The sequence below is a fragment of the Loxodonta africana genome, chromosome 1, assembly GCF_030014295.1.
Source record: "Loxodonta africana isolate mLoxAfr1 chromosome 1, mLoxAfr1.hap2, whole genome shotgun sequence".
NCBI classification, from domain to species: Eukaryota; Metazoa; Chordata; class Mammalia; order Proboscidea; family Elephantidae; genus Loxodonta; species Loxodonta africana.
In genome coordinates, this window is record NC_087342.1 from 4,660,458 (window position 1) to 4,732,546 (window position 72,089).

Consider the following 72,089-nt stretch of genomic DNA (forward strand, 5'->3'; position numbering starts at 1 on the left):
TGGTCTTTGGTCTTCATCAGTAAGTGCTTCAAGCCCTGTTCACTTTCAGCAAGCAAAGTTGTATCATCTGCATAACTCAGGTTGTTAAGAAGTCTTCCTTCAATCCTGATGCCAAGTTCTTCATATAGTCAAGCTTCTTGGATTATTTGCTCAGCATACAGATTGAGTAAGTATGGAAAAAGGATACAACTCTGACACACACCTTTCTTGACTTTATACCATATAGCATCCACTTGTTCTGTTTGAATGACTGCCTCTTGATCTATGTACAGGTTCCTCATGAACACAATTAAGTGCTCTGGAGTTCCCATTCTTTGCAATGTTATCCATAATTTGTTATGATCCACACAGTCTAATGCCTTTTCAGAGTCAATAAAACACAGGTAAACATCTTTCTGGTATTCTCTGCTTTCAGCCAGGATCCATCTGACATTAGCAATGCTATCTTTCATTCCACATCCTCTTCTAAACCCATTGGAACTTCTGGCAGTTGCCTGTTGGTGTACTGCTGCAACTGCTTTTGAATGATCTTAGCAAAATTTTGCTTGTGCGTGATATTAATGATATTGTTTGATAATTCTTGCATTTAGTTATAGAAAAAAAGTTTTTTTTTTATTTAGTTATAGTCAATATTAAATGTGTTTGGCACATATTTTTCTTTTTAAGGTCAACCACATTCATATTGGGTGGTCCAGAGGCTGATGACCCTTTAAATGGACACTTTTAGAAATCAGTTCCATGTGGTGGCACAGGGACTAGAAAGAGCATTAGGGCAGCTTTTTTCCTCCCCTTTGTGGCTCTGTATCTTTTCATCAGGACTGGCCATTTGCTTGTGCAAAAGGCCATTGATAAAGAGTCAAGCGTTATATTTAGACTGATTCAACATGGTATATATCACGGTTGTGTAACCGAACACCACTCAGGTTCTTGTCCCGTCCTATTAGCCGAATGAAATAAGATGGACAGTAATCGCGAGGGAAACAGAAAGAGGCAAGTTTATTGTCTGCACAGACAAGAAGCATGGCGGGGTCTAGGAACCATAAGACCACATGCGCCCCATCTGAGGGGCCTGGGAAGCTTTTTGCTTCCAGTGGTGTGAGGGGTTGGGTTTGGTACCCGGAACTCTCCGCCTTAGCCCTCCCATGCCCATATTTGGAGGTCTGGATGTTAAATCACCTTCCGTTAGATGTCCTTGGGGATGGTGGGATCCCTTGCTTCTAAAATGGAATTGGGTGGAATCACGGGCTGGGAAATATCATTCTTTCTGGTGACAATTGGGTCTGGGGTGGGTTTAAGGACGTGATCTCTTCAATCTGGACAGGTGTAGCTTGGGCCTGTTCCGTGAATGGAGCCACTACTTGCCGCGACTTCCTGAAAATGTTGCTCAAAACAAGCTTGTGGTTAGCAAGACAAATGAGGGGGAGGGGTGTTGACTGGGGTTTTCAGTTGTATCCTGATTCTTAGACGGGAACACTAATGTCACTCTTTGACTTCTATGACTGTGTTTAGTTGCAGTGATCTGCCTGAACTGATAAATGGTGACAGGAGGCTGACACCCTGGGAGTCGTTATTTCTCAGGATGAACTGTCTTGGTGGATAACCCCTTCACTGTGCATAGAATGTAGTTGGAAGACCAAAAGCATACACCAAAAATGGAATTCTGGACTTGCTGTTATAATGAAATCAATGCCATAGAACTAATTAGCAAATCTGGATCCTAAACTTGACTATTTGGCTCTTCCCATTAATTAATATGACATCAAGGGAAAAGAGATAAAATGGAAAAGTGAACATAATAGTAATATTGTCATACTTGTCCCAAACAGTTACAGCAAGACAGCAAAAGTTCCACCAAAAGCATTTAGAAGAAGGGATAGGGCTACTCAAATGTTAGATGTAATTAAGTTTATTATCCTCGCTTTGTGGCATTTAGATGGATATTTTGGGTATGACATCCTGCTTAAGTAATGGTAAGATTATTGAGGTTTATGCCATTTTCACTTTGCTGGATGGATAAGAATCAAGAAGTACCTTCTAGCTCTAGGCTATCCTAGATAGAAAAATTTGAACACTGGGTTCTCCAGTTTTGTGATCAAATAGATATACATGTGGTGTGGTGTATAAAAGATATTTTTTCTCTTGGGTTTAATAATCAGAGAATCAAGTTATGTCCTCTTAATTCTTTATAAAATGACAATTTGGGTAGAATCATCCCTAACTTGTTTCTCACATCAAATTAATCCAAAATCTAGGTGTTCTAATAAGACCAAACTTAATGGTCTGACTGAGACTAGAAGGACCCCAGTGGTCATGGCCCCTAAACCTTCTGTTGCCCCAGGACAGGAACCTTTCCCGAAGCCAGCTCATCAGACATGGTTTGGTCTGGACAATGGGTTGGAGAGGGATGCTGGTGAGGAGTGAGCTTCTTGGATCAGGTGGATACTTGAGACTATGTTGGCATCTCCTGCCTGGAGGGGAGATGAGAGGGTGAAGGGGGTTAGAGGCTGGCAAAATGGACACAAAAAGAGAGTGGAGGGAGGTAGCAGGCTGTCTCTTTAAAAAAAAAATAGGGGGAGAGTAATTGGGAGTGTGTAGCAAGGTGTATATGGGTTTTTGTGTGAGAGACCGACTTGATTTGTAAACTTTCACTTAAAGCACAATAAAAATTATATAAAAAAAAATCTAGGTCTTCTAAATTTCAACTTTTAAAGTGATTATGAGGTCACCATGAGCTGGGGTTGACTCGAGGAAACTAACAACAGTGTGTGTGCTTACATTTTGATCTGCTAGAGCATTTTTAGACTGATGATCTAGGGATAGAAAGAGTCCAAGTTCTCCCATTGTGGGTTAGGAGGGTACTCAAAGTCTGCCAAGAAAAGTCTTCAAACCTGCCTTTGTGTGCAAAAGAAATGCTTTCCTTTTACTGTATATAGGAGATACTCTTCTTCTTTCATCCTCCTTACTTGTCTTTTTCCTCCCTCACTTTCTATCATGGCCCATCCAGGTAGACTAACACCAGAAATAGGCTTCTTGATGCCTTTCTACTTCTTCTCTCATCCTCCAGTCTCCTCATTCCTCAGTGTTTAATGCTGAAGGCTCACTGTTCCCTGGTGGTCCGACCTCTGCTCTACCTCAAGCCCACTTGAGCTCTGAGCTTTTACCTGCAGGTACCCACTGCTAATTCTCCTGGAACTATCTTTTTAGTGCCTCAGAGGTTGTTATTAATCCTAACAATAAAAAGATATTTCTATGCAAAGCACATTTCTAGAACTTGGTGACATTACAAAAATAAAAATCATCACAAACCTGGTGATAATTTCTCTGATTATCTGGTTCCCCCGGCTTGGGTTTAATAGCCTGCTTAATAATAAGCAGTAGGGGTAGCAAGGAGTAGAAGGTGGAGGCGTTTGAGAGAGAGGCAGTGTGTAGGATTACCCCAGGCAGCTAGCTAGTCCTGGCCCCAGCTCCTTCTGCGAATCGAATTGCTGATGCAACCTTCCCCATCCCCCAGGAGACAACTCTCTCTCCAGAATGGCAGAGAATATATCTGATGCTTCTTCCCTGCCTTAGATGCACGGCCCCCCTGCCCCTTTGAGCAGCCACTGCTGCTAAGGAACCCAGTGACCCCATGCCATTCAGCTATAGCCCAGAAGCTTGGGTTTGTTTGTTTTTTTTTTTTCTTGCTGAATTGAATTGCAAATCTAGGCAGGCCTTAGTGAAACTACTTCTATTTGTGATCTACATCCGGACTCCCCTGCTCCTTGGGGACAGCGAAAACCCTGAGGAAATGTTGTCAGTCTCAGTTAAGCCTGGCCTCTGATCAGATTAGCTCCTTGTTTAATAAGACTTGAGGTAGACATCCCAGCTGCGCCCCATCCCTTTTCACAACAGCAGAAGGATCCATGACTGAAGACCCTTATTCTGTAGAGAAGGGTCTGTCTATGTGTGTAACTTTGGACGCTGTTTTCTCTAGTTTTATCACCAGGTTGTAATGGGGGAGGTATAAAACATAAGAGGAAAGAGCTGAGAATCCTTACCTGGGGAGGTGACAAAATTAGGGACTGATTCAACTTTGGCTTCTACTCACTCCTTTTAGTCATTGAGCTCAACCAACACATGATTCTTGTGTGTATGTGTGATAAATATGTATGTAACAAAACACTTCACATTTCAACATTCTTCACCTGTACAGTTCGGTGACCTTAATTACATTCATCATGTTGTGTACCATTACCACTATCCCTTTCCAAGTTTTTCCATCATTCTTAACAGACGTTTAGTGTCCCTGAAGCAATGTGTCCTCCCTTTCCCCTCCCTCTTGCCCATCCCTGGTAACCAATAACAAATTTTAGTCTGTATACACTTGCCTATTCCAGATATTTCATATAAGTGGGATCATACAATATTTGTCCTTTTGTGGCTAACTTCACTCAGCATCGTGTTTTCACGGTTCATGCATTTGTAGCATGTATTAGGACTTCATTTCTTTTTGTGGTGGAGCAATATAAATATGATTATTTTGATAGCATAAGGTCACAATCCTTCTGCCTCTTCAGCCCTCTGGCTTCTTTTCCTAATATGTAAAATGGGTTGATATCACACTAGATAATTCTTAAAGCCCTGACGACCCTGAGATCCTTGGGCCCTATAAGGCTTCTATGGGCAAATTATTCTGAGGAAAAAATGAGGAAGAAACTACAACATTGATTAATCGTTCACCTATTCATACATTTGACAAACATTCATTCACTGCTAGTCACACACATGCCAGGCACTGAGTGAGTGAGCACAGTGTCTGACCGCAAGGAACTCATAGGTCAGTGGGGGGACAGAGGTGTAAAGGGCAGTGAACCACAATCCATGTGGTTGGTATGCAGTCACAGTCCATACAAGGTACTATGGGCATACAGAGGAGGGACTATGGGTTCCATTACAGAAAGAAATGTCCCCATGCTCTATTTACAAGCTAAGAAAAACAATGGGCTGTCTCCACTATTCCCAATTTCTCCCTTGGAGCCTCTATTGTTAAGCCTCCAAGCTTGCTCCGTATCTTAACCCAGGGTCTTAGTTCTGACCGTTTTGCTGTGTTTAAGAATGTTAAGTTACAGAAGTAATTTGAGGCACTTTAAAGTTTGTGTTTATCTACAGCAGGTCCTAGGGGATCCCAGAACAGAGCCTGCTGAGTCTGTCTTAAGATCCCTTCCAGCCTTAATGTGTCATAAAAAAAGGAATTTGGCCAACATCTAGTCACTTATCAAGGAAGGATAGAAAACCAGCAATATTTTGAAATGTTAATGTATACGTTTTAGGCACAAGGCAAAAACCACGGTATGAGGGGTTGTTATTGAATGTTTTGTTGTCCTTCAACTTTGTGAGTTGAAATGCAAACAAAATTGATATAGAAATACTACATTCCCCCTCAGCTGTGGATATAGGTCTTTGCTTTTTCTAAGACAATATAACTGTGTGGAAGGCATTGGTGGTTCAGTGGTAGAATTCTGGCTTTCCATGTGGGAGACCCAGGCTCAGTTCCTGGCTAATGTACCTCATGTGGAGCCACAATTGGCTCTCGGTGGAGGCTTTCGTGCTGCTATGGTGCTGCACAGGCTTTAGCGAAGCTCCCAGATTAGGACAGGCTTAGAGAGAAAGGCCTGGCAAACTACTTCTGAAAAATCTGTCATTGAAAACCCTATGGATCACAATGGTCTGATCTGCAACCAATCATAGGGATGATGTAGGACTGGGGAGTATTTTGTTCCATTGTGGGTGGAGTTACCATGAGTTAAGGCCAGCTCGACAGCAGCTAACAACAACAATGTTATTGTGTAATAGAAAAAAATACTGGCTCGTTAGTCAGGAGACCTGGAGTTTGGTTTTGGTTCTGCCACTAAGTAGTGAGGTGTCCCTGACCAAATCAATTAAATCCAGAATTTTTTCTATTAAATGAAGTGGTTGAAGTAATGATCACCAAGTTTCTTTTTAGCTCTGATAGTCTCAGTTCCCCTGTGTGTCACTCTGAGGGTGTTCAGTGAATGTGTGTGGTTGACAAAATGGGCTCAAAGCATAAGAAATCAGTGTAGGGATTTGTCAAGGTTGGGTTCTCTGGGAAGCAGGCTCCATGATGGAGATTAGTGAGCAGAAGGTTAATTACAGAGTGTACTTGGGATGGGTCTCTATGGGAGGGTAGGAAAGGAAGCAGGACTGAACAGAGGGAAAAGTGGAATTATGATGCAATCTCAATGGAAAACACAGATGGGATGACTCTTCCTAGCTGTCCTGATTTAGGTAAGAGGGCTGGAATTTGATACCCTTGTATCAGTCAGTCGTTGGATTCAGTCGGGGATGAAGTAACTCTCTTTAGATGAAGCAAACCACAAAAGGGGCTATCAATTGATTTTCGCCAATAGCACTCCAAGCAGCTAGAAGAATGTGTCCTCATTTCTGAGGGTGATCTGTGTAGTCATTACAGCATCTACCACAGGATGTCTGTGTGCTTTCTCAAGCTTGAATAAATGGATGTTTGTTGAGCACAGATGCCATATTAGGTGTTATGTGACAACACTTAAAGCGGTGTCTGTCTGTCCTCAACAACCTTTCATTATTCATCCATCCATCCATCCATCCATCCATCCATCCATCCATCCATCCATCCATCCATCCATCCATCCTTGTATCCATCACCCCTCCTTTTTTTTTTCCCTTTCAGAGGTCATTGGACTGGAAGGAGAGGATCAGTTGGTGACTTCTCTTACTATCAAGAAGATATCCCTGTTTAAGGTAGAAGATTGGACCTATTAATTTTCTTCCAATTTGAAGCTACCCCGTTGTATGATTCTATACTAATTAACATTGATAAATAACCATTTAATACTGTATATGTTTTACACAGTGTATTAACATATGCCATTTTCTTTGATTCTCACAGCTAGCTCATGTGGTACACTAAGCTGGTATGAATAGTCTCACTGTAGAGATGAGGAATCTGAGGATCAGTGTAGTAACTTGTCCCAGGCCGTGTAGCCAGGATGAGATGAAAGGAGACTTCAGATCTAGGTGTGCTGATATTGGTCTAAGTTGGTTTGCATTATGCCAGAGTCAGCAGGGGCTCACGTGGTATCAGTAGCTGGTAAGACCTGGCTGGGACATCTTGTCTTCCTGGACAAACTTTTCCCAACCAGAGTTGAGCTACTGGGCAGCATGGACTTACATGGGCAGGGAGTCCGTGGGCCCTTTTCACAGTATTTCAGGTCTGTCTACATTTCAGCCTCTACAGCTTTTAGAGGAGCCCTGGTAGAGCAATGGTTGAGTACTGTGCTGCTAACTGAAAGGTAGGGGGTTCAAAACCACCAGCTGCTCTGTGGGAGTAAAGACCTGGTGATCTTCTCCTGTGAAAATTACAGCATAGGAAACCCTATGGGGCAGTTCTACGCTGTCCTATAGGGTCACTATGAGTCAGAACCAACTCGATGACACACAAAAGCGACAAGAAGCAGCTTTTAGAATCTGTGCATGATTCTGTGTTCATACATCAGAGGACCCACCGAACTTGGGCTGCTTTATATACAGAGAAACAGGTTGTTCCCTGTGACTTAGTGTGGATTTATGGCGAAGAGGAAAAGTCCTGGCAGGAGAATGTGATGGGTCATCGTTCTATAGACCTGCGCCTCTCAAATTTTAACTTGCATCTGAATCACAGGAAATCTTAATCATATGCAGATTCTGATTCTGTAGGTCTCCGGAACTCTGGCAGCACAGTGGTTAAGAGCTTGGCTGCTAACCAAAAGGTTGGCAGTTTGAATCCACCAGCTGCTTCTTGGAAACCCTATGGGGCAGTTCTACTCTTTTCTATAAAAAAAAGGTCTCTACAAATCGGAATCGACTAGATGGCAAGGGTCTTGGTTTTTCTTTTTTTTTAGCTTGGAGCCTGAGATTCTTCATTTTAAGCAAGTGCTCAGGTAATGCTGATGCTATTGGCTCATGGACCATAGTGTCTCTCCCTAAGTGACAGAAGCCCACAATCTTTTACAAAAGAAGTCTAAGGCTGGTCCTTGCTTTGAAGGCTACTTGAGCCAATGGTCTGCAAGAAACAGGTCATAATTTCACTGTAGTTACAATCTCTCATATCTCCCACCTGCTCCTAGCCTCCACCCTTTCTAAGAAAGAAAGGACAGGGAGAGGGTGTAGGAAAGAAAGAAAAAAAAAAAAAAAAGAGGAAAACAAAACAAAAACGAAGAGTGATGTAATATGTGGTCAGAACCAACAACACTTTATGAGATGCTGGTAGCCATGACATTGGTTTGGAGCAGAGTCGACATTATTCATTTTATGAAAGAGGAAAGAGAATCTTTGGGATGAAGCATGCAGACACCAGAGAGAAAGCTGCTGTGGACAGGCACCTGGAGTCAACAGAGTCCTTGGGGCTAGGAGCCCAGAGGAATGGCCTGGCGATCCAATCCGGTTAACCTGTCTTCACGTAATAGGCTGCGGCTGGGTGTTTACACAGCATGGTGCCCCTTGCTGCTGTCTCTGAAATGTTGATTTACGCCTGGATGATGTCATTTCCTGGCTTCTCAGGCTGGTGAAGGGGGTAGGCAAAGGCAGATGCTTTTGAAGTGATTTCCTCACTGAAACATTCAAATCACTTTTTCCTGAGGGGGATGAAGTATTTTCTGAGTTTTCACTTTATAGCTTTTCCAAGCAGTTGAAGGAGGGGGCAGGGGGTAGAGGCTAGAAACAGCCTTAGTCAGGAATGTACTCCGGGGCCATATGAGGCAGTGAAGGGGGAGTGCTTTTGACTACCTGGTAAGCTCTCTAAAAGGAACGATAAGGAATATGAAAATTGGGGCCTGCTCACCAGGGAAGAGCTGTCAGTGGGGTCCTGGAATATATATGTGGGTGGAATATTTAAATCAGGCCTCATCAAAGCCTCATGAGCTACTCCATGCAGAGCAATGTCTCTGCCTTGTCACCTGCTGTCTAGCTGTGCTTTCCTGACATCTCCGTCTGGTCTCAGGGTGTTGGCGTGGGCTTGGGCAGGACTGGGACTCACAGCTATCGTCTGTGTGTGTTTTTAGGAGTGTGTAGGGGGTGGGGGTGGGGATGGCTGAGGCTTTCCAGGAGTGTGTGTCTCTGGAGACTTCGGGGAGAGCTGAGTTCAGGCCCTGGCGCCAGTCTTCCAGAGGGAAATCACAGCAGGGTAATTAGGCATCTCCCTGCCTCTGTCTGCTTCCCTCCCCCCTGCAGGCAAATAGAGGAGGCATTTGTTTTCTCTTAACACACGCCTGCAGGGATGAGAACCCAGAGGAAACAGCAGGAATCAGCTGCTGTCCCAGCTCAGGGCTCCTGAGGCCCACCAGGAGTGGATGCTGTTCCGAGTTGCTATCACAGGTGATACTAGCTTTTGCCTTAAAAATCCTGATCTCTTTTTCATACAACTTTTTTTATTTCTTTATTTAGTTTTACCCACTTCAATGATTTGTCACAAAGAAATCACAGCCTATCCTTGAACATTGAAAACCATGGCTTTCAGAGAAAATTACAGGAGGTGAGGCAGGCAGGTAGACAGAGCAGAGCTATGTAAATTTTATTTACAGGGAACACCATGGCACCAGAACTAACTTAAAATAGCCTATTTTGCACAGCACTGGCATTTTCTAATTGCTTTTACATTTATTATTCTTTGAAATCTACAACAGGCGTTGAGGTAGGCATTGCAATGGTCATTTCGTAGGTGACGAAACTGACGCTCTGAGAGGTCACATAACTAGTAAGTGGCAGGTTTAGGACTCAGGAAGAGGTGTCCTCCCAGCAATTCCACTCCTGGGTATACACCCAAAAGGCTTGAAAGCAGGGACTCAGATATTTACACACCAATGTTCCTTGGAGCATTTATTCACAATAGCCAAAAGGTGGAAACAACTCAAGTGTCTATCGACAGAAACTAGATGAATTAAATGTAGTATGGTATATACATACAGTGAAATAGTATTCGGCCATAAAGAGAAATTAAGTTCTGGTACATGCTATGACATGGTGGAACCTTGAAAACATTACGCTAAGTGAAATAAGTCAGATGCAAAATGACACGTGTTATACGATGCCATTTATATGAAAAATCTAGAATAAGCACATGCATAGAGCCCAAAGTTTGTTATTGGTTACCAGGGTGGGAGGGAGAGTGTGGCTTTATTGCTTAAGGAACATCGTTTGGGGTGATGCAACACTCGAAAATCATGGTGATGATTGCGCAATACGGGGAATGCAATTAATGTCACAGAATGGTACCCTTAAAATGGTTAAAGTGGCAAATTTTATGTTATATTATTTCACTGCAATAAAATTATTTAAAAAGAAAGAAAGAAAAAGTGTTCTGCTCCACTGCATTGTGAGAGCTCTCCCAAAAGGATTCATTCCATATCCTCTCCCACAGAGCAACCTTACCTCCTTGATGGATCTATTTTAGTTTTGCCTGTAGAAAATATGTCTCCACTCACTTTGCAATTTTTGGCCATAACCATTGGTTGTTATCATCTCATTCAGTTTATTAGATCAAAACCCCCAAATTTCCCCTAGTTGATTATAAGTAGTGAATGAGAGACAGAAGTCGCTGTGTCTATCTTTCCATTTACTACGATTTTAGGGCAATACTCATTGCGGAAGCACAGGACACCTGCTGTGCACCAGTATCACAAAGATGACCTGCACACACCAACTGTCAATACATTCTGGCATAAAGCAAGTGAGAGGCAGTAGAATGAAGTGAATATTAGCATGGCTTTGGAGTCAGACTTTGGTGCATACCTGATCATTGATTACTTGACTTCTCTAGGCCTCAGTTGGAAACCCTGGTGGTGTAGTGGTTAAGTGCTATGGCTGCTAACCCAGAGATCAGCAGTCCAAATCCACCAGGTGCTCTTTGGAAACTCTGTGGGGCAGTTCTACTCTGTCCTATAGGATCGCTATGAGTTGCAATTGACTCGATGGCAACGGGTTTGTTTTTTTTTCGTTTTAGACCTCAATCTCCACATCTATAAAACACAGATAATAACATCTTTCTTAGAATTACTGTGAGGGTTGAAGTAAAGAATACATATGAAGTGACCAGTAAGACACATGTTTCCTGAATGTTAGTGATTCCTATTTTTAGGTACCTAACTTTGCTGTGGGACCCTTAAAAAACAAGTTTGACTTTGCAAGCCTTGCAAGAATCCAAGTGATTAAAATGCAGTTTAAGTGACAGGCCTTTACTATCAGTCCTATGATTCTATGAGTCTAGGAAATACAACCAAAGTGTAAACTCCTTAAGAGCCAAGACTGCTCCATGCATCTTTGCATTCTTCGTGGTTACCAACCACAAGGCCTTCCATGGAAAAGGCCTCCAATGAATTCCAGTTGGCTAAGATGAGTTGGGGAGAGGGAGTGTGTGTATGCGGGGAAAATGCAAAGATATGGGTCTTAGAGGAGTGTGGAGATTCACTCCTGCTTTGAGGGTGTCTTTAGACACCCTCTTTCTATCTTTGCCTTTGCAGCACAATTCTCTTCTTTCTCTCATACTTTTTCCAGAGCACATTATCAACAGAGATATACTGTTTATTAGAGATGTGAAAATCTACACTTAATAAAAGAAAAAACTTGTTACTTAAATAGAACTCCAACTTTTCTCAGCCATGGAGATCACTTAAAAACTAACCATTCCTGAGTACAGTGCTATGCTATTCTTGACCCACACATTTTTCTTCCTGACTCTTCACCAAACCCACATTCTTGCCACTGCCTCATTCTGCTTCTCTTTGTAGACCAAGCTGGACTTGTCTGGGTTTCCTGGATATTGCCATAGTCGCAGAGAACTGCACCTTTGGCAGAGCAGGCTTGGTCGTCAGCTTCAGTAGAATGTTCCCTCCCAACTGACTGCTTAGTGTTTTACAAACTGTTCTCTCTTCATGTGTGTCAGTAGAAAATATGCAAACAAGGCTTCTGTGTGATCCCACCCAGAACTGAAAAAAAGCAGAAGGGCTATGTGTTCAAGACCTGAAGGGGACTGAGATCAAGAGGTGTCTTGAGATCTGTTTGCCTGGGGGTGGATGGCCAGTAAAATGCCTAGTTCAGATCACAATCTTCCTGATGGATAGAGCTGCCTATATGCATAGGTGGAGAAGGGAAGCTACATATGAAGCTCACTTGGAACATTTTTACCCACAAATGATTCTCTTGTTTTGGCATTAAAAGTGCTCTGCAATCACTGTTTATCATTTTTAGGACTTGAACTCCAAAGATGAGGAAACTGAAGATTTTTATCAACTTCTGCAGTCTGAAACTGATTGATTATGCAATCAAGATGCATTGATAACTACTGGTGATTGGAATGTGAAAGTTGTAAACAAAGAAGGATTGGTAGTTGGAAAATATGTCCTGAGTGGTAGAAACTATGTCAGAGATTGCATAGAATTCTGCAAGACCAATGACTTGTTCATTGCAAATACCTTTTTTAACAACATGAACGGCAACTATACACATGGACCTCCCCAGATGGAAAACACAGAAATGATAAATAAAGCATTACTGAAAAAGAAGAACAAAGTGAGAGGCCTTACACTACCTGATTTTAGAACCTATTATACTGCCACGGTAGTCAAAACAGCCTGATATTTGTATAACAGATCCACAGACCAATGGAATAGAATTGAGAATCCAGATGTAAATTAATCGACTTATAAGCAGCTGATATTTGACGAAGACCCAAAGTCCATTAATGGGGAAAGGACAGTCTCTTTAACAAATGGTGCTGGCATAACTGGATATCCATCAGCAAAAAAATGAAACAAGACCCATATCTCACATCATGCACAAAAACTAACTCAAAATGGATCAAAGATCTAAATATAAAATCTAAAATGATAAAGATCATGGAAGAAAAAATAGGGACAACACTAGGAGCCCTAATACATGGCATAAACAGTATACAAAACATTACTAACAATGCACAAACACCAGAAAAGAAACTAAAGAACTGGGAGCTCCTAAAAATCAAACACTTATGCTCATCTAAAGACTTCACCAAAAGAGTAAAAAGCTAACCTACAAACTGGGAAAAAAGACACAGGAATTAAATCTATCACATCTGTGGAAAGAGATGATGGAAAAGCTCAAAATCACAAGTCAGAAAAGGACCAGGGGCCTGCAGAAGAGACCATCAATCTCTCATATGCAAGTTCATGTTGAAGGTGAGCAAAATTAGAACAAGTCCACAGGAGCCAAAATACATCACTGAATATATCCCAACTGAATTTGGAGACCATCTCAGAAATAGATTTGATGTATTGAACACTAATGACTGAAGACCAGACAAGTTGTGGGATGACATCAAGGGCATCATACATGAAGAAAGCAAAAGGTCATTAAAAAGACAGGAAAGAAAGAAAAGACAAAAATGGATGTCAGAAGAGGCTCTAAAACTTGCTCTTGAACATAGAGTAGCTAAAGTGAATGGAAGAAATGAAGAAGTAAAAGAGCTGGACAGAAGATTTCAAAGGGCAGCTTGGGAGGACAAAGTAAAATATTATACTGATATGTACAAAGTTAGAAAACCAATAGAGAAGAACACACTGGACATTTCTCAAGCTGAAAGAATTGAAGAATAAAAAATTCAAGCTCGAGTTGCAATTTTGAAGGATTCTATGGACAAAATATTGAATGATATAGGAAGCATCAAAGCAGATGGAAGGAATACACAGAATTGCTGTACCAAAAAGAATTGGTTGACATTCAACCATTTCAAGAGGTAGCATATGATTAAGAACCTATGGTATTGAAAGGAGAAGTCCAAGCTGGGCTGAAGGTATTGGGAAAGAACAAAGTTCCAGAAATTGATGGAATACCAATTGATATGTTTCAACAAACGAATGGAGCGCTGGAGGTGCTCACTGGTCTATGCAAAGAAATTTGGATGATAGCTACCTCACCAACTGACTAGAGGAGATCCATATTCGTGCCCATTCCAAAGAAAGGTGATCCAACAGAATGTGGAAATTATTGAACAAAAACATTAGCATCACATGCGAGTGGAATTTTGCTGAAGATCATTCAAAAGTAGTTGCAGCAGTACGTCGACAGGGAACTGCCAGAAATTCAAGCCAGATTCAGAAGAGGGTGTTCAACATGCGTTATCATCGCTGATGTCAGATGAATCTTGGCTGAAAGTGGAGAATACCAGAAAGATGTTTACCTGCATTTTATTTACTATGTAAAGGCATTCGACTGTGTGGATCATAACAAATTATGGATAACATTTCGAAGAATGGGAATTCCAGAACACTTAATTGTGCTTAAGCAGAACCTGTACATAGACCAAAAGGCAGTCATTCAAACAGAACAAGGGGATACTGCATGGCTTAAAATCAAGAAAGATGTGTGGCAGGGTTGCATCCTTTCACCATACTTATTCAGTATCTGTATGCTGAGCAAATAATCCGAGAAGCCAGACTATATGAAGAAGAATGTGGAATCAGGATTGGAGGAAGACTCATTAACAGCCTGAGATACGCAGATGACACAACCTTACCTGCTGAAAGTGAAGAGGACTTGCAGCACTTACTGATGAAGATCAAAGTATGGATTACACCTCAACATAAAGGAAAAAAAAAAAAATCCTCACAACTGGAACAATAAGCAACATCATGATAAGTGGAGAAAAGATTGACATTGTCAAGGATTTCATTTTACTTGGATCCACCACCAACATCCATGGAAGCAGCAGTCAATAAATCAAACATGTATTGCATCGGCAAATTTGCTGCCAAAAACCTCTTTAAAGTGTTAAAAAGAAAAGATGTCACTTTGAGGACTAAGGTGCGCCTGACACAAGCCATGATATTTTCAGTTACCTCATATGCATGTAAAAGCTGTGCAATAAATAAGGAAGACTGAAGAAGAATTGATGCCTTCGAATTACAGTGTTAGCAAAGAATACTGAATATACCATAGACTGCCAAAAGAATGAACAAGTCTGTCCTTGGAAGCAAGGATGGTGAGACTATGTCTCACGTATTTGGGCATGTTATCAGGAGGGACCAGTCCCTGGAGAAGGACATCATGCTTGGCAAAGTAAAAAAAAAAAAAAAAAAAAAGGTCGTTAAAAGAGAGGAAGACCCTTAAAAGATGGATTGACACAGTGGCTTCAACAATGGGCTCAAATATAGCAATGATTGTGAGGATGGTGCAGGACTGGGCAACGTTTCGTTCCATTGTACGTAGGGTTGCCATGTGTCAGAACTACTCAGCAGTACCTAACAGCAACGACAAAGTCCTGCATTAGAGTGGCTCAATCAGATCAAACCAGATAGACCCAAAATCAAATTCTAGTTTTGCCAGTTAGTATATCCATGAGCTCAGGAAAGTTCTTCAGTTTCCTCATTTTGTAAAATGGCAAAGATAATATATACCTGTATGATTGTTGTGTAGAATAGAAATAGTGAATACAAAATGCCTCTTAGAGCCTAGTGTGTATTAGATGCACAGCAAATGAAGGCTGTTGATTATTTTAGTATCCTTGGGCTATTCCTCTATAAGTCACTCAACTAAAACACAAACATGGATCCTGGGAGGAATACACTTGGTTTACCAGTTTAACTAGATTTCACCTTAGAAAACAGCTAGTGAGGTTCCAAGGAACAAGACAAAGAGAGAAGGATGTTGGGGGGATGTGGCCCAGGGAAATGTGTGGATATGGTAGGAGGGTAGAATGCAAATGGACACCTGTGGTTAAGGTTGTTGTGCAGCCAGACGAGAGTGGAGGAGCACTTGCAGCCTGGGAAGGGGAGGTGGCCAAGCTGGGAGGCGGTGGCAACCACAGGCTGCACTGGAAACGGACATTTATCTCTAAGATTAGGTTAGTGGTACCCATGATGATTGTGCTGGGGTCTGTGGTAGATCAGTCTGTGGATGCCTGAGTATGGGAAGTCAAGGATTTCATTTTACTTGGATCCACTATCAACGCCCATGGAAGCAGCAGTCAATAAACCAAACAACACATTTCATTGGGCAAATCTGCTGCAAAAGACCTCTTTAAAGAGTTAAAAAGAAAAGATGTCATTCCTCACTGCTGTAGCTCGTGGAGTCTTCCAAATAAAGTCCATCTCTAGTTATAGCAGCAGGGAGCTGGGTCAGAGACAAACTGAACATTAAAAACATTGTTTTGAGGACAAAATGAAAAGTAGACAGCAAATGTGTTCTTTTAGCTGTTCATTTGCCCAATCGTTCACTCATGGGAAATTGACTTTTGGGGAACTGATCTAGAGACAGAACCCAGAGACCCAGAGTCTGCTCCCATTTCATCCAGGTCAGGTCAGTTTTTTTGTGTTTTATTTTTAGAGTAGTCAGGCCCCCTCCTCCCCTGTAGCCTAGCGCCCAGAGCACTAAGATTGTATTAGGGGGCTTTTTGCATGGTTACTCAAGACTGAAGAGAGCCTCTTCTTTTCACCATAATGAGGTGCAGAAGTGATTTTTCTAGAAAGACTGACCATCTACTGATAGATTTTTTTTTTTTTAATGAGTCCAGTCTGCTGGAAGCTTCCATCCCTCACCACCCACCTACCAAAAGCTCTGAAGTTTCTATCTAGGGGCTCATCAAAAACTCACTGAAATTGGCCTAGAATTAAAAAAAGAAAACGAGATGATTGGATGTTCTGTGTGGTGTACATCATGGGGAGGTGGAGTAAAACTCCTTGCTCCTCTCCTTAAGGCAAACAAAAATGTCCTGATATTTGGTGTCTGCTGGGGCTAGAGAGCAACTTGTGGCTGACTGATCTCTGCCATCACTCCAGGTTCTCCCTGAGTTGGTCTTACAAACAGATTTATCTGCCCCTATTTTTTTTTATACCAGTAAGCAAAGTACGCAAGGGCTTACATTAAGCAAAGTATGCCCGGGCTTACTTGTGTTTACACACATCTTTGCTGTGATAAAAAAACAGGTGAAACCGTGCACTACAAGTTAGTAAGTAAGCACAAGTAAGCCTGTGTGTACCTTGCTTATTGGGTAATCCGTCCCTGCTCCTATGCATTTTTAAACTACTGATAAATTTAAAGAGCTTTTTAAAGAAGTTCTGCCATGTTTCATCAAGGGTCTTTAATATCTCTTGAGAACAAACTCAATTCCAGAAAAACCTTACAAGCAAAGGGACAGCCAAAGGAATGCAGCAGCCATCTGCAATGCCTGACCAAAGCAGGAAATATGCCCAATTGTAGTACAGTCAGTGTGAAGTCTTTTTTCCTTAATTGGCTTGGAAAGTTAATTTAATTACATTTAAAATAAGAGAAAGAAAATGCTTTAAGAAGCAAAACTCTCCATTTGTATATGATGGAAATGAGCCATTTTATGGGTGCCCCTGACCAAGACTGTTCAGAAAAGTAACTTGGTACAAAGGAGGGAAAAAGAGCCAGGTGGACCCTAACTGAGCCTTCTCTAGGATTCTACTAATAAGTATATTGTCATTTATTGACAAGTGGCAGGCTTTACCGTATTTCATCCTCACCACAACAGTATTAAATGGGTAGTGAGGTTCCCATTTTTTAGGTAGAAAAAAAAAATTCAGAGGTATGAAGTATCAACCCAAGTTGATAAACTTGGCCAATGTAAGAGCTTAGATTTGAACCCCAAACCAGTCGTCTTCTCACAATAACACACTGCCACCTTTCTTGCTTATTCTTTATTCTACAAAAATTAGTTATATTTGCTATTACCCATGTGGAAACCCTGGTGGTGTAGGGTTGGCGCTCCTTGGAAACTCTGTGGGGAAGTTCTACTCTGTCTTATAGGATCGCTATGAGTTGGAATTGACTCGATGGCACTGGGTTTTTAATTACCGATGTATTCTAATTATTCATTCAATGTTCATTTAACAGACATTTGTTGAAAACCTCCTATTTCCAAGGAACATGGGGGACGCAACAATTCACAAGGCCAAGTCCCTGTTCTCGAGGAGCTTTTAGTCTGGTAGGGTAAATAAGTGCAATACAAGATAGCATGCAAAAAGTGCCAAAAAAGAATTATGTATCTGTGTTTCTCCTATTTCTCATTCCCACAGATAATCAATAATTAATCCTACTTTATATTTTGCTCATACCTTTTCTTCCAAAGTAACCAAATGTTTTGCATATATTATCCTGTCCACACCCCCAGAAGTAGAACAGCTTCATGGTCGAGTTCCAAAAACCTATCAGCTTACAAACTGCCTACAATCAATCTCACATTTTCTCATGTCATAGCAGTGACACAATGTGCTGCAATCAGCATCAGTGACCTGAAGTACACTGCACCAGTCCTGGGGCCACACATCTTGGTTTTATTTACATTTGCATGGGTATACAGCCATATATATATATATATATATATATATATACACACATTTAATACAGATTCTGGGCCTTTAACTAGTTGGTGAGGTAGCTGTGGGTAAAGAAAAAAGAGAGAGAGAGAAAGGAAGGAAGGAAAGAAAGAAGGAAGGAAGAAAGAAAGAACTTTATTCCCTTTGGCCTGCAGGAAAAGGCAAACCCCAAAAGGAAGTTAGACAGCACTGGTGGAAATGGAATGTTGAGTTAAAATGAGGGCTTGCATTTATTGAAAATCAACTATGTGCCAAGCATAGTGATAAGTGCCTTACTTTTATCATCTCATTTAAATCCCATCTGCTAGGATGAGGGAGCCATGGTGGAGCAATGGTTAAGCACTCAGCTGCTAACCGAAATGTCAGCAGTTCAAACCCATCAGCCCGCTCCACAGGAGAAAAATGTGGCCCTCTGCTTTTGTAAATATTTACAGCCTTGGAAACCCTATGCGGCAGTTCTACTCTGTCCTATAGGGTCGCTATGAATCGGAATCGAATCAACAGCAGTGAGTTTGGTTTTGGTTTGGTTTTTCCTAGGATGAGGCATTGGTGGTTTAGTGGTAGAATTCTCGCCTTCCACGCAGAGACCTGGTTTCAACTCCTGTCCAGGGCGCCTCGTGCACAGACACCACTTGTCTGTCATGGGTGGATTGAGTGATGTTATGATGTTAAACAGATTTTAGCAGAGCTTCCAGACTGAGATAGACTGGGAAGAAAGGCCTAGTGATCTACTTGCAAAAATCATCCAGTGAAAACCCTGTGAATCACAGTGGTCTGATCTGCAACAGATTATGGAGATGGCCCAGGACTAGGCAAAGCTTTATTCCACTGTGTATGGGGTTGCCATGAGTTGGGCCAACTCGATGGCAACTAACAACAACTAGCTCAGGATGGTTGTACTCATGGTTAAGCACTATTATTGTTTCCATTCCCTTACAGGTGAAGGAACAGGGACTTGGATTGGTTAACTACCTGGTTAGTTAGGTAGCTGGAGTTCAGACTCTTTAATGCTTCTTTAATGCTCAGGTCTTGAATGACCATGTCATACTCCTTCCCCAAGAGGAGCTGCACGTGACAGAGGCTGCATGTCTGGGGAGGCTGTGGGCAAGAACCAGGAAGGAAGACAGAAATCAGGAAACACCAAGGTTTAAGGTGAGGCCATGAATTGTGTTGGGACTCTCATTTCCAAATGACAGAAGCAACCTCAAGCTGTCTTAAACCATCAGGGAATTTTTTGACTCAGATAACTAAACTATGAGGAAGGTTGGGGTAGAGTTGGCCCAGCGGTCTGAAACCAGGGAAATGAAAGCCTTCAGGTCTGTCTGTCTGTCTCTGTACCCCAATCTCTCATCTCCACTTTTATCTTTTCTTTTCACTCCTTGAGACCAGTTTTCCCCGTGAGACTGAAACCATGGCCATAAGCTACCTCAAAATTATATCTTTATCGCTTTGTGGCTTATGAAGAAAAAAAAAAATTCCTCAGAAATTCCTTAGACAACTCCCTGGAAAAATTTTCTGATTGGTTTTGCTTGGTTTATTTACCCTCCCCTGTGGCTAGGGAAACCCTGGTGGCATAGTGGTTAAGTGCTATGACTGCTAACCAAAGAGTTTGAATCTGCCAGGCGCTCTTTGGAAACTCTACGGGGCAGTTCTACTCTGTCCTATAGGGTCGCTATGAATCAGAATCGACTCGATGGCAGTGGGTTTGGTTTTTTGGTGGCTAGTGAAACACTCTGAATAGAACCTGATCCCACCCTTGAACCAGATGGTGGAGTTGGGGAGAACAGTTTTCTCTTCTACAACCGAGGAAAAGAGGATGTTAGGCTGACTGTAACAACAAGGGTCTACTAGACCAGATTACACATCAGAATAACAGACATAAGAAACTAACCGTCTGTCAACAATACACCTTAAAATCAGGTAATTTTTGCCTTTATAAGGCTTTCTGCTGAGCCATAAACTAATCGAAGGTAACCTTCCATCTCATACCTCTCCCCATGGCTCTCTCTGGTCCTGCCACATTGACTTTCATTTGGCTCTTTGTATGCACCAAACTCGTTCCTGTCTTAGCCTACTCTAGCTGTTCCTCAGTTTGTAATGATCCCCCCACCTGTCCCTGTTATTCAGATCTCACCCAGAAGTCATCTCTTTAGAGAAGATGTCCCTGAACACCTGGTTATTAAACCAGTCCCCCACCAATTTAATTTCATCATCGAATTTATCACTACTGAAATTTTCTTTTCTGCTTTTTTTCTGTTTTTTCCTTTCTTTCCCTTCCAGTCCCTTCCCTTCCTTTCTCTTCTCTCTTCTCCTCCCCCCTCCTCGCCTCTTTTCATATTCTTTTTTTTTTTTTTCACTTTGCTAATGCCTGGGTTCTGTGGAAGCAGAGAACTTTGCTGTCATCTTGCCCACTGTAATATCAGCATCTAGAAGAATGCTGACCACATGCTGTAGTATTTAATACATATTTTTGAATAAATAATTGAATGAATGATTTCTAGAGTTAGGGGGAACTACAGCACCTAATTTGAAGATTTATATGTAAAACCAAAACCAAACCAAACCCATTGCTGTTGAGTTGATTCCGACTCACAGTGACCCTATAGAACAGAGAAGAACTGCCCCATAGAGTTTCCAAGGAGCGCCTGGTGGATTTGAACTAGCTGATCTCTTGGTTAGCAGCTGTAGCACTTAACCACTACACCACCAGGGTTTCCTTATATGTAAAAGGTGCTTCAAATATATTTTTGAATAAATAATTATAATCAGTAGAATCCAGGAAATCAACATTATTGAAATGTACCAGGAATATTGCTGAGTTTGAATATATAACCAAGGCTTCAAATCCTCACACCATGTTTGAAAGACAGACGTCTACCTTCCCCATTCAAGTTCTTGTTAGCTTACATAAGCTCTGTGGGTAATATTTTGCAAAGGCAAGCCTTCCTGTGTGGCTATCATTTATTGATCATTCTTCATGTGCCAGATGCCATGTTGGTATTTTACATGGATTAGCTCCAGTTCTGAGCCTAGACTAGTAGATAACTTGTCCAGGGCCCAAAAGCTTTGAAAGGCAGGAAGGGGATCAAAACCCTTCCCACGACTTTGCAGTGCTTTTCTTCAAGTGCTCTAGCCGTTTGGGGAGATTTCAGAGTTATGTTCTTTACTACAGTTTGGGTGAAGCCTAATAATTGGTATCGGGCCACCAACCCATCTGATTTTAATCTATGCCTGTGATGCAAATGAACAGATAAAATTCTATTGGAGGTTATCCTACATGTTTTTGTCTCTTAGAACAGTGATTTAAAAATATGGTCCCCAGATCAGCACACCAGCATCATTTCTTCGCTTTGTCCACTTTCTAGAGGCTGCCCATATTCTTTGGCTTGTGGCTCTTTTCCTCCATCTTCAACATCAACAACATTGAGTATCTTTGGCCCTCCTTTCATAGTCACGTCTCCCTCTGACCATAGCCAGGAAAGGTTCCCCAATTTGAAGGATGTGGGTGATTACGTAGGGCCCACCCAGATAATCCAGGATAATCTCCCTACCTCAAGATCCTTAATCACATCTGCAAAGTCCTTTCTGCCACACATTCCAGGGATTAGGATGTGGACATCTTTGGGGACCATTATTCCACCTCCCACAGTTACCGGAAACCCTGGTGGCATAATGGTTAAGTGTTATGGCTGCTAACCAAAAGGTTGGCAGTTCAAATCCACCAGGCGCTCCTTGGAAACCCTATAGGGGCAGTTCTACTCTGTCCTATAGGGTTGCTATGAGTCAGAATCAACTCAACGACAATGGGTTAATGGGTTTACCACACTTACCATAACTGGAAGCCTAGGATGGAGGACATTCAGCACTAAAACCAGGGAAGTACTGGGAAAAATGGGAATGAGTTGGTCACCCTAATTGGGGTAGAGATAGGGGCTAGCTACCAGTAAGCAAGGTACCCATGGGCTTACATTGAGCAAGGTATGCACAGGTTTACTTGTGCTTACTTACTAATCTGTACTACAGAATCTTCGATGTGGTGAAACCCATCTGAAATTGTGCACTACAGGTTAGTAAATAAATATAGATAAGCCTGTGTGTGCCTTGCATATTGGGTAACTTACCCCTGAGTAGAGAGAAGAATGATACTGCTGTCTTGGGGGCCACATTATACAGTGGAGCAGTTGACTCTGGAACCAAGCTCTGGAGCTGGGCAAAGGTCAAAAGGTGGCAGACCAGTCTTCCTGAGTTGCCCGTTCTGTGACTTTACATCACAGATTCAAACTTTATTTTCATGCTTGTGACATAGTCTTCCATTTGTGGACTTTTTTTTTTTTTTTTTTAATTATACTTTAGATGAAGATTTACAGAGCAAATTTGTTTCTCATTACAATTAATACATGTATTGTTTTGTGACATTGGTTGCCAACCCCATGATATGTCAACACTCTCTCTTTCTCAACCTTGCCCCATTGCCAGCTTTATTGTCCCTTCCTGCCTTTTAGTCCTTGCCCCTGGGCTGGTGTACCCCTTTAGCCTTGATTTGTTTTATTGGCCTGTCTAATCTTCAGCTGAAGGGTAAACCTCAGGGATGACTTCATTGCTGCGCTAAAAGGGTGTCTTGGGGTTTCTCCAGTCTCTGTCAGACTAGTATGTCTGGCCTTTTTTTGTGAGTTGGAATTTTGTTCTACATTTTTCTCCAGCTCTATCTGTGACCCTCTATCATGATTCCTGTTAGAGCAGTCAGTGGTGGTATCTGGGCACCACCTAGCTGTGCTGGACTCAGTCTAGTGGAGGTTGTGGTAGTTGTGGTCCATTAATCCTTTGCGCTAATCTTTCCCTTTTTGTCTTTGGTTTTCTTCATTCTCCCTTGCTTCAGATAGGGTGGAACCAGTGGTGTATCGTCAGTGGTCGCTCACAAGCTTTTAAGACCCCAGAGGCTACTCACCAAAGTAGGATGTAGAATATTTTCTTTATAAACTGTGTTATGCCAATTGAGCTAGATGCCCCCTGAGTGTAGACTTTTTTGTCATGAGAATAACCACAGCAATTTTTTTTTATTTATTATTATCACTAACCACGGGTAATTCACTGTTGCTTATAAAATGGCACGTTAACTATTGCTACCCTTTAGTTATCAAGTTCTGACAGTAGCAAAAACAAATCACGATTTTAATTGTCTGAATCTGACTCTGTGTGTGTGATCAGCATGTGATCAGGGCCTGGCTGAGCCCTAAAGAGAGCTGGTAAAGCACAGTCCCAGGAATGCAGCCTGTAGAACTAGCTCTTGTGCTGAAGTAATGTTCCATGAGTATTTTATTCTATATAGTACATAATAAGGATTTATTTGTCCTGTGTCAGTATCTGAATATCTCTAGTTCTACCATCTCTTCAGATGAACCGTACCGAAACAAAATACCTTCTCCTACAAATAGCTAGAAAAAAAAAAAAAAAATAGGTGCATGTAAAAAGTATTGATTATGCAGCTGCATTTGTGTGAATGTAATATAAGCCCAGATCTATGAAACCAATCAGTACCCCATTGTTCATGTTGATCAGGATCCTGGGAACAGAGGTCGAGTAAGTCTTTTGCCCATGTAAGGTTGTAGGTGGTTATTCTAGTTTACCTTATGGCACAGTTACCTCTCTGTAAGGGAAAGAGCATAGACTTTGGAATCAAGACAGACAAGGAAGGGTTCAAATCCCAGATCCACCTCTTGTTGACAGTGTGACCTAAGAACATTTCTTATCTCTCTGAGCCTTATTTTTTCAACTTTATATAATAATACTCTGTATTTGTTATGAAGATTGAATAATAATACGTATTAAGTGTCAACATAGTTGACACACATACATGGCAGTTATTAACATTCTTGGTTCATTTCTCAGAGATACAGCCAATGATAATAAAGGGGTTGTCAAGGTGCTGTAGCACAGTAGTAGCTGTTTTCACTCCTTAAAAGGCCATTCATTTAACAAGCTTTCTATTCTGTGTCAGGCTGAAGCTGAGGGTATAAAAATTAAAAAATGAATAATCCTCATTTTCCAGGAATTCTTAGGCTTCCTGGAGAGACGGCGCTTGGCTTGAACTGTAAGAATTGGTTAGCAAAATTGGAGAAGCAGAGTGCCTGTCACATGAGTCGAGCAGCATGCGTTGAGCTAAAACACAGACAGGTGAAGCAGCCTAGTCTGTGTTGGGAATTCCATGTAGTTTGGTATCAGTGTGGTATATTTGGAAGGAAGTGATCAGAATTTAGGGTGATGATATCAGATGGAGTAGGAAAAGACCTCCTATATCATGGCAAGGACCTTGGACATTATGTGATGGGGATCCACTGATGGTTTTAAGTAGAAGTGATGTGATCTAATTAACATGTCTAAAATATCAACACTCCAGCGAGTGTATAGAAGATGTATTAAGTGGGGAGAGCCGTTAGAAGGCTCTACCAGTCATGGTATCTGCATGAAACAGAAACTAAGGTGTCTAAGGAGACTTAAAGAACTACTTACAGGTTGTGTGTGAGCAGAGTTAAGAGAACCACCATTCCAGCAACCAGAGACTAGTAACAGTGGGATCAGTATCATTCCCAGGCTGGAATGTTTCGGGGGAAGAAATGGTAAGAGCTGGGTTCATGGAAAAAGAACACCCTGATAGGAGCTGTGGCCTCTCTTAGCCAGACCCTGAGAGGAGGATTCTTGTGCAAGTGATTTATCAAGGAAGTGCTCCCAGGACAAACTGCTAAGGGAGTAGAGCAAGCAGGAATGGGAAAGAAGCCATGTATGGGTGCCATTTCATCAACATTCAGTGCAAGCAAAGCACTGTGTAATGAGCTAAGAATAAATAGGATTCAGAAGGCCTGATACCAGGTCCTCTGCTGCTTAAGTCACTCAAACTTTTGTGTTTTCACTTTGATCAGCAATAAAATGGGGAAAGTACAACCTTACAGAGCCATTTGAAAAGAAGGTATACAGATTTTGTAAAGTCATATTCTAGTGTAAGGTGGTATTATGTTAGGAATATTATAAATTCGTTCACCTGAGTGCCCTGGGGAGTTCCAAACTGAGGTCAGACATGGAGGCAGGTCTTAGGTCTTCTGGACCCCATGTTTGTGCTCTGGACTCAATGTCAGGCATCTTTGAATTAGTTCTTGGACTAATTTTTTATGAAAAGGAAAGATCCTGCAGGATAAATTTTTAATTTTTTCTTAGATAAGAATAATTTGGAAAAAAATTTAGAAAGATTTTCATCTTGGATATAACACCTAAATGCTGCTGTATAGGTACAAATTACTATGGCAGTTACATATTGAAAAGGCAGATGTATCTGATACGGAGTTATTATCATAGTATGAGCTCCTTCGGCCAACTGTATGACTATTGTCCATTGCTATTGGAAATCTGACTATTAAATGAATACAATCACTGCCTCATGAAAGAAGGTCAAAATATGATTATCATGATTTCCATTTAATATTTCCATATTTTTTTCTATAAACATCTGGGCTACAGATTTTCACTAAATGCTAGCATCTATGAGAGTGTGAGCTAGTTTGCTAAAACTTTTCGGTGTGGAGGACTCTTGGTATCTCTGGATATTCAGCAAAAAGGCAGAGTAGCCAAGGAAGTTGTCTTAGCATCTGACTCCATTACAATCAACTTACCAAGTCACTGCCTCCAGTGGCAGCAGGAAATATAGGTAACCTTGGCAACACCGGTGGCCCTTCCCATCCTCTTTTAATTGAAAGGGCTGTTGCTAGGATACAGCCTAAAGCAAAAAGGAGGGAAAAGAGGAGGAGCATGAGAATGAAAGAAAGAGAATGTGAGGGGGAAAAAGGATGAAAAACAGTAAGAAAATAAGGGAAAGGATGAGAGTGAGAAAGTAAGAGAAAAAGAAAATATTAGGTGGTATGTGAAAGGTAGACTTCTGGGCATTAAGAATACTATTGATTTATCAAAATTAGAGAGCACGAACCAAGGGCAAAACTGGAGTGTTCGTTCCTGGCTTGCTAAAAATCAATAATTCATACTTCATTTTGACTTCAAGTTTTCTCAAGTAAGCAACTTATCCTTAATGTGGGTGTTTTCGTATTGGCTTGTAAGGGAAAGGTTTACTGGCTCTCTTTCACTTACTTTTAATCAACCACCCCTCCCCCATCAGTGTTCTTTCTTCTCATGCCTCACTGTTCCACTGTAACCTGATAATGAAATATCTGCAGAGAGTAGCATTATATAAAAAGGCAGTGAATGCTCCTCTGTCAGAAGGGCATGGGCTAAGTTTCTCTGGTGTCTCAGGGAATCCATGACCCCATCATCCATGCTTCTGCCCTCACAGGCTCCTTTCCATTCATGGGTATGCTTGGATATTGGGTGGAGACAAACAGTTTCAGCAGCTGGCATCCTCTGAGTTCAGGGGAAAGGTTAGGATTGCTCTGGGTGATTGTAGCTTTTTGCAGCAGGGGAATCACATCATGCAAGACTCACAAATGAGGACGACTAGCAGCTCTTCTGAATGGTCCCCCTCTATTGTGATGTGGAAGAGTCACACTGACCATGTCCCCCATTTCCGGAAAATGTTATCTAGATTACACAAGATAGAGCTGTAAAGTAATTGTGTGTGGCTTTGAAATCATGGACATTTGCTACAGTCTACGAGGTTCTGCATCCTTTGTCCACCACAATATTTCAGCACTTAGAAGAGTGCCAGCTGTAGGACAAATCCCCAATAAATGCTGATGAATGAATGAAAAGATATCACTTCAACTTTCTGGGCTTCAGTTGCCTCACTGTCCCAAGTCTTACTTTAGATGGTATCCCAGCCCTGACCTCTAGGGGTGGAGCACCCAGGCCTCAACTAATTATCACAGCTCCTACTCTCTGGACCCTCTGACTAGTTCAAGGGTGGGACTATGACAGAGTAAAAGCTAGTGAGATATAGTGAGAATTTTTCTTTGCCTTCTCAGTAAGGAACTCTCACTGTTTTCCCATCAGATGTGAAAGAGAGAGGATAGATGTAGTGTCTGGTTCTGCTATAGCCATTTGTGAGCATGGTGGCCTGAGACACAAGCTAGACCTAAGGAAACAAAGCCAACATTCTGCCCAGAAGATTGCTCCCCAGGGCTACTCTAAGTTTCCTAGCACTGCCATAACAGAAATCCCACAAGTGAGGGGCTTTAAAGAACAGAAATTTATTTTCTCACATTCTGGAGGCTAAAAGTCCAAATCAGGATCTTGGCTGTCGTTTCCTCATTTGTCGGTAGCCCAGGGCGTTCCTTGGTTCCTTAGCAGTTCTGACATGGCAATTGTCTTCCCCGTGTGTGTCTCTCTTTATCTACTCTGCTCTTTTTATAACTCAAAAGTGATTAAATTTAGAACCCACCCTACTCAGGTATGATCTAGTTAACATAGAAAAGAAAATCTTATTTCCAAACAGGATTACAATCATGGGTATAGAGACTAGGATTACAACATGTATTTGGGGGCAGAATTTAATACATAATAGCTCCCAAGGCAGCAAACCCTGGAGATGTTAGTGGGACGCATCATCATCATCTGTACTCTATACCTTACTGGAGCCACAGGTACATAGATGCTGAGATACCCTTTTCCCAAAACAACGTCTCATGCTTCTACTTGGACACTGAATCAGCATTGCTTTCTGTCTTACCAAATTTCTAAAACTAAACAAATAAATAATCACTCTGTTCACTTCTATTGTAGCTCCTTTCTATGTAGCCTTGGTCTCTAGTGCTTGAGGTTCAGCTGAGGGACAGTTAGAATATCCTCTCTACTCCCCACTCCACATCTGCTCCTGAATCTTCTGGATTTGATCACAAACCTCATCCTCAAAGTCTCTTCCATCAAAGTAAATAAACTTAAAGTCACCAGGAATCTATGCACAAACCAAATTATTGTAGTCCTTCATATATGTCTGAATCTCTGGTAGGGCTCAGACAGGACCCACTGCTACAGCTAAAATAAAAGAAACTCTAGAGGGCTAATTCATTGCAAACATTCTATAGTCTTGACTCTAATACATTTTTGTATAATCATCCTAAAATTCATTAATATAACAAATATTCTTATGCCCCTGTTATTTGTCAGGCACTGACCCAAAGACTGGTTGCTGCCTTCCTGGGGCTTACAGTCTAGCAGGAATGGGGTGTAGGCAGATAATATACAAATGAACAAAATATTGGGTCATGATATGTGCTATGTGGTATAAAGAAAACAAGCCAGGGTGATGTGACAGAGGTTATCTGGGATGACTGCTATCTTAGGTAGGGTGGTCAGGGGAGGCTTCTCAGAGTAACTGATAACTGAACCAAGATCTAAATAATGAGAAGCAGCAGATCATATGAAGAAAAAGGGGGAAAAACTTCAACAACTCAACAACAAAAAGTCAAACAACACAATTAAAAACAAGCAAGGGCATGAACAGAGACTATACTATAGAGGACCTCCAAGCAGCCAACAAACACAAGAAAAGATGCTTGTGATCATTAGCCATCAAGGAAATGCAAATCAAAACTACAATGAGATACCATCTCACCCTTGCTAAAACAGCACTGATAGAAAACAAAATAAAATAAAAAGTAGACAACAACAAATGCTGGCAAGGATGTGGGGAGACTAGAACCCTTATCCACTGCTGGTGGGATCGCAAAATGATAAAACCACTATGGAAAATAGTAGGGTGCTTCCTCAAAAAACTAGAGACCAATATTGTGTCTTAGATGGTCACTTACAAGCTTTTAAGGTCCCAGACACTACCCACCAAACTAAGACATAGAATATAAACTATACAATATGCCAATTGATCAAGGTGCCCCACAAGACTATGATCCTAAGCCTTCAGACCCTCTAAACCAATCCCGCTAGTTGAGACTGGAGAACTTCGCGAGACTGTTGCCCTCAGATACTATTTAAACCTTGAACCAAAACTATTCCATGATGTCATCTCTTAGCTAAATCACAGATGGGCTCCATAAATAAACAATGTCATCCATGAGTACTGTGCTTTTTAAAAAAAAACCATCTACATGAGACCAAACAGTCAACATTTACGCAAAAATGAGACGGAAAGGGGCAGGGAAACTAGATTACTGGAAACAGAACAACCAGAACAGAAATAATGAGAAAGCTGATACACTGTAAAAATTTAACCTGTGTCACTGAACAAAATGGGAACTTAATTTGTCATATAAACTTTCACTGAAAACACAATAAAATATTTTAATTAAAAAAAGAGAGAGAGAGACAGGGGGGAGGTTGTTCCAGGCAGAGGAATAAAGGTCGAAAACCCTAAGGTTATAATGAGCTTCAGTTTCAGAAAAAAAAAAAAAAAAAAAGCCAATCTGGCTGTAGGAAGGGAAGAAGAAGGCTATAGGAAAGACAAAATCACACAGGGCCTGGAAGACCACAAGGAGGAGTTTGCAAGTCAGGCAAGCAAGGGAGGGATATGATCTGATAACTATTTTTAAAGTATTCACTTGGTTGCTGTGTAGAGAACTGCTTGTAGGCAGCAAGGGCAGAAATAAAATGACCAGGCAAGAAGCTATTGCAGCACTATAGGTGCAGGGTCATGGTCACTTGAATTAGGGTGGGAAAGTAGAGGTAAAGAAATTAATAGATTGGATATGGGCAATGCCTAAAAGAGCCCTGGCGGTGCAGTGGTTAAGAGCTAGGGCTGCTAACCAAAAGACTGGCAGTTCAAATTCACCAACTGCTCCTTGGAAACCCTATGAGGCAGTTCTACTCTGTCCTACAGGATCACTATGAATTGGGATAGACTCCATGGCAATGGGTTTGGTTTTTTTGTTTTTTTTTTAATGCCTAAAGGGAAAACAGTCAAGAATAATAACTAGGTTTTGGACTTGAAAAACTGGGTGGATGAGGCTATCATTATGGAAACATAATATATGGGGGGATCGAGAGTGTCATTTGGATATATTATGTTTCTGTAGATGGTTGAGTGCATTAGGTTATAAGAGGGGGAGTCAGCACTGAAGGTGCAATTCAATTACTTGGGGTATAGATGGTACTTAAGTGATACAACTGGATAAGCTCACCTACCAGAATGTAGTTAGAAAAGTAAAAGAATTCCCACATTTAGAGGAGGTCAAGCAGAGAAGGAGGCACTAAACCCCCCAAAACCAAACCCATTGCCATCAAGTCAATTCTGACTCATAGTGGCCCTATAGGACAGAGTAGAACTGCCCCATAGAGTTTCCAAGGAGCACCCAGTGGGTTTAAACTGCCGACCTTTTGGTTAGCAGCTGTAGCACTTAACCACTATGCCACCAGGGTTTCCAGGGAGGCACTAGCAAACAAGAATCTGGTAAGAAAAATCCATAAATTTAGAGGAAAAAAAGGAGACTATAGTATCAAACAACCAGAAAAGGAAACAGTAAACTCTAATGAATGTTGCTGAGAGGGGCAGTTAGATGTGTACAGAGATGTAACCACCGGATTTGACAATACTCATGACCTTAGCAAGAGGAGGTTCAAAGGAATCGAGGGCTGGAAATAAGGCTGAATGAAGTTGAAGAATACATAGTCAGCAACAAAGACAGACAGCAAGGACATTTGGCTAGAGAAAATAGAAAAGCCAGGATATTTCGATTTGAGAATTTGGATTCCTGAGGTTTCCCCCATCCCACCACCTCCAAAGATGAGAAATACTACAGCATTTTTGAATGCAGAATTGAAGGATCTAGCATAGCCTTCCAATGGCTATCCCAGATTTGAAGGATTCGAATGGATACAAATTGATAGGTGGAAACCTCTCTAGGGCCCTAAGATCCCAGTAGCAACGGTGTGCTCTAGTAGACATATTTTTGGTTGTTACTGCCTACCTCTTACCGCTGAATTATTAAGAGCTTGCCTCTGAATCAGGTTTTCCTGATCCGGCTGCTAATACAACATAGTTTTAATCACTAAAGTAGAAAGAGCTTTCCTGGGTGATTGTAAACCAAAAACACAGAAACTAAATCTAGCCTAAATGTATTGTTCTAAGAAAGAAAAATCAAATAGACAAACAACAATAACAACAAAAACAATCCCTAATGACACAATCCTTTTCATTTTATCCTTCGACTTCCCGTTCTTTTGGGATAAAAATAGTTCACCCTGTTTATTTAAGGACTTGTTGGCAATGCCAGGTACTCGGGAAATGAAAGTGGACTGGGTCTAGGACTTGGTATTACACCTATGACAGCATATAGACTAGGTTTTAATATTTTTTGAAAGTGAAAAAATACAACCACCTGTTTAAAAAGTTTCCAGAAGTTTTTTTTCTCCTTGTACGGTAGAAATGAGATTAATTTTGAGACAGACTATCCCTTTGTTCTGGGAAGAGCCAGTTAGCATGCCTTGTTGTTGATGCAAATCTGAAACATGTTGTGCGGCTGGGGAAGACCTGAATATGCAGCTGCTTTAGGCTAAGATGGTAAGAGTTTTGTCGAGTAATGCAAACTGAGAGCATCTGTTAGCAGAATTCGTTCTTACAGGAAAAAAAAAAAAAACTTCCCTTGGAGAAATGCTTTGTAACTGGTTTTCTAATATGAATTTAGACTTCCCTATCCTTGTTCTCAGGAGCCCCGTTGGCGCAGTGGTTAAGAGTTCAGTTGCTGACCAAAAAGTCAGTAGTTCGAATTCACCAGCTGCTCTTACCCTATGGGGAAACTCTACAGAATTGACTTAGCAGCAATGGGTATCTGGTACGCTTGTGCTTATGAGGAACCTGTGTACGGACCAAGAGGCAGTTGTTCGAACAGAACAAAGGCATGTTGTGTGGTTTAAAGTAAGGAAAGGTATATGTCACAGTTGTATCCTTTCATCATACTTAATCAATCTGTATGCTGAGAAATTAATCTAAGAAGCCAGACTATATGAAGAAAAACATGGCATCAGGATTGGAGAAAGACTTATTAACAACCTTCAATGTGTGGATGACACAACCTTGCCTGCTGAAAGTAAAGAGGACTTGAAGCACTTACTGATGAAGATCAAAGACCACAGCCTTCAGTATGGATTACACCTCGACATAAAGAAAACAAAAATCCTCACCACTGGATCAATAAGCAACATCATGATAAACGGAGAAAAGACTGAAGTTGTCAAGGATTTCATTTTACTTGGATCTACAATCAACACCCATGGAGGCAGCAGTCGGGAGATCAAAGGATGTATTGCATTGGGCAAATCTGCTACAAAAGACTTTTTAAAGGATTCAAAAGCAAAAATGTCCCTTTGAAGACTAAGGTAAGCTTGACCCAAGTCATGGTATTTTCAATCACCTCATATGCATGCAAAAGCTGGACAATGACTAGGAAGACCAAAGAAAAATTGATGCCTTTGAATTATTGTGTTGGTGAAGAATATTGAATACACCATGGACGGCCAGAAGAATGAACAAATCTGTCATGGAAGAAGTACAGCCAGAATGCTCCTTAGAAGGGAGGATGGCAAGACTTTGTCTCACATACTTTGAACATGTTATCAACAGGGACCAGTCTCTGGAGAAGGACATCATCCTTGGTAAAGTAGAAGGTCAACGAAAAAGAGGAAGACCCTCAATGAGAAGGACTGACACAGTGGCTACAACAATGGGCTGAAGCCTAACAATGATTGTGAGGATGGCACAGGACTGGGCAACGTTTCATTCTGTTGTACGAGTCGCTATGAGTTGGAACCGACTCTATAGCACCTAACAACAACAACATGCCTCTACATTATTACATATTCTCACGGAATTCTATGTGCTATTCTTTGGGCAGTTGCTTGGAAGATCAGGAGGAAAAGATGAGTATATTAGCCTGAATATCCAGTACATCGCTCCAGAGGAAACACTGAAAATGAACTGGAGTCTGCTTGGCACAAAAAACCTGGACTATAAACTGGCAATTTGATATGATTTTATTGAAGACTAAGTGACCCAGATGAGATATATGTTGTCAGATTATTGAGTTTTTTTTTTTCTTTTGGGGGATATGGATTTATATACTATCCCTAGGGTTAAAAGAGTGTTTTCCCTGAAAGAAAGAGTTATATACATCTTCTGACATCCTGGGAAAGGCTAATCTGGAGCTAGAATGAGGATTTGGGGAGGAGAATTTGGAATTGTGTCACGGGCCAATTATCTCCTATTTCTGAGAGATGGAAATACCTTGGAGAGGTGTGGTCAACTGAGCCATGTTATATAGATGGAGATTAGCCAGAATTGGGTGAAAGAGACCCTGTGGTCAGGTCTGGGTATATGAACTGTAAGAGTAACCACTACTGGAGAAAGAGCACCCCCTTTCCATTATTCCCAGGCCTCAGGTCTTGTTAAAAATTACAGCAAGTCTCAGCTGTGCTAAGGGAAAAAGGATGATGGGACTGGGGTGGAGGGTTGTTACCATTCATTTATTTATCTAACAATATTTATTGAGTAGCTACTATGTTCCGGGCATACTTCTGGGCACTGCGAATAAGCAAAATCGCCAAAGTCCCTTATCAACATTTTACATATTATTTATTTACTCATTCATTCATTTATTTTATTGGATGCCTGCTTTGATTATATTGCAAGGTCAATGAGATAAGTACTTTGAAAAAATAATAAAATAAAGGAGGTTAAGGGGCAGAGGCTTAACTGGGTTGTGGGGGGGCAGGTAGGGCTCAGTGCCCTGGGTTCCGTTGGAGGTGGGGCACCAATTAGCAGTTTCTATTGGCCATGGCAGTTTCCATCGCCAGGTGTGAGAGATCATTCAGCAATTTAACACTAATTTCCCTAGGTGCTAATTTTCATGGTGAGGCAGCTGGTATTGGGCTAGAGAACGATTGGAGGTTTGTGTGGCCTCTTCGAAAAGGTGACTCTTAAGCAAAGATCTGAAGGAAGTGAGGGAGCAAGTCATGTGCATTGCTGATGGACGGCATTCCAGGAAGAGACAGCAATTGCTAAGACTCTGAAGTAGATCCATGGTTCCTGTCTTTGAGGGACTGTAAAGAAGCCAATAGTCCATGAAGTTAATAAGAAACTTGTAGGCCATGACAAGGACTTTGGGTTTTCTCTGAATTAGAAGGGAAGCTCTCAGAGTGCTTTCAGCAGGAGTGACATAATTCAACTTACATTTTAAAAGGCTCATTTCTGGCTGCAGAGTAGAAAAAAGACTGCAGGGGATTACAGTGATATTGATAGACCAGATGGTTGGTTTTTGCAATAATCCATATGAGAGACTGACTTTAGGGCAACTTTTTTCATTCTGAGCCCACACTTGGTTTGTCTTTCCAAGTCCTCTAACCTGGCTTACTACTTTATGTTAGCACGCTTCAGGTCTGTTTGCCTCAGGCGTAAACTTTCTACACAAAATAGATGCTCAATACGGTTTTGTTAAAACGAAAGTAAATACACCTGGTTATGGGAAAAGTGAGTGTTAATCATAGCTATGTATTAAAACATTGAGATAAGTCATCTTAAATTCAGTTAAATTCATTTCCTAAAGCAGACGGGTACTTTGCAAGGGAGACATTTGTAGACAGAGCCAATTAGGGGAAGAAAAGCTTTAGAGTAATAGGTGAAACAGGGAACAGTTATATTATAAGATACTCTTTACTACTTAAACCCCTCTCACTACAGCATGGAATGGACATCCATGGGGGTGGGCACACCTCTTGGAGTTTCCATATGGTTTGCGTTTGTGCCACAGGCACGACAAAATAGCAAGTGCAATAGAACAGACTGCTACACTATGCATAATTGAGAGAGAGTATACATCAAGGGTTCAATTTTGAGAAATTGTCCCTAGAAAGACTGTAATCTCCCTGCGGAAAGTCTATCTGCTCTGTTACAAGGTGGCGGAATAGCCACTACCATTTACTGAGCACTTACAGCACAGATACTTAATATTTATTTTCCTTTAGATCGACTCCGTAAAAAATTTACCCATTTTAAGAGGAAACTGAGGCTCAAAGATGTTAAATAGCTGTTGGTAGTTCAAACTCATCTAGAGGGACCTTGGAAGACAGACCTGTTAATCTGCTTCTGAAAGGTCACAGCCTTGAAAATCCTATGGCGCTGTTCTATGGTACACATATGGGGTCATCATGAGTCAGAAATGACACGACGGCAACTAACAACTACATAATTACTTAGCAGTGAAGACAACATTCAATACCGTGTCAGCCTAGCTTCTCAGTCTCTCTCTCTCTCTCTCTCTCTCTCTCTATGCTTCCCCTCTACCATATTGCTTCAAACTTCAACAGCAAGGACATAGATAGGACCTGTACTAAGGAAAAAACAATAAGATTAAAAGAGATTCCATATAAGAACCTTGAGAGAGACACGGCTCAACCACCTCTGGCGAAGGATTCAAGAACTCTTAATGAGTGAGATATGGGTAATGGGCACATATTGTAGTTGTACCCGTACCTCATATCTGTAATTGACATTTATACTTAAATCAACAGCCAGTAAACTATAGTTAATTCTACAATGTGGGACATTTTTTTTTAATTTTTATTGTACTTTAAGTGAAAGTTTACAAATCAAGTCAGTCTCTCACATAAAATCTTATATATACCTTGTTAAAAAAAAAAAAAAAACACATACTCCCAGTTGCTCTCCCCCTAATGAGACAGCCCGTTCCCTCTCTCCACTCTCTCTTTTCGTGTCCATTTTGCCAGCTTCTAACCCCCTCTACCCTCTCATCTCCCCTCCAGACAGGAGATGCCAACATAGTCTCAAGTGTCCACCTGATCCAAGAAGCTCACTCCTCACCAGCATCCCTCTCCAACCCATTGTCTGGTCCAATCCATGTCTGAAGAGTTGGCTTCGGGAATGGTTCCTGTCCTGGGCCAACAGAAGGTCTGGGGGCCAAGACCACCAGGGTCCTTCTAGTCTTTGTCAAACTATTAAGTCTGGTCTTTTTATGAGAATTTGGGGTCTGCATCCCACTGCTCTCCTGCTCCCTCAGGGGTTCTCTGTTGTGTTCCCTGTCAGGGCAGTCATTGGTTGTAGCGGGCACCGTCTCGTTCTTCTGGTCTCAGGCTGATGTAGTCTCTGGTTTATGTGGCCCTTTCTGTGTGGGACATTTTTTTTCGACTTCATTGTTGTCTTCTCTAGATTCCTGGGATAGAAAAACCACTTCAGGGAAAAGGAGAAGTGTCTATATTCACTGTACTGTTATCCTGGTTTCTTATATGAATCAGCTAAGTAAACACTTATTTATTTGCTAGAGATGCCCTTGATAGGTGGTTAAAGCTGAGACGGCTGACTGTGCAGAATAATGTTTCTCAAAGTATGACCCTTGGGTCACTCACATCAGCATTGCCTAGGGAGCTGGCAAAGAATGCATGACCTGGATCCCACTTCAGACCTACTGGATTAGACTCCTTGTAGATGGGCCCAGGAATCTGAATATTCAATAAGCTCTCCAGATAATTCTTATCAGTGGTGTTCTCCTAAATGTTTAACAACTAACTCTTAGGAGAGGGAGGGGCAAAAAACCTGATTTATAGTATTTGCCAATTTCTCCTCCACTCCAAAAAGAAATTAGAATAAAACAAAACAGTAACCTGATGCCAATATTAGGGTTGGCTCACTATATTATTTTTATATTTTATTAAGGACTCTTTCCACTACTCTACAGTTCAAGCTTGCAGCTGAAATTTATACTTAGCAAGCTCTACTTTCACCTTGCCTTTCTCCATTCTCAGCAGATAATCTGTTTAGTAGCTGCTGTCAGTCATGTATCTTCTTCCCTTTCTTCTCACCTTCTCCCTCCAGCCAATCCATCTCTTTTGAGTGTATCCATCTCTTCCCCCCACAGCCCACTCTATGCTGTATTTGTAGCTTTGTTTGAACATGGCTAACAAAGCTGAAATTTCCAGGGCTACCTTCCAGCTTACCCTCCCTAAAATGCCACTTACAAAAAAAGGAAGCCACAAGAAGGCAGGAGAACATGCAGAACTAAGACTCGGGGAGAGGTTGTTGCCTTAAACACAATGCTATTAGCTCTGGTATTAGTTTCTTAGGGTGACTGTAAAAAAATACCAAACTGGTGGCTTCTAAGAACAGAAACTTACGTCTGACAGTTCTGGAAGCTAGTCCAAGTCAACACGTGGGCTGGGCCATGATCCCTCCAAAGTCACTAGGGGTAGATCCTCTCTTGTCTTTCCCAGCTTCTGGTCATCCCAGGCATTCCTTGACTTATAGATGCATCTCCACATGACTGTCCTTCCTCTGTCTGTCTTTCTGTGTCTCTTCTTTCTTTTTATAAAGACACCACTCAGATAGGATGAGGATCCACCTTACTTCAATATGACCTCATGTTAACTGATAACACCTTCAAAGACCCTATTGCCAAATAAGATCATGTTCATAGGTACCAGGGGTTAGGACTTCAACATATCTTTTGGGGGGACACAATTCAATCCATTATAGCTCTGATCTCCTCACTCCACAGAGACGTGACAGAGAATGACTGAGGGCTCCCCACCCCCACCACAGAGTCAAACACATTGCTTCCCACCCACCTGAAGTTGACCTCAGAGCTGAGGGGCTGTCCTATCATCCACCTCATCACCTTGTCACCTGATAATACATCCCTATCACATTCTTCAAAATAAAGCTTGTCATGTCCATTCTTCCCAGCATCTGGCAACTGACTCCTGAGCAATGAGCTCAGAAAGATGATCCTGAAGTTTCCTTCATCTGTCATAGGATCGTCATTTTACATCAGTGCCGTTTTTGTCTCCCAGGAGGCTATGAGCTTGGTGGCTACAGAGCCCAGCGGTGCAAGGAGCTTAAGGATTTGAGTTCTGTGTCCTGGATCCATCCTGCTGTGGAACCTCAGTCAGGGAGCTGAACAGTTCAGCCTTCAATTACTAACTGTGAAAGACAAATAGTACATACCGTAATAAAAGCTCCTTCTACTGCACACACACACTTACGGGTAAGTTTAACGGATAAATAGGGATAGAAGATCTGTCTGTTCTGGATTAATCCTTTGGTTGACTTGACAACAATGCTGGAAATTAAAGCATACCATGTGAAGGTTTAAAGTTTCCAGGCCCTTTTAGCTTGCACCTGGTCTTTTCATTGTGTGTGGTGCCATACTGAAACCAGTGCACACTGCTGAGAATCCACACTGTGTTTAAAGACTTCTGGAGAAGCAGATTATAAAATCTTCCCTAGTCAACTGTCTGGCAGTTGGAAAATTGTTTTATGTGAGCCAAATCCTTTCAGTAATCCTTTTTCACCTATTTTTTCTTGGTCTACATTTTTTTTTACCCTCACAGTAAATGGAGGACGGTTGGTCGTGATTTCTGGTACAAGTCTCCATCAAATGCCCAGAGGCCGTCATTAAGTTACCTCTTGGCCTTTTTCCATGCCCTAAGCAGGCAGTAAGTGCTGTGTGCCAAGGGAATATTCAGATGAATAAAGTACAAACTCTCCCTGCAGAATAACAATATAGGTAGCTAAATAGTTAAAATACAGAGTAGAAAATTACAAGAAACGGCATGATGGGATTCCAAAAGGGGAATGATTCATTCTAGCTGTGGGGGGTGGAGGGAGAGCCTGGATGTAAAGCCTAAACCAAACCAGTTCCTATCAATTTCATTCTAACTCATGGCAACCTCATGTGTGTCAGAGTAGGACTGTGCTCCATAGGGTTTTCAATGGTTGAATTTTCAGAAGTAGATTGCCAGACATTTCTTTCAAGGCACCTCCAGGTGTTGACAAAGTGTGTTAATCATTTGTGCCATCCAGAGACTCTTTGGATGTAAAGGGGTGGCATATAAAATCCTCTTTCCTTTCACTTTTTACCGTATATCTTAATCACCACGGCATCTTTCTGTTAAAATCCTTTCAAATTATATGCACATACTCCTTCAATGAGGAGCCCTATTTTGAGTAGAGGACTAGAGAAAGAGTTTAACCCAGAGGTTCCCAAACCCTCTTTTGTCTCGGTATGTATCTTATTCAAGATGACCCTTGGCCACAAGGAATATCTGAAGGTTCTCTTTGTTAAGTAGTTAGGTCTAAACAATGTAATGACTATTGAACAATTTAGTGGCTTTTTGGAAAACTAATACACATAGATGGAAAGAAAAATATTTTACTTCATTGTTAAGTGATCACACTTACCAATGGGATATGCTTCCTTGTTGGGCGTTGATTGTATAGCTTTGAAATCCTTGGGTTCGCATTGGACATGCTCATCCTCATTTTCTGTTCCACATTGACTTTCACATGGCACTTGCTTTTCATGACCCAGTTTTGCAAAGCTATGATATCATCAAAAGGAATGTAGCATAATCTAATGCATGTTGAAACTCTGAATTATCTCAGTCTGGTAGCTGGTAGCTTTCACAGTGTCTGAAAGATGTCAAGTACCTCTGTGTTTCCCTCAGAAATTTAAAATATCCCTCAGTATCATTATCGATGCTATTTTGCTGTGGCACCCAGAGCACCTTGTCACACACTTGTGGAACTGTAGGCTTAACAAACCAGTTGCCATGGAGTCAATTCTTTGTCATGGTGACCCCATGTGTGTCAGGGAAGAACTGTGCTCCACAGAATTTCAATAGCTATGGCCTCTTGGAAGTAGATAGCCAGGCCTTTCTTTAAAGGCATCTCTGGGTAAATTTGAACCCCTAACCTATTAGTAGCCGAGTGCTTCACTGTTTGCACTACCCAGACACTCTACAACCAATGTCAAATAAAAGAACATTCATTCACGTAGCAATCATCTTACATAATGATCAACTTGACCAATTTCAAGACTGCAGAAGTTTGACTTTATGCAATTATCCTGTTGTACTACTCCTCTTCAGATCAGACCACCTAGCCCACTCATTCAGCTCCTTAGAGTGCAAATTACTCCACCACAGTGTGAGATAGCCTTCTGGTAAAAGCAATATGTTGTTGTGTGCTGTTGAGATGATTTCAACTCAACAGCATACAACTAGTTAAATTAAAAGCCCATATCTTTAATTTTTAATCCAGGGTGTCATGGCTTAATATAAAACCTCTCCCTTCCTGCTCTCTTCCTTTCCCCATATCCCTCCTACTTTCCTTTCTCTCTTTACTTTTTTTAGTCATTTATTCACTAACTTATTCCACCAATGATATAAAACACCTGTTACGTGTCAGGCACTGTGCACAGTCCTAGAATGCTGCACTGACTGGGCAAGGCAGACTTGTCCCTGTCACATGGCACTCAAGTCCATTGAGCGATATGTTTATCCAGTCATTCAAACAATGAATATTCATATAACACTCACTGTTCTAGGTGCGGGGTCCTAATGCTGAGACCCTGCAAAATTGTTCTTGATAGGCTTTAGGTATAGTCCCTGACTTCTACTTGAAACTCCTCTTTCTAGTCCCCAAACCTGATCCTGTTTACTGCTCTCTCTGGGATTTGCTGAAGTGGTGCAAATGCTTTGCACTAGACTACTAACCTAAAGGTTGTCAGTTCAAACCCACGCAGCAACACAACGGAAGAAAGGCCTGATGATCTACTTCTGTAAAGATTACAGCCGAGGAACTTCCGGCAAACATGGCGCCATAGAAACATCACGCCATCCTTCCACAGCAAAAGACCTGATAAATTAAGTAAAACAGAGACAAAAGTCATTCCTGGAACCCGAAGTGTCAAATGAAGAGATAAGGAACTCAGCCAAACACCAAATGAAATAAAAAACCGACAAAGGACAGAGAGCAAGGAGAGATACTTGTTGAGATTCCTTATGGGCTAATATAGCACGGGTTCGCCATCTTGGACTCCTGTCAAAGATGGGCTGACAGGGAGCGTGAGAAAGCAGCTTCAGGGAGCTCCTAGCAGGCGACAGAGCACCTGGTAACCAGCAATACACACTTTCCCAGCCCCTCCGCCCCCCTAGTCCTCTTTCTGCTGCTCTACCTCTAAGCTTCCTGGCTGGCTGCGGTAGCTCGGCCGGCTGGGAAGTGCAGCATCCATGCTGTTTGGATTCACCCCACCCACATCACAGATTCGCAGACAGGGAGTATGGGAAAGCAGCTTCAGGAAGTTCCCAGCAGAAGACAGAGCACCCCTTAAGGAGGGATATATGCTTTCCTAACCCCTACTCTTCTTCCCCTCCACCCTTTGGCCTCCTCTGCTTCCCTCCAGCTGCAGCCTCTTGGCCAGGAGGCAACCGCTTCTGCCCCGGCCTCTTAGATTCACCCCATCCACAATGGCTGGGTCCCTGAGCTGGTGTAGTTTCTCTCCTTCTCTTTCAGTTTCTTCCGTGCCTCCAACCACCTCCCCCTCCTTTCTTTCGAACACCTGACTCTGTGTATACCATGTTTGCTTCTTCTTGAAAGGCTGTGAAGCCCGGCTCCACTGAGGATGCACTTCACTGGCCTGCGACACCATGCGGGGTGGGATCCCTGGGGCTTTTTTTTTTTTTGCTTGTTTTGTTTTGCTTTGTTCTATTTGTTTGCTTTCTCTTTTCACATGTCTTGTGTAGGTGGGATCCCTGGGGGCATTTCTTTTCTTTTTTCCTTCTCTGTTTTTCCCTTTCTGTCTTTCTTCATTTCTCAGGTCTCCTCTCTCTATACTTACCTTGTTTTCCAGTCTGCTGAATACCCGGTGCTGTATAACATCTATACTCCCTCTCCAGGCTATACTGTGCAACTTGGGAGACTTCCCTGGTCTTCGTGGCTGCACTGGTGGGAACACTGGGGGGCTTTTCACTTCCAAATTTTTATCTAGTTTTCTTTTCTTTTTCCTTTTTTTTTCTTGCTTCACTCCATTTCTTGGGTTCTCATCTCTCCACGCCAATGGCAAGCTCCCTTTGCAATCTTTTTTCTTTGGTGTGTGTGTATGTGTTTCCTTTGTTTGTTTGTTTTTGGCTCCTGTTTCTCTCTCCTGTTTCCCATACCCAAACTAGCTCCATACATCACAACCTTCCCCCTCTTTCCTGCCTGCCAGCACCATGTGCTGAACATCCACAGGCACAGCCTATTGGAACCCGCCCAGCACTGATTCCTGCTCCACCCTGTTGGCCCTAGTATGTGCCACAAACAACCCATCCCAGCCCCTCCCCTTCAGCTGGACCTGCCCTGCTGCACCATAGCTGAGTGACTGACCCCGCCCTTTGGACAAGGAGATGAAAAGCATCATGACTACAGACGAGTAAACAACAAAGAATGTACAGCCTGCCTGCTCAGACATAACCAAATAAAACAAAAACACAGGATAAAACAAACAAATCTACAATCAAGAAATGAAGAAAATAACTGCTGAGTATCCTGAAGACAGCAGCAAATATCAAAACATAAAAAAAAAGACAGGATGGTTCTAGTAGGCATCCAAAATAAAACACCAGATGACTTTCCAGTAGAAGAAAAGGCACTAGAACTACCTGACAGGGAATCAAATTTCTAATATTCAGAACTATACATGAGTTGAAGCAAAAAGCAGACAAAAATGAGGAAAACATAGACAAATTTATGGAAAAGGCAGACAAATTCATGGAAAATATAGACCAAAAAAATGGAAGATTTCAGGGAAATAATACAGGAACAAAATGCCAAGATGAATTCACAACTAGAAATCATACAAAAACAACAATTAGAAATTGAAAAGATAACAAGATTTCAGAAATGGACAATGTCAATGGCTGAGGAGCAGGTTTGAAATGATGGAAGACAGGATCAGTGAAATTGAAGACAAACACTCAGATACAACTCTGTTGGAGGAAAAATCAGAAAAAAGAGCAAAGAAAAATGAGGAAACCCTGAGAATTATGTGGGATATAATCAAAAGCAAAAATTTACAAGTGATAGGAGTTCCAGACCAGAGAGACAAAATGGAAAACACAGAGATGATCACTGAACAATTGCTGACAGAAAACTTTCCTAATATCATAAATGATGAAAAGCTGACCATCCAAGAAGCTCAACAAACTCCATATAGTATAGACCCCAAAAGAAAAACACCAAGGCATATCATAACCACCCTCGCTAACTCCTGCAAGCAGCTTGAGAAAACAAAAAGTCACATACAGAGGAGAAACAATAAGACTAAGCTCTGATAATTCGGCAGAATCCATGCAGGCAAAAAGGCAATGGGATGACATATATAAAACCTTGAAAGAAAAAAATTGCCAACTGAGAATGATATATCCTGCAAAACGTTTGTTCAAATATGATGGTGAAATTAGGACATTTCCAGATAAACAGAAATTAAGGGAATATGTAAAAACCAAACCAAACCTACAATTAAAGGGAGTCCTTCCATCTGAGAACAAACAACATCAGACCACAGCCTGAATCTAGGAGGCAAGATTGTACCAGCCAGATACCAATGTAAGAAATGAACCCTCAAGGACTATCCAAAACCAAAAGAACCGCAACAAGGAACCAGAGAGGTTAATCTCTAAATGACGATGTCAGAACAATAAAATAGGGAATAAACAGTGTAGGTATACAACTTTCTAACGGAGAGGAAGGCAAGGGGATACCAAGTAATAATAGACTGGTTCAAACCTAGAAAGATAAGGGTAAATTTCAAGGTAACCACAAAGAAAGTGAACAAACCTACTCATCAAAATAAAGAAGAAAAACATAGTCTCAATAAAAACAAAATCTACAAAAACAAAAGAAATCCCCAAGCCAAAGGAACTCAGCACAGGAGAGTAAGAGGAACAAAAAAAAATGTTAGCGTCACAAAAAAAAGCAGTACAAAATGACAGCAATAAACTCACACCTATCAATAATTACACTGGATATAAAGGGCCTAAATGCACCCATAAATAGACACAAAATGAGACTAACAGGACACACCAGCCCAGGGGCAAGGACTAGAAGTCAAGAGGGGACAGGAAAGCTGGTAAAGGGAACCCAAGATTGAGAAGGGAGAGTGTTGACATGTCGTGGGGTTGTTAACCAATGTCAGAGAATAATGTGTGTACTAATTGGTGAGAAACTGATTTGTTCTATAAATCTCCATCTAAAGTGCAGTAAAAGAGAAGGGAAAAAAAAAAAAAAAGATTACAGCCAAGAAAACCTTATGGGGCAGTTCCACTCTGTAGCGTGTGGGGTTGCCATGAGTCAGAATCGATACGATGGCATTGGGTTTTTGGGGCTTTGTTTTATATTTTTTATGTTTTTTAACCTCAGGTCTACTTCCTAGGAGTCCAACTCTCTCAATAGAATTATTTTTCTCCTAATTTCATTCTACTGCCCACTTCAAATAAAAAAAAAATAGAGGTTGATATATATTGCTTTCCAGCTCTGCATCCATCAATTTACTTTTTCTATAAGGTTTTATTCTTTATCAGACAACTGCTGGCCCAGCTGTGATACTTACATTTACACGTTATAGCAATATTATTGAGAGGAACATTATTCTTTAAAAGAGAAAGTGTTCATAATCATAATTAAAATGTATAAAGAGCTACTAAGACCCTTTTCATAAAAATAAAAATATAATATTACAATACAGGATATTCTGGTGATGTCATGATTTACTCATTCTTTCAATAATTATGTACTTCTTAGAATATACTCTACTGTAATAGATACTTGAGGTACACAAAGAGATAATTCCTCACCTCAAGGGGTTTATAGTCTAGTTAGGGAGATAGAAAATCAAGCATATAAAAAAAAAAATTAAGCATATACAGTGTGATAAATGGCTACCTGAAAATATTTCTAGAACCTACAATTATGGGTTAAATACTAAGCATGCAAAGAAATACCATTACATTATAGAAGACTTTTAATGACACAGAAAAATATTAATGATATATGAGGTAAAAGAAAAAAGTACAAAACAGTACTCATAATATAACAAAGAAAAAAAAAAAGGAAAGAAAAACACTGGAAATATGCATACCAAAATATCAAAAGTAATTATTCTTAAGTGGTGGAATTTTTAATGATTTCTATCTTCTTCATTCAAAGAATTTTTGTCCTCTAGATCAGCATCATCCAGCAGGAATATAATGCAAACTACACAAGAAATTGTAAGTTTTCTAATACAAGCTAAAAAGAAGAAAAAATAACTTTTATATTTTATTTACCCCAAAATATTATTATTTCAACATGTAACCAATATAAACTTTGTTGATGAGATGCTTACATTCTTTTTATTATTATTAATTCATTGAAATACCGTGTGTATTTTCAACTCACATCTCAATTTAGAGGAGCCGCACATCAAGTGTTCAGTAGCCACATGTAGTTAGTGGCAACTGTGTTGGACAGAGTAGTTCTAGATTTCTACAATATATTTGTATTCTTTTGATATAAGGAAAAATACACAAATACTTTTTTTTTTTTTTTTAAAGCAGCATCTGTTAGAAAGAGAGGAGTAAACAAAACAAGCACGCTATGTGTGGGGTGAGAGGAGGGGAAATGAAAGCTTGTCTGGAAGTTAAGCTGGACTGAGATTTAAAAGATGAGTAGGACCTTACAGATGAACAAGAAGGGCAAAGACATGTTCGAAGTAGAGGGAATAGATTCTGCAAGGCTGTAGAAATGACATAAACTTTGGGGACCTGTAACTGGTTTGGGTCCATGTGCCGGAGACGTGTGGTGACTGTGGAGTCATAGCAGGAGTGAGTAAAACTTCACAGGCTTGTGCATGATGGGTCATCAATGGCATTGGAAACCACAAAGAAATTTAACTCAATGGAAAGCCATGGACGTTGGCAAGCTGATTACATTGGAGCCATCTATCCTGCAAATGACAGTGATTCATCTTGATTGGAAAAGGCACATATTCTTCTGTAGGTTTCCCTCTCCTTTCTACAGGGTCTCAGCCAGCAGCATCACCATTAAGTTTGCAGAATATTTGATCTACCCACCCAGTATACTGTATAACATAGTCCTAGACCAAGGAAAGTGGTTGCAGCAGTGGACACATGACCGTGAATTCACTGGGCTGTCATATACCACACCACCTGGAAGCTGCTGGTCTGAGAGATGATGGAATTGACTTTCGAAAACATAGCTGAGGTGTTGGCTTGAAGATTATACCCTCTAAGGATGGGGATGTATATACCCTAAATTAAAAACCATTATATGGTGCTATTGTCCCACTTACCATCATTCCCAACGACTCAGTTGAGTTCTTCTCAACCATGAACATTTAGGCTCTGCGGGTCCTAGACTAGGTCTTGAATCCTAAAGAGGGAATTATTTTACCAGGGTACCCATTAAAGAGTCCATTAAATTCTAAGCTGTGTCTACTGCATGAAGGAGCCCTAGTGGCGCAACAGCTAAGCACGCAACTGCTTATGAAAATGTCAGTGGTTCCAACCCGCCCAGTGGTTCCGCAGGATAAAGACATGGCAATTCACTCCTGTAAAGATTACAGACTAGAAAACCCTATGGGCAGTTGTACTCTGACACATAGGGTCCCTATGAGTTGAAATTGGCTCAATGGCACCTAACAACAATAACATCATGTTAAAAGTCCAGCAAGCAAGAGCAGGAAGTACAATATGGGCAAGGGTAATTCATCCTGATCATCAGGAGAAGGTATGACTGCTGTTACACGATAGATAAGGTCCAGGGAGAATAAGTTTGGTGCTTAGGTGATCTACTGAATCACCTCTTGCTATTCCACAGATTTTGTCAGGAAATGGTCAAGTGCAGCAGCCACAGTAGGGTATTGTTACCAGAAGCCAAGGCACCTCGGGATGAGTTTCTGGGTCACCCCACCAGGTAAGCCACCTAGAACAGGAGGGTGAGAGGAATCTGGAATGCGTTGTATTAGAGGAAGACAATGAGCACCAGTCGGCATTGAGACCAGCTACGTTGGTTCATCTTATTCAACTTCCTCTTGTAAATTTCCTCAGAAAAATGTACCAACTGAAAACTTGAAGGAGCTTTTCCCAGGTAGGATTAATTTACTATATGAAGAATGCGATCCAAGTGGTAGAAGAGTAGTCCGTATTGAATGCTCTGGTATAACACTTTGATGCCTTCTATAGAACTACTGGAATCCCTGGTGGTGTAGTGGTTAAATGCTACAGCTGCTAACCAAGAGGTTGGCAGTTCAAATCCACGAGGCGCTCCTTGGAAACTCTATGGGGCAGCTCTACTCTGTCCTGTAGGGTCGCTATGAGTCGGATTCGACTCGATGGCAGTGGATTGTAGAACTACTGCCCTCATCGCACAGCTGCCAATGTTTTGGCTGCTGACAGCCTACACCTGATACACCCTTTAGAATTGGCCTTGTAGGAAGAGAGCTGCCATCCACTCCCAGTGGCAATCCACATCTGGTGACTTGTTGATGCATGGGTACAAAGGTCCAGCCTTCTTGCTTTGATATGGACAAATCTAAAGGGATATCGCTGTTCCAGGTCTGAGGTCTCAGTTGCAACTGCATCACAGTTCAATTTCTCCCTTTACCAATCCTGTTTTCCTCGTTTCTTTGTAGGTGTTGTTCCCAAGAACACTCACTAATAAACTCACTAATAAACAACTAGCTGTTGTTATTTTTCTTGTTGTTATTAGGTGCTGTCGAGTCGGTTCTGACTCATAGCGACCCACTACACAACAGAATGAAACACTGCCCGGTCCTGAGCCATCCTTACAATCATTGTTATGCTTGAGCTCATTGTTGCAGCCACTGTCAATCCACCTTATTGAGGGTCTTCTTCTTTTCCATTGACCCTGACTTTGCCAAGCATGATGTCCTTCTCCAGGGACTGATCCCTCCTGACAACATGTCCAAAGTATGTAAGACACAGTCTTGCCATCCTTGCATTCTGGTTGTACTTCTTCCAAGACAGATTTGTTTGTTCTTTTGGCAGTTTATTGTATATTCAGTACTCTTTGCCAACACCACAATTGTTGTTGTTAGTTGCCATCAAGTCAAGTCTGACTCATGGCAACCCCATGTGTAAACTATCTACACACAAATATATTCCTCAGAGTGCATTTTACAGGCAACTGGACCTAAGATAAGTGCTGTCTCTGCTCCCAAGCCTTGGAATATTCTAATGATTCCTTGGTGTGTCTTTCTCCATCTTCCTCCACTTTACTTAGGCCAGTGACTCTAAAGCTTTGTTGTCCCTTAGAGCTTCCAGTGGCTCAGGTCAAAAACTTAGACTCATATTTGACTCACTTCTTTTTTTCACACCCTCATTCAATTCATTGGTAAATCTTGTCAGCTCTGACTTCAAAATATATTGGAAATCTTACTACTCCTTCCTTTGTTTACTGCTACCATCCTGCCCCAAGTCACCATCTTTATTTGCCTCTATTATTACAATAGCCTCCTTAACTGGTCTCCCTGCTTCACACGTTGTCCCCATTGTGATTTATTCTCCACATAGCACCCAGTGCAATCTTCTAAAACTCAAGGTAGAACATATTACTCCTCTGGTTAAGACCTTCAAAGGATTTCTTTATCACTCATAGTAAAAGCTTAAGCCCGTTCTAGGCCCTGTGAGTCCTTACAGATCTGACCCCACTACCTCATTCCCATCATCCTACTCTTACCCTCATTTACTCTACCCCAGCATCACAGGTTTCCCCCATGTTGCTCCAATAACCAAACGTATTCCCACAGCAGGACATTTTCACATGCTGGTTCTTCTACCCAGCATCCCTTCTCTTCTGCTTTGCTTGTTTCCTCACTTCCTTCAGGTGCCAGCTTAAATGTTACCTTCTCATTGAGGCCTTTCCTAGTCACCCCTTATAAGCAGCCTCTCCTTGCAATATCATCATGCTCTATCACCTTACCCTGCTGTCTTCTTCTTTGTACGTATCACTATCTTACATATTAAGCATTTATTTATCATTTGTGTTTCTCCACTAGACAATAGAGACTTGATCTACTTTGTGTACTACAGTGCCTAAAACAGTGCCTGGGTTGTGGTTGGTATTAAAAAAATATTTGTTGAAGGAATGAAAGGTAGAAAAATGTCTACTTGTTGTAAGAGTCAGGAAAAAAAAATCTGAATCCTCCTTTCCGAGCACTTTACAGTGCTTTTGTGTTGAGAAAAAGCCTTTCTATGTCAAATATCGCAGGGAATTTCTCTGCTTTTTTCTTTTTTCAATGGTGTTGTGATGTCGTTTCTCCCATGGCCATTCACTGAATGGGTGTTTCTATGGTTACTATGTTATTTCTAGTCAGAATCCTGTTGAGGAGAAACTTGAATTTGGTGTCCATATAAGTCAAGATTCCCTTGACATACTATTATGATACAGATAGATTATCAGCTTCCTGCCTCTTTCAACAAATTAGTTGGAGGATTGAGTTGGAAGACATATTTACGGTTCAGCTACAGAGTTCTGAAAAATGACATCGTAGGAAATAGAAAAGGTGTGTTATCAATATGTTTACCCAGCAGTGAGGGCACCAATGAAATCAATCCAATTTTACCTCACTTCCCAGCACTGGGACCCTGCATTCAAGTCATCCTTAAGCTGTCATCATTAAACCCAGTCGAGCTGTTGATTGCTTAGGCTGCATATTGCTTCTCATCTATCCTGAGGCTAGGAATAAAAGCACAGTCAAGTATACCTCTAGAGCCTAATTTGTGAGTTCACCCCAGAAAACAAATGAAGTATAGCTAATTTTGATATTCAGTGAGTACATGAGAATCTGACCGTGTTAGGACATCACAGAGCAGCTAAACATGTGACTTAGAGACATGCCTTAGCTTCTCGAACTCAGTTTCTACATGCATAGCTATTATAAAGAACCACTAAAATTTTGTTTTTATCTTTGTTCCTATTTCCTTTATGCTTCCTCTTCTGGCAGCTTTCTTCCCACTTATCTTGAATCTGGCCCCTATTGGTCATCATTTGCCCTGGAGTGAACGACATCCAGTCCTGTACTTATTGAATCATGAAAATGTGGAAGTATTTCTGTAACTATGCAGATATCTTCACATAATCTTTAAAATAAGGAACACTGCAGAATGCAAATTAATTTGGATATGTATGACCCAAATAAAATAGGACTGTTTCAAGTCCGACCCTAGCTTTATAAGCAACTCAAAGGCAGTGTCAACATAATCATCGAAAAGCAATTTAGATTGTTGTTTAAATGTCTCCAAAATCTGGCATTAGAAATGATGTTTGAAGGCATAGAACGTCGCATCCTCACCCTGTGTCTTGCTGGGGCTCTATTTGCTAGCTTTCTCTCTGTGGACTATCTAACCCTGCTTATTTCAGCCTCTTCACTTATCACTTTTTTTTTTTTAACTTGTTCAGGACTTACCATTGTCTCCCAGAGTACATATTATCCTTGAAAGAGCTAAGCTGTCATTCATTTATTCATTCAACAAGCATTTATTGAGTACATAAAACCAAACCAAACCCACTGCCATTGCGTCAATACCAACCCATAGTGACCCTTTAGGACAGAGTAGAATTGCGCCATAGGGTTTCTAAGGCTGTAAATTTTTTTTTTTTAATTTTATTGTTGTGCTTTAGATGAAGGTTTACAGAACAAACTAGCTTCTCGTTAAAGAATTAGTACACATATTGTTTTGTGACATTGGTCACCAACCCCATGACATGTCAACATTCTCCCTTCTCAAACATGGGTTCCCTATTACCAGCTTTCCTGTCCCCTCCTGCCTTCTAGTCCTTGCCCCTGACCTGGTGTGCCCCTTTAGTCTTGTTTTATTTTATGGACCTATCTGATCTTTGGCTGAATGGTGAACCTCAGGTGTGACTTCATTACTGAGCTAAAAAGTTGTCTGGGGGCCATACTCTCAGAGTTTCTCCAGTCTCTGTTAGGCCAGTAAGTCTGGTCTTTTTTTTGTGAGTTAGAATTTTGTTGCACATTTTTCTCCAGCTCTGTCTGGGATCCTCTACTGTGATCTCTCTCAAAGCAGTCAGTGGTAGTAGCTGGGTACCATCTAGCTGTTCTGTACTCAGCCTGGTGGAAGTTGTGGTAGTTGTGGTCCATTAGTCCCTTGGACCAATCTTTCCCTTATGTCTTTGGTTTTCTTCATTCTCCCTTGCTCCAGATGGGGGGAGACCAGTGGAGTATCTCAGATGGCCACACACATGGTTTTAAGGCCCCAGACGCTACTCATGAAAGTAGAATGTAGAACGTTTTCGTTATAAACTATATTATGCCAGTTCAGGTACATGTTCCCTGAGACTATGGTCCCCACAGCCCCCAGCCCAGTAATTTGGTCCCTCAGGGAATTTGGATGTATCCATGGAGCTTCCATGACCTTGCCTTGGACAAGTTACGCTGGCCTCCCCAGTATTGAGTACAGTTTACAAAGCTGTAAATCTTTATGGAAGCAGACCGTCACATCTTTTCTATGCAGAGCAGCTAATGGGTTTGAACTGCCTTTTTGATTAGCAGCTGAGAGCTTAGCCACTGTGTTAGTAGGTCTCCTTCACTGAGCACATATTATGTACGATATACTGTGATAGGAATAAGAAAGGGTCCCTGCCTTTAAGAAGATCAACATATAATGTGTGTACCCAGAGCAAGGGAAGGAGATATGGTATAATTAGCATACCACTAGGCAAGCTGTGATAAATCTTGTGAATCAAATAATTGTAGAATGTCATAAAACAGTTTCCAATATTTCTGGATAACACAATTCTTCATTTCTTGGTGAATAGCCTCATTGATTCTATATCATTAAAGTTTTTCCTCCACTAGCCCTTCCACATTGAAAAAAATCCAGGGCACCACTCCAACCTCAGTTTTAAGATCTACCTTTTTGCAGATGTATTTTATGCCTAAAGGACTGCCTGTCTGACATAGGTCATTAGCTTCTTGACTAAGATCTATGTCTTTTTCTAAGTCTGTCACTGCCCTAAGTAGCTGCTATTTCACAAATAATAAATAAAAAATGGTGATGGCTGCCTGAGTCTTCCTGATCTACTCATTGGCTGCTAAGCCACATCTTTCATTTCTCCTGCTAGGGGAATAAGGCAAATACTTCTTAGAGTAATTGAAAAAGTTAGTTTGGCTGTTATCACCAACATTTTAAAAAGGCTGAATGAGAGTGAATAGAATTGATGATGAGGTAGAGTGATTTTCTGGAACTGTAGAGACTGAGCATAAAGAAATATGACATCTTACCTGGGCCAAAGAAGGGAGAAGGGTACAGCTGTTTGGATTCTTACTTAATCAATTATGGAAGAAAAGGGAATTTTATTTAATAAAATGGGCTGAGTCATACACAGTTGGCTCTGGGACATATTCCTTCCCAAATGTGATTTGGTAGTTGGATTCGCAATGTTTCTCAGCCAGAATGGCCCCAGACTCCTGAGCCCACCACAGGATCTTATCTAGTATAATGCCCTGAGGTTGAAATGAGAATGCCAAACGCTACAGGTTTCCTGGCAAAGAGCCACATGTTGCTTGGAAACTCTGATCTCAGAAATTGCACCAAGGTCCCAAGGGGCAGACAGAACACTGAGTGGAGACTTTTTTCTAATTGGCCTCAAAGTTCTAAATGTTTTGGAGTTTTCACGCTTGCTTAGAACTGCTTCCATGTAAGGCTAGCCACACTATTAAAATGCTAGTTTATAGCCAGAAAACCAAATGTTTGGATTGCTAGATGCAAATTTTAAGTTACTAGAAAAAATTTAGACAAAAATTTAGTTGCTTCTAAATTGCTGTTTAGCATCATATAACCAAAAAAAAAAAAAAATCATATAGCCAAGTATCTAACTTCTCACTGAATTTACCCATTTTATTCAATTAGCCTCATTCCAATTAAACTCTGTATATATTGGAATTCATTTTTTTTTTTTTTTTTGCTATTGCTGAATATTTGACTATACTTTTTATCTAAACTCTGTGGTCTCAAACCAGCTTATATCTATACCTTAACTCTCATATTTTGACTAAATAGGTAGATACGTAGTTCGCTCATCAGATAACATTCAGGTTTAAAATGTAATTCAGTGTTGACTGTGAAGGTTATCAAGCCATAACCTTATTATACATACTTCTAGTTTATGTATAGTAATTTGTATAAATAGATTTTAGACCTACAGATCTTCAATAATGATGACACAGTGCTTTATGCTTTTAAGTATGGCGAGAAGACATTTAGACTGCTGCCAGTTCCAAGTTTGTTGCCTAACATTTAAGATTGACATAGGAGAGCACACTGCAAACCTGCATATTCCTGCATGTTTATACCTTTTACCATAATGCCACCAGCTATATGGGACATTCATGAGTCATAGGTTACACTGGGAAGGTAAGATGTCTGGAAGATCCATTCTCCTTAAAGAGAGGTATACTCCAGCCTGATGCTTTAACACCATGTTCCTATGTTCCTTGGCTAGATTGCTATGCGCAGGTATTCCTCAGGTCACATGGGTTGTTTTGGGGGATGCTTTAATGTTCTCCACATGGCATTTTTGGACAATCAAAGAATCTCACTGAAACAGTGTATCTGTTCCTTCATTAAAGACAAACATGGCAATCTCTCAGGCTAAGAACAGCTTCCAGTAACACTAAGAAGAATTCAACTAATAGTTTCCATTTCAATAGAAACAGCCTATTAGATGGATAAAATGGCTGAGGGCTTTATGATAATGGCTGTGTTTGGAAGATCAGTCCCAAGCAAAATTTTCTCTGTTCAGTTACATGGCTGGACAGTCTGTGTTGGTGGCATTTGACTGAATTTACATTGTTTGAATTTGACCTAGACTATGTATTTTGGAGCCCTGGTGGTGTAGTGGTTAAGAGCTTGGCTGCTAAACAAAAGGTCAGCAGTTTGAATCCACCAGCCACTCCTTGGAAACCCTATGGGGCAGTTCTACTCTGTCCTGTAAGTTCGCTATGAGTCGGAATCAACTTGATGACGATGGGCTTGGGTTTTTTTAAATTTGATATCATGTAATGAAATGCCCTCTTTATGTTGTTCTCTCTCTGTCTGGTTAGAGGACTGAATGAGGAACCAATGAAAAAGCCTCAATTTTTTTTATTTTTGTCATTTTAGTAAAAATGGTCTCTAAAATCCTTTATAGGAGACATTTGGGCAAACATCAAAAAAATGCTTCATTGAAGCCAACTCAGTAGCTTAGACCTGCTAATACTTGTTAATTAGAAAATCAAAACAAAACAAAAAAAACTTTTGTGCTGATTTTAATATGCCTTTCTATTCCTTACTACCTACTAAATTTTATTCTCTTTGTCTTCTCTGGCCAAGTCAAAACAGAATAAAAATGCTATATGGACCAAAATATCATAATATATTAAATATATAGAGTTTTTTGCTTCCTATGGATCTATAATATTGTTGCAGTATTCTTCATAACACCTAGAGCTGTCAGAATCAAATAGTGTTGTGCCTGCCAACCCCTTGCCCTTTCCTAACCCTGTCTTCCCCATGGCCATGGGGGCCTCTTAGAAGTCCCAGGAAACTGGAAGCATAATCAAATCTTGTAAGTTACAAGAAAATTCATGTGATTTATTCATGTATTCAACCAATATTTACTGAAAAGGAGGCACTGGGCATACAGGACTGAACAAAGCTTAAAAATCCCTGCCCTCCTGGAGCATTTACTCTAGTGGAAATTTAAATGAAACCAGTCTCCATGGACCTCCCAGAACTGGCTGAAGCCTGCAAAGGCCAGAAAAGGATACCCTCAAAATTCAGTAATCTACAAATCAGCTGATTCAAATTCCAGTTCCGATTCTAAATTCTGGGAGTTGTGGGGACTCTGGAATGGGGTAGAGATTGGGAATCCATTCTCACAACGGGGCTAAAAATGTGAGCATACAACATAGTGTTCTACTCTCATTCACTGTAAATTGGGCTGTTTTTGTTAAGTGGACCCTGCAGGATAATACATGCAATTGTTTATCAAAAAGGGAGAGAGAGAGAACAAAAAAGCAAAAATAAGATTAAAACAGTCTTCATTAAATATAGTTCATTACATTTCTCGGTACGGTGAAAAAGTGTTGCATAGGGTTGGCACTTGTTTTCTAGGATCCTAGGTACTGCAGTGCCATGGATTGCTTTCGTGTGGCCTTTCTAGCCATGGTCTTGTAACTACCACCCAAGTGATTGGGTGGAACTGTGCAAATAAGGCAATTGTGGCCTACCAAGGGGACTGTTCAATTTTGACTTAAAAGAGAGCCGATTCCAGACCAGAGAGACCAAGGAAGAACAGCCAGGAGTGGAGAGCATGTCCTTTGGATCTGGGACCCCTGCCCTTAGAAGCTCCTGGATCTGGGAGACAGAGAGCTGTAACACTGAAGATAGCCAGAAGTGGTGGCAGAGAAATGGCAGCAGGAGAGACTAGCAGGAGATGGCACAGTCGGCTCCCCGGCCCAAAGACAGAGAAAGCTGTGTGCCTTTGGGCCAAGGCTTACTGACGTGGGGTGCCTCTGGGCACTTACTGGCAAAACTAAAAGGGCTTTTTAACACTTGCCCCTGAGCAGGGCAGAGGCCAAAAGCCAGAGAGAGGCATGCCTGTGAGCACGGCTGGAAAGAAGCTGTCCTGATGGAAGAACTGTATCCTGAGTGTTCCTGAACCTGAATTGTAACCTGTTGCTTCCCTAATAAACCCTATAATCATGAGTATTGTCTGTGAGTTCTGTGTGGCCATTGCAATGAATTATCCAACTCAGCAGAGCAGTAGAGAGTGCCGTGGGAGGGGTGGTTGGTGTCAGAATTGATGAAAAGGTTGGAGGGTAGAGGCATGTCTGACCTCTGCCTCCTAGGAATCAGCCTTAGGCTGTTGATCTTGATTCTCCTTCCCCAATGTGAAGCTAGAGGATGTCAGATACCACCTCCACACTGTTTTTATAGGACTTTTAGTCTGGTTGACAGCACAACATGACTCTACTCCAGGTTGTGAGATGTAGAAACTATAGAGAGCTAGGTATGAAACAGTTACTTACACAATTCCTCTGTGCAGCCTTTGCCCTTGTGCAGATCAACTGACCTGAAGTTGGCCATTGGTGGTCGGCTTCTGGTACATGGTGTCCTCACCAGGTGATTTCCATGATAACGCCAAATAAGGCTTCTGTCTAGACTTCCATCTGCAATTGTCTCCTGATCGGATTCATAGAACATACTCATTACTTGCGCTGATACCAAGAGTCTATTTTTTAAATTTTTATGCTTAATTTTCATTGTCTACAGTGTTCTGTCAAAGATTTGTGATTTAAAAATGCTGTTTTTGAATTGTTTTTATATATTCCTGGAAGTGATATAAAATGTTAAAGCAAAAGTTGTTTATATTCTGAATTTCCTAAATTTATTAAAATACCGATCCTTTAAAAATGTGAATATTAGGCATACCAAGAGTTAGAAAAAGCTTGAGACAAAAATGCAAGCACTATAGATAAACAGATGACAGTAGCAAGATAACGTCCATGGATGAAAAACCAAAAACTGTTGACCAATCTGTACAAACTCCTGTAAAGACTGAGGAGGGAGCAGCCACTACCCAGGTAACTTTCATTCTGTTTGGGGAAATCGATGAAAGCCTCATAAATACATAATACTGGCAAGAATGTTTTTGAGAAACCAGAAATGAGAATATCTAGATCTTAAATTTATGGTCCTTGATCCACAAGTTGAGAGTTGCATGATACGGAGATTTAAGTACTGGATCAAATTGTCCTTTACCCCTTCTGAGTATAAACACTACCTGGTCTTAAGGTTGAGAGTGTCACATCAGTTACTGCCATTGACAAGTTATTGAAATTTTCAGTTAGATGGTGGCTTTGCAAAGAACTTTTTTTAAATTGATCTGGCCGCATATGACACAGTGCCACCTCAAGTCTCTTTTCTGCTCAGTCTTTCCACATTAATGTCTTCTCATTGGAGGCCTAGAGCACAGCTGTTATTTGTGTTGGGGCAAGGAGGCTATCTGTAATGACCTTCCATAGAGCAGGGAGCTGTGTGCCTGTGGCCAATCCGATCATATGACAGGCTAGACGGGGCACCTTATGTTGGCTGTGGTGAATGAGCCAGGAAGCAAACTAACAAATCCTTATAATAAATCTTGATTGTTGGGCAGGATGAAAAAAGACCCCTAACCTTAGCCCAATTTTCTTTTTCATTAGCCCCCTGATATTATCTCATGAATAACATCGAAAGTAAGCAGCCTATAAATATTGCACAAGTTTCCAATACTAAAAGCTGATAAAGTTTATTGTACTTATAAAATAAATAGAAGGAAATGTTTTCAGTTTCCTATTTACAGGGCTCTGGGGGAGATCCCAGGTGTAATTTATTGCTTCAATTTAAAAAATGTCTCTCCTCACTGTTTATTTCCTCTCTCTGGTATTTTGTCTCAAGAACAAGACATATGTGATCATGCACTCAGACAATGTCAAGCCTTCTGTTACATTCTCTTATTTTTGTTGCATCTTTTTAATTATCTCTTTAAAGAGAATTTGCTCATAAATTTCCATTTTTTTGGTCTCTGCTTCTGTTCCTATTTTCCTTTCAGTCTTTTAGTTAACATGTGAACTAGTCTGTGTTTTTCTCTTTCATTGTGTCTGTGCTTTCTCTTATTCCATGTTTGTATTCTGGAGCGATGACCTATGCAACCAGGACACCACAAATGCCTAAGTATGGTATTCTGCAAATAAAATGTAAAATGGCCATTTCCAGTAATGCTAACACAGGCCTCGTCACTGCTTTATATGGAGCAAAAGTCTTCCAAGGGTTGATGGATTTCAAGTGCTCAAAAAAGTAAAAGGGGCTGTATATATGGACTTGTAGATAGACGGTATCATTCACAGGCTCTGGAAACCCCATCTTTCTTTGGCCATAAAAATGGCAAAAATAGTGGGGATCATCTGGTGTGATATCTCCTTTCATTCACACTTCTCATGGTTTCATTAGCTCTGAGGTGCTGCATTTTGAAAACAAGCTTGGGCTTGAATGATTATCCTATCTTTTTGGAATTAAATGTGCATTTAACCTTTCCTTAATGAATTCTACTTTGCTCCACACTTTATCCTTCAAGGCAGAGGCAGCAGCAGCATCTGTTCCAGGATGAAATAGGAGAGAACCGTGTTTGATCCTTTACTTATCATAAACCAAAAAAAAAAAACTCATTGCCGTCAAGTTGATTCCGACTCATAGCGACCCTATAGAACAGAGTAGAACTGTCCCACAGAGCTTCCAGGGAGCACCTGGTGGGTTTGAACTGCCAACCTTTTGGTTAGCAGCCCTAGCACTTAACAACTATGCCACCAGGGTTTCCATTTATCATAAAGCTAACTGAAAAGGAGGCCATCCAAGAATGCTGGCTAAACATAGTAGAATTTCAGAACTTGGCCAAGTGGGTCTTACAAGGTGTAATAGTACCACCACCCATGATTTTTACAAGAAGGTTACGCATACCCCTCTATGGAAAAAAAAAAGGGCATGGTAAAAATATCCCTCTATGCAAAGGGCATGGTACAAAGCAGTAAATACTGTTTTAGGGTATTAATGATGTGCCTTGTTAATTATTATTTTAAGTTGTAATACCTGGCATTTATTGAAGGCTTACTGTATGCCAGAAATTGAGCTCTGTTAGAAATAGATTTTCATATTTAAATTTTATTAGAAAATGAGAATGACACTATTGTCCCCAACTTACAGAAGAGCAAAATGGCTTTCAAAGAGGTGAAAACTTTTTTTTTAAGTCACATGGGTAATAGATGGAAGAGCCAAATTTAGAACTCAGTTCTGACTCCAAACCTGTGCTGTAACCAAATGTAATTTTAGTCCTGTTTCGAGTCTCTAGGGTAGCTGTCTTACAAGACAATAAGAAAACATTTGGAAGTTGTTTGCTTTTAAAATTTTTTAGTTTTTGTTTTAGTAAGAGAAATCTGGAGAATGCCTTGCTATACTGATCTATCGTTAAAAAGGCATTATGTGATTATGTGATTGCCAGAGGATACAGACAACATAAAAAGATGTATATTAATAACCAAACACACTACCTATTGACTTATATTAACCTGAAAAACTGAATTTTTATTTCCAAAACCTATGAAACAATTTCTTCTCTATAACTTTGAAGGTGGAAGGGATCTCTGTAAACTACTCTAAAATAAAAGATATTTACTTTGTCTAACTGAGAAAATCCACTGCCATAGAGTCGATTCCAACTCATAGCGACCCTATAGGACAGAGTAGAACTGCCCCATAGAGTTTCCAAGGAGCATGTAGTAGATTCGAACTGCCGACCTTCTGGTTAACAGCCATTGTACTTAATCACTGTGCCACCAGGGTTTCCATCTAATTGAGAGTGCTCAATAACATTCTTACAGATTTTTTTTTGTACTTGTTTTGACTTTCAATATGACACCTAGACTATCTTGTTCTACCGTTATTTGTCTAGTAACTTTCTCCTTTTGGGTATAAGCATCTTTAGGATAAAAACTATCTTTACTCCTTTTATTCTCTGAAATGCCTTTAATCAATATTTTTTTCCAATGAACTCACTTAGGTCTCAGACCAGATTTAAAAAAAAAGAAAAGCTTTACATTTTAGAAGACATTTGTTGTTGTTGTTGTTAGGTGCCATCCATCAGTTCTGACTCGTAGCTGCCCTACCTACAACACAACAAAACACTGCTTTGTCCTGCACTATCTTCACAATCATTGCTACGTTTGAGCTCACTGTCGCGCCGCTGTGTTGATCCATCTCCTTAACCATGTTCCTTTTTTTCACTGACCCAGTACTTTACCAAGCATGATGCCCTTCTCCAGGGACTGGTCCCTCCTGATAACATGTCCAAAGTACATGAGACAAATCCTGGCCACCCTTGCTTCTAAAGAGCATTCTGACTGTACTTCTTCCATGACAGATTTTTTCATTCTTCTGGCAGTCCATGGTTTATTCAGTATTCTTGGCCAACATCATAATTCAAAGGCATCAGTTCTTCTTCAGTCTTCCTTATTCACTGTCCAGTTTTCACATGCATATGATGCGATTGAAAACACCATGGCTTGGGTGAAAAAAAAAAAAGTGTGCCTTTATTCCTCAAGGTGACATCTTTGCTTTTTAAAACACTGGGCAGCACATTTGCCCAATGCAATATGTCGTTTGATTTCTTGAGTACTGCTTCCATGGGCGTTTTTTGTGGATCCAAATAAAATGAATTCCTTGACAACTTCAATATTTCCTCCATTTATCATAATGTTGCTTATTGGTCCAGTCGTGAGAATTTTTGCTTTCTTTATGTTAACATGTAATGCATACTGAAGGCTGTAATCTTTGATCTTCATCAGTAAGTGTTTCGAGTCCTCTTCACTTTCAGCAAGCAAAGGTGTGTCAACTCCATATTGTAGATTATTAATAAGTCTTCCTCCAATCCTGACGCTGCATTCTTCTTTATATAGTTCAGTTTCTTGGATTATATTTTCAGATTACATTTTCTAATATTTGTATTCAATGCTATAAATTTCTTCTATGTACTGCTTTTGCTGTCCCTACCCCACAGCTTTTGATAAGTTGCATTTTCATTTAGTTCAAAATATTTCTTTTTAATTTCTCTTGAGACTTCTTTTTTTTTAATTTTATTGTGCTTTAAAGTGAAAGCTTATACCACAAATTAGTTTCTCATTCAAAAACTTTACACAATGGTTTTGTGGTATTGGTTGCAATCCCTGAAATGTGTCAGCACTTTCCCTGTTTTCCTTTACACCCCTTTACGTTCATACAGTTTTCCTATCCCCTCCTTGTATTCTAGTCTTTGGTTTTGGGTGGGTGTTGCCATGTGGTCTTGTATACTTGTTTGAACTAAGAAGCAATTGCCTAACATGTATTGTTTATTTTATAGGCTGTCTAATCTTTGACTGAAAAGTGGGCTTCCTGAGTGGCTTCAGTTCTGAGTTAGCAGGGTATGTGGGGGCCATAACCTCAGGGGTTCCGCCAGTCTCTGTGAGGTCTTTTTTTGTGAGTTCGAATTTTCTACATTTTTTCCCCCTCTCTGTTAGGGACCCTCTATTGTGATCCTTGTCAGAGCAGTTGGTGATGGTAGCCAGGAACGATCTACTTCTGGACTCAGGGTGGTGGAGGCTCTGTTTCATGTAGTCCATTAGTCCTTTGGACTAATATTTTCCTTGTTTCTTTGGTTTTCTTGATTCGCCTTTGCTCCAGATGCGGTGGGACTAATAGATGTATCTTAGATGGATGCTTGCAAACTTTTAAGATCCCAGATGCTACTTACCAAGTAAGATGTAGGACATTTGCTTCATGAACTATGCTGTGCCTATTGACCTAGACTCCCCCGAGACCATGGTCCTCAGTCCTCAGGCCCAGTAACTCAGTCCCCCAAGATGTTTGGGTGTGTCTAGGGAGCAGCAACAATTTTGTCTTAGTCAAGTTGTGCTGACTTTCTCTATATTGTGTGTTGTCTTTGCCTTCAGCAAAATTAACACTTATCTACTATCTAGTTAGTGATTTCCCCTCTTCACCCATCTCTTCCCTCATAACAATCAAAGATATTTTTTTCCCTCGTGGGTAAACCTTTTCTTGGGTTTTTGTAATAGTGACCTCATATAACATTTGTCCTTTTGTGAATGACTTGTTTCACTCAGCGTAATGCCCTCCAGATTTATCCATGTTATGAGATGTTCCACAGATTTATATCATTGTTCTTTAATATTGCACAGTATTCCATTGTGTGTATGTACTATGATTTGTTTATCCATACATCTGTTGATGGGCACTTAGGTTGTTTCCATCTTTTTGCTACTGTGAATAATGCTGCAGTGAACATGGGTGTGCATGTGTCTATTTGTGTGATGGCTCTTATTTCTTTAGGACATATTCCTAGGAGTGGGATTGCTGGATCATACAACATTTCTATTTCTAGCTGTTTAAGGAGTTGCTATATCATTTTCCATAATGGTTGTACCATTTTACATTCCCACCAACAATGCATTAAGAGTTCTAATCTCCCAGCAATATCTCTGTTTGTTATTTCCTGTTTTTTTTTTATTAGTGCCAGTAATTTTGGGGTGAGATGGTATCTCATTGCAGTTTTGATTTGCATTTTTCCAATGGCTGATAGTATATTTAATATACCGTGGAATGCCAAAAGAACATAAATTTGACTTGCTGAACACTAATGAACAAAGACCAGATGAGTTGTGAAATAACATCAAGGACATCATACAAAAAGAAAGCAAGAGGTCATTAAAAAGACAGGAAAGAAAGAAAAGACCAAAATGGAGTCTCTTCGACTCTTAGGCTTGCTCTCAAACATTGATTAGCTAAAGTGAAAGGAAGAAATGATGAAGTAAAAGAGTCGAACAGAAGATTTCAAAGGGTGGCTCAAGAAGACAAAGTATTATGATGACATGTGCAAAGACCTGGAGATAGAAAACCAAAAGGGAAGAACACGCTCAATATTTCTCAAGCTGAAAAAACTGAAAAAAAAAAAATTCAAGCCTCCAGTTGCAGTATTGAAGCATTCTATGGGGAAAATATTAAAAGACTCAGGAAGCATGAAAAGAAGATGGGAGGAATACACAGAGTCACCATACATAAAAGAATTGGTCAACATTCAACCATTTCAAGAGGTACCATGTGAACAGGAACCAGTAGTACTGAAGGAAGAAGTCCAAGCTACACTGAAGGCATTGGTGAAAAACAAGGCTCCAGGAATTGACAGATTACCAGTTGAGATATTTCAACAAATGGATGCAGTGCTGGAAGTACTCAGTCATCTATGATAAGAAATTTGGAAGTCAGCTACCTAGGTGGCCAACTGACTGGAAGAGATCTATATTTATGCCTATTCCCAAGAAAGGTGATTCCACCAAATGTGGAAATCATCAAACAATATCATTAATATCACACCCAAGTAAAATTTTGCTGAAGATCATTCAAAAGTGGCTGCAGCAGTATATTGACAGAGAAATGCAAGAAATTCAAGCTGGATTTAGAAGAGGACATGAAAGCAGGGATATCATTGCTGATGTCAGATGGATCCTGGCTGAAATCAGAGAATACCAGAAAGATGTTTACCTGTTTTCTATTGACTATGCAAATGCATTTGACTGTGTGGATCATATCAAATTATGAATAACATTGCAGAGAATGGGAATTCCAGAATACTTAATTGTGCTCATGAGGAACCTGTATATAGCTCAAGAGGCAGTCGTTTGAATAGAACAAGGAGATATTGCATGGTTTAAAGTAAGGAAAGGTGTGCATCAGTGTTGTATCCTTTCATCATACCTATTCAATCTGTATGCTGAGCAAATAATACAAGAAGCTGGACTATATGAAGAAGAACAGGGAGTCAGGATTGGAGGAAGACAGATTAACAACCTGCATTATGCAGATGACACAACCTTGCTTGCTGAAAGTGAAGAGGACTTGAAGCACTTACTGGTGAAGATCAAAGACCACTGTCTTCAGTATACACCTCAACATAAAGAAAACAAAAATCCTCACAACTGGACCAATAAGCAACATCATGATAAAGAGAGGAAAGATTGAAGTTGTCAAGGATTTGATTTTACTTGGCTCCACAATCAACACCCATAGAAGCAGCAGTCAAGAAATCAAAAGATGCATTGCGTTGGGCAAATCTGCTGCAAAACACTTCTTTAAAGTTTTGAAAAGCAAAGATGTCACCTTGAAGACTAAGGTGCACCTGATCCAAGCCATGGTGTTTTTAATTGCTTCCTATGCATGTGAAAGCTGGATGATGAGTTAGGAAGATTGAAGAAGAATTGACACCTTTGAATTGTGGTGTTGGAGAAGGATATTGAATATATCATGGACTGCCAGAACAAGGAACAAATCTGTCTCGGAAGAAGTACAACCAGAATGCTGCTTAGAAGCAAGGATGGCAAGACTATGTCTCACATACTTTGGACATGTTGTCAGGAGAGACCAGTCCTTGGAGAATGACATCATGCTTGGTAGAGGAGAGGATCAGAGAAAAAGAGGAAGCTCATCAATGACATGGATTGACACAGTGGGTACAACAATGGGCTGAAGCATAACAATGATTGTGAGGATGGAACAGGACAGGACCGGGCAGCGTTTCATTCTGTTGTACCCATGGGGTCGCTATGATCCAGAACCAACTCAATGGCACCTAACAACAAAAATGGCTAATGATAGTGAGCATTTCCTTATGTGTCTGTTAGCTGCCTGAATGTCTTCTATGGTGAAGTGTCTGTTCATACCCTTTGCCCATTTTTTAATTCAATAATTTGTCTTTTTGTGGTTGAGGTGTTGACATATTCTATAAATTTTAAAGATTAGACCCTGGTTGGATATGTCATAGCCAAAAATTTTTCCCAGCCTGTAGGTTCTCTTTTTACTCTTTTGTATGAAGCCTTTTCATGAGCATAGGTGTTTAATTTTTAGGAGCTCCAAGTTATCTAGATAACTTCTTGTGCTTTGTCCAGTGTTACAGTTTTAATTGTATTTATGCCATATATTAGGGCCCCTAGCATTGTCTCTGGTTTTTTTCCCCATGATCTTTATCATTTTAGGTTTTATATTTAGGTCTTTGATCCATTTTGAGATAGTTTTTGTGTCAGTATGAGCTATGGGCCTGTTTCATTATTTAAGATATGGACATCCAGTTTTGCCAGCATCATTTGTTAAAAAGATATCTTTTCCCATTTAATGAATTTTGGTCCTTTGTCAAAGGGATCAATTGACCATGTTGTTGTTGTTAGGTGCCGTTGAGTTGGTTCCAACTCACAGTAACACTATACACAACAGAACGAAACACTGCCTAGTCTTGCACCATCATCACTGACCATAAGTGGACTGGTTTACCTGTGTGTTCTCAGTTCTGCTCCATGGGTCAACGTGTCTGTTTTTGTACCAGTTACTTTTGACTACCATGGCAGTATGGCAGTATAGTAGGTTCTAAGATCAGGTGGTGTCAGACCTCCTACTTAGTTCTTTGTCTTCAATAATGCTTCACTAATTGGGGCCACTTTACTTTCCATATAAAGTTGGTGATTAGTTTTTCCATCTTGTTAAATAACGCTTTTGGTATTTTGATTGGGATTGCGTTATATCTGTAGATTGCTTTGGGCGGAATTGATATTTTCACAATATTGGGTCTTCCTATCCAAGAGCATGGTGTGTTTGTCCCTTTATGTACGTCTCTTTTGGTTTCGTGAAGTAGTGTTTTGTAGCTGTCTTTGTATAGATTTTTTACATCCCTGGTTAGATTTATTCCTTAGTATTTTGTTTTTTAGGGGTATTATAAATGATACTGTTTTCCTGATTTCCTTTTCAAAGTTCTCTTTGATGGTGCATAGGAATTCAATAGACTTTTGTATGTTGATTTTTTATCCTGCTACCTCATTGAATCTATTATTTCCAGCAGTTTTCTTGTGGAATCTTTGGGGTTCTTTGTGTATAGCATCCCATTATCTGTGAATAGGGATAGTTTTACTTCTTCCTTTCCAATTTGGATACCCTTTATTTCTTTTTCTTTCCTTATTACTCTAGCTAGGACTTCCAGCACAGCGTTAAATAGGAGTGGTGGTAAAAGACATCTTTGTCTAGTTCCTCTTCCCAGGAGGAAAGCTTTCAGCCTCTCTCTGTTGAGCTGTTTGTTTTGTATAGATGCTCTTTACTATGTTGAGGAATTTCCCTTCGTTTCCAATTTTATTGAGACTTTTTTTGAGGAATCGATGTTAAACTTTATCAAACGCCTTTTCTGTGTTGATTGAGATGATCATGTGATTCTTTTCATTTGTCCTACTTATATGGTAGAACAATCGACAGCCATGGAAGCAGTTGACAAGAAATCAAACAATGCATTGCATTGGATAAAACTGCTGCAAAGGACCTCTATAAAGTGTTAAAAAGCGAAAGTGTGCCTTACCCAAGCCATGGTATTTTCAATTGCATCATATATGTGTGAAAGATGGACAATGAATAAGGAAGACCAAAGAAGAATTGAAGCCTTTGAATTGGGGTGTTAGCGAAGAATATTGAATGTACCATGGACTGCCAAAAGAATGAACAAATCTGTCTCAGAAGAACTACAACCAGAATGCTCCCTAGAAGCAAGGATGGTGAGACTGTGTCTTACATACTTTGGACATGTTGTCAGGAGGGATCAGTCCCTGGAGAAGGACATCATGCTTGGCAGAGTACAGGGTCAGCGGAAAAGAGGAAGACCCTCAACAAGGTGGATTGGCACAGTGGCTGCAACAATAAGCTCAAGCATAACAATGATTATAAGGATGGCGCAGGACTGGGCAGTGTTTTGGTCTGTTGTGCATGGGGTCGTTATGAGTCAGAACCAACTTGATGGCACCAAACAACAACAACACTTATATGGTGTATTACGTTGACTAATTTTCTCATGTTGAACCACCCTTGCATAACAGATATGAATCCCACTTGGTCATGCTGTATTATTTTCTTGATGTGATGTTTAATTCTAAGGGCTAGAATTTTGTTGAGAATTTTTGCACCTATATTCATGAGAGATATTGATCTGTAATTTTCTTTTTTTTTTATGGTGTCCTTGCCTGGCTTTAGTATCAGGGTTTTGCTAGCTTCATAGAATGAATTTGCGGGTATTTCTTACTTTTCTATGCTCTGAAATAGTTTCAGTAGTGCTGATGTGAGCTCTTCTCTGAATGTTTGGTAGAATTCTCCAGTGCCGCTATCCAGGACAGGGCTTTTTTTGTTGGGATTTTTTTTTTTTTAATTATCTCTAAAATTTCTTCTCTTGTTATGAGCCTGTTCAGATTTTCTATCTCAGTTTGTGTTAGTTACATAGGTCGTGTGTTTGTAGAAATTTGTCCATTTCCCCTAGGTTCTCAAATATGTTGGAATACAATTTTTTGTAGTATTTTGTTATGATCTTTTTTATTTCAGTTGGGTCTGTTCTAATGTCTCCCATCTCATTTCTTCCTCACCTGTTTTTCTTTTGTCAGTTTGGCCAATGGTTTATCTTTTCAAACAACCAACTTTTAGTCTTGTTGATTCTTTTTTTTTTATGTTCTCTCATTTATTTCTACTCTAATATTTATTGTTTCTTTTCCTTTGGTGCCTGTGGGCTTCTTTTGCTTTTCTATTTGCTAGAGTTGTAGGGCTAATGTTTTGATTTGACCCTTTCTTTTTTTTTATGTGTGTGTTTATTGCTATAAATTGACCTCTGAGCACTGCCTTTGCTGAGTCCCAAGGTTTTGGTATGATGTGTTTTCATTCTCATTTAATTCTAGGAATTTTTTTTTCCCTCTGATTTTTTCTATTACTTAGTTGTTTTTAAGCAAGGTGTTATTCAGTTTCCATGTATTTGATTTTTTTCCCTTGTGCTTCCTCTTATTAATTTCTACTTTTATGACTTTGAGACCAGAGAGAATGCTTTGTGTTATTGTCATGTTTGGGATTTTATCAAGGGTTGCTTTGTGGTGTAAAATGGGGTCCATTCTGGAAAATGTTCCATATATGTTGGAAAAGAATTTGTACTTTGTTGCTATTGGGTGGAATGTTCTATATATGTCCACGAGGTCAAGTTGGCTGATTTTGGCCTTTAGATATTCTATATCTTTGTTGAGTTTCTTTCTAGATGTTCTGTCCTTTACTGAGAGTGATGTGTTGAAGTTTCCTACTGTTATTGTGGAACTGTGTATTTCTCTTTCCAGTGCTGTTAGAATTTGTTTTATGTATTTTGGTGCCCTGTCAATGAGTGTGTATTTATTAAAGTTATGGCTTCTTGGTAGAGCTTCCTTTTATCATTTTATAATGTCCTGCCTTGTCGTTTATGGTTGATTTTACCTTAAAGTCTATTTTATCTGAGTTTAGTATCACCACTGCTGCTCTTTTGTGATTACTGTTTGCACGATATATTTTTTATCCTTTGATTTTTAATGTATTTATGTCTTCATGTCTAAGATGTTTCCCTTGTACACAACATATTGATGGAACAAGTTTCTTTCTTTTTTAAAATTTATTTTCTATCAATTCTGCCACTCAGTCTCTTTATTGGTACATGTAAGCCACTTGCATTCATTGTGACATTCCATAGATCTGAGTTTATTGCTGTCATATTATTGTACTTTTTTTGTGGTTCAAATGTTTTCTTTGTTAATCTTACTTTCCTGTGCTGAGTTACTTTTGTCTGTGGATTTTTTTTTTCTTTTGTTACTATAGATTTTGTGTTTACTGAATCTTTATGTATTACTTCTTTTTTTATTTCGATAAGTAGATTTATTAACTTTCTTTGTGATTACTTTGAAATTTACATTTATCTTCCAAAGTATTAATCACTCTTTTATTACTTGATATTGCCTTGATTTCATCCCCATTTGAAAGTTCTATACCTACAACATTTATTCCACCTTTTATTGTTTTGACATTGTCATCATTTACAGGTCAACTTCTCTTTTTCCCTGTCTTAAGTCTTTAAGGTTTGTTTTATTATTGTGTGTTTTTTACCTTGGTTGGTATCTGGCTGATGTTGTCCTGTGCCCTAGACTCTGGTTGTCACCCATTGTTGTTGGTTCTGTAACCAAAAGACTCCCTTTAATATTTCTTGTAAGTTTGGTTTGGTTTTTACAAATTCCCATAATTTCTGTTTATCTGGAAATGTCCTAATTTCACTATTGTCTTTGAGAGAGAGTTTTGCCAGATGTATTATTCTTGGTTGGAAGTTTTTTTCTTTCAAGATTTTATATATGTCATCCCATTGCCTTTTGCCTGCATAGCTTCTGCTGAACAACCAGAGCTTAGTCTTATTGTTTCCCCTTTATAAGTGACTTTTCATTTTTCTCAAGCTATTCTCAGGAGTCTTTGATTGTCTTCAGTTTTGGTGTGATTATGATATGTCTTGGAGACTCTTTGTGGGGGTCTATCCTATATGGGTTTTGTTAAACTCCTTGGATGGTCAACTTTTCATCTTTCATGATATTAGGAAAGTTTTCTGCAGGCAAACCTTCAACAATCTTTTCTGTGTTTTCCATTTTCTCCCACTGTTCTTGAACTCCAGTCACAGGCAAATGTTTCCTCTTGATTGTGTCCCACATAATTCTTAGACTTTCTTCATTCTTTTCTCTAATTTTTCCTGAACCAAAATGGTGTCCATGGATTTGTCTTCAGTCTCACTGATTCTGCCTTCCATTGTTTCAAATTTGCTCCTAAAACCTTCTATCAAGCTATCCATTTCTGATATTTTATTGTTTATCTTTTGGATTTCCAGTTGCTGTATTTGTGTGATTTCTAATTGTTTATTCATTTTGGTGTTTTGTCCTTGTTTCATTTTCCTGAATTCTTCTGTTGCTTTTTCTGTTTTCCTTGATTTTGTTTGTTTTCCATGTTTTTGCCTACTTTTCCCTTGGTTTTGTCTGTGTTTTTCTTGGTCTTTTCCCTTATCTCTTGGAGATTCCCAAATATTAGTCTTCCAAATTCCTTACCAGGTATTTCCACTGCCTTTTCTTCTACTGGAATGTCATCTGATTCTTTATTTTGGTCACTTGCTGGAGCAACCTTGTCCTGCTTTTTTATATATTTTGATATTTTTGGGTGTCTCTGAGACACTAAGGTTTTTTTTTTTTATTTATTGGTTTTATGTGTGTTTGTGTTGTCCTCTTTTTTTTTTGTTTGTTTTGATATGTCAGAGTAGGTGGGCTGGGCATACTTTGCTGCTTGCTAATCTTTGGGCATGATAGCTCTCACTACCTTACCTAGGTGGACAGGGTGAGGCTGCTTTGCTCTACACTGTTTTGGCAAGGCAGCTGAGGGAGGACTTAGTGGGCACTGTCTTCCTTCTTATGTTGTTTCAGTGGTATTGGAGCATTGTTCACAGTCCCTCACCGGATGGGCAGTGGCGGCATCAGAGAGTGGTACAGACTCACTTCCTACCATTCAGCAGCTGGTCAGTTGATGGGAGGAATGGGCAGTGCAGTCCCATTGTGGTGGTGAGCCTGAGCACTGGGGATATTCTAGCCTCAGAGGCACAATGCAGGCTGGTGGAAGGTGGGGGAGGTAGCATATAGGGCTGGGAAGGCAGAGAAAGGAAAGAGAAGAGAACGAAAAAAAAAGGAAAAAAAGGTAGCCAGTATGTGAGGCTGGGGCAGACTTGGAGGCTAGAGGGAAGGGGGAGGAAGGTGGGAAACAGGGCTAGGTGGGAAGTAGAAAGAAAAAAGAAAGGAAAAGAAAAAAAATGGTGGCCCAGTGGGTGGGAGCAGGGCAGGCCTGAGGCAGCGTTGGGCTGGTGGACCAGCAGCACTCTATCCACGGTGGCATGGTGAGGGCCAGTGAGAAGAGGTATGAAGCGGTATAAGGGGCTAGGTGGGAGGGAGAAAGAAAAGGATGAAAGAGAAAAGAAACAAAAGGAAAAAATAATGACAGTGCAGTGTGGGCTGGTGAGTGGGTTGGGGTGGACCAACAGGGGCTGGTGGGAAGTAAGGGGAGATAATGTACTGTGCTAGGTAGGAGAAAAGAGAGAAAGAAAAAAAAATGGTAAATGTGGTGGAGGTCATGGATGGGGGCAGGGTGGAACTTGGCCAGCAGCAAGGTTGTGTTCTGGTGGCTCTCTAGCTGCTGCAGCATGGCTGGGTACAGTGGGGAGGTAAGGGAGGTGGTGTATGGGTATAGTTGGGTGGGAGAAAGAAAAGGAAGAAAGACAAAAATTTTTTAAAAACTGACAGTGTATTTGGGGCTGGTGAGTGGGGGTGGGGCAGACCAGAGGGGCAGTGGGAAGAGAGGGAGGTAGCATAAGGGGTTAGGTGGGAGGGAGAAAGAAAAAAAAGAAAGTAAAAGAGCCAAAAAAAAAAAAAAATGGTGATGCATGGAGCTGGCAGATGGGGGCAAGGCAGACCTGGGGCAGTGGCATGTCACTGGCTTTCCTGCTGGGGGCTGGTGGGACTATGTGGAGGTGGTATATGGGGCCAGGTAGGAGCAAGAAAGAAAAGCAAGCAAAAAAGGAAAAAAAAAAAAAAAGCCACGCTGTGGTAGTGGGTAGGGTGGGCTGGGTGAAAGGCTTGTATTGTGTACCCTGAAGGTGGAGGCTGCTGGGATACGGGTGTTCTTCTATTTTCCAGAATAGTGAGGGGTGGGAAAGCATGTTTTTCTAGTTACCAGGTGGTCTGTCTTCTGTTGGGAGCTCCGTGAAGTTGCCTTCCTGTTCTGATCTGGGATTGTTTCTGTTGTGTTCCAAGATGGTGAAACTGTGCTGTGTTTGTTGGCAGGGAACCTCCACTCTATATCTCTCCTATTCTTCGTTTTCCATCAGTCTCTTCTTCCATCTGGTGTTTGCTCTACCTCTTTATCCCTTCATTTGATGTTTAGGATTCTAGGATTGACATTTATATCTGTTTTACTTGGTTTTTTGGTTCTTTCCTGAAGATGGTTTTCCTGATGGTGTAGTGGTTAAGTGCTATGGCTGCTAACCAAAAGGTGGGCATTTCAAATCCACCAGGCACTCCTTGGAACCTCTATGGGGCAGTCGTACTCTGTCTTATAGGGTTGCTATGAGTCTGAATTGACTCGATGGCAACGGGTGGCTGCAGAGGGATGGCATGGTGTATCTGTCTAGGGTGCCATGTTGGCCCTGCCCTTGAAACTTTTTCTTTGACCTATGTGTTATTTAGATGTGTGTCACATAATCTCCAAATATTTTGGCATTTCCCAACTGGATCAGAGAGACCAAGTATCTTACAAGAGATATCACACAGTAAGTGGCAATGATGGTACACATTCCTTGTCTTTTGCATCCCCACTCCATAGTATTTCTATTATTTTGCTTCAATGATACATTCAAGGTCATATGGTTTGGGGAAGCTCTGATGAAATATAAGCTGAATACAGTGGTGTCTGACAAAT